Below are 60,948 nucleotides of genomic sequence, written 5' to 3'. Positions count from 1 at the left end.
TAAAAATACATTTTCATTAAACCTTTTTTTTTTTCTAAAATGAACTATAATCAAATTTTTTCATCTCATATTAGTTATTTATTTGTATTTTAAACAAATTTAAGCGGGTTAAGTAACATGTCTTGTGATCAATGTAATTGATTTTATTTAATGAGACAACAATCTGTAGCTGTTTATGGTCTTTTTTTATTTATTTAAGTTTAAACTATTTATGTTATTTAAATTAATCATTTTTTCAGAAAATCCTCAACCAATATTCATGAAAAATCAGTTTAATCATTGGTTAGAATTTGTTGAATATAGAAGACAATGTAAATTCTAAATTGAGGAAATACAAGATAAACAAGGCAGAGAGCTTTGTCTATATTGGTGATACATTAACAAATAAATTAATATTTTTTTTTAATTAAAAAATATTATTATTAACAGTATCATATATATATATATATTTTACTGTTTATAGGTTGAATAAAACTTTTCTTTTATCTATTCTAAAAATTTGATTTGATTATATTAAATTATTTAACCTAAAAAAATGAGATTAAATTGAATTGAGTTGTGAATAAAAGAAATAGGTAGTAAATAAGGGTAATGAGTGTGAGAGAAATATCTAACCTTAATTAATGAAAAAAGGAGTTTAATATTTAATATAATTTGTATGTTTTTTGACTTAGACTAGGTTGTCACACGGCGGCATCTATCTCTGGTGTGTGGTTTGGGTGGGGAGTGTTTGTGTTCTCCGATTCTTCTGTCTGGGATTTTGCTCTGTTTCTTCTGTCTCTGTGGCTGTGCTTTTTCTGAGTAAATTAAAAAAAGCAGCAGCAGCAGCAGCAGGGCAAGAAGAAGAAGAAGCAAAATTCAGAGGAAAACAACTCTCAGAATCAAGAGTGGATGAAAAGAGCACACATCTCTGCCTTTGGACTCAGCACAGTTTAGTTATGTTAGCCAGAATCCAAGAAATCAAAGGAAGGAGAATAAGCGTTGATACACAGCGGAATCTAATAGAATCACACTACCTACAGTGTTTTTGGTTTTAGGTGCCTTTCTCACTTTTCACTATTCTTTTTCATTCATTCCTTTTCTGCTATTCCTCTTCTTGTTATTTATTTTCTGACCAAGACTTCTTTTTTAGCAAACCCTGTTATGGAGGATGGGAGTAGGGTTCCGGCAGGGGAGGACCCCTCTTACTGGCTTGATGCGTGTGAAGACATATCGTGTGATTTCATTGATTTTGATGTCTCTTCCATAGTTTCAGAGCAACCAGACAACCCTTCCAATCAGGACTTCTTCGGTGGCATTGACAAGATTTTGGACAGCATAAAAAACGGTGCTGGTCTCCCTCTCAATCATGGTGAGCCTGCTTCCAACTCTAATGGCACAGCAGAAGGAGCAGCAGAAGTCTGGTTTCCTTCCAATGCCACTTTGGCGGATGGGGGAAATCACCATGCTCCTGTTCCTGCCCCCACTGATGCTGCTTTTGACCATTCTGCTACTGTTCGGAATAATGGGTCGAGTAAGGTGTCTAATGGGAATGAAGGGGGAATTTTGGTTAATCATTCTCAAGAAAGAGGGGTTCTGAATGGTGGCCATGAGGTTGATAGTGAAGAAAGGTGCAGCAAAAGGGCTCGGATTGGTGGCTGCAAGAATGAGAGGCCTCATTATGGCAGAGGTAATTATCAAGGCAAGGAGAGGGAGAGGTGTTTTAATAATAACAGAAAGAGGCCATGGGATAGGGATGAGGTTGATAGGAGGGATAGGGATGGTGGTGGAAGGAAAAGGGAGCATCATGGTGCTGTTGGCAGGAGGGATGTTAGAGATAGAGATTGGAGAGATAAAGAACCTAGGGGTTACTGGGAGAGGGATAAGTTAGGTAACAATGACATGGTGTTTCGCCCAGGCGCTTGGGAACCTGACCGTAATCGAGAAGAAAAAATGGCTATTGATGTGAAAGAGAACAATGGAAAGCTTGATAAGAAATCTGAGGAGGCTAAGGAGAGGGTTCCTGAGGAAAAAGCTAGACAGTATCAATTAGATGTTCTTGACCAGGCAAAGAGGAAAAATACTATAGCTTTCCTTGAAACCGGAGCAGGGAAAACCTTAATTGCTGTTCTTCTCATTAAAAGTATACAAGAGAGTTTGCAGAAGCAAAATAAGAAAATGCTTGCAGTATTCTTAGTTCCAAAAGTTCCACTAGTTTACCAGGTAGAATAGTTTTTCACAAATTATTTATTATTGAATGCTTTTGGTTGGAGACAACAATGAGATTTAAGTAGTGCTATGCAGGTGGTGTCCATTCACAATCGTGGAAGTTCTTGTAGTTCTAATTATTTGTATAAGTAAGCTGTAATAATTTCAGTTCTTTGTCTAATTACAGCAAGCTGAAGTAATCCGTGAGCGTACTGGTTATCAAGTAGGCCACTACTGTGGAGAAATGGGACAGGATTTCTGGGATGCTCGAAGGTGGCAGCGTGAATTCGATACCAAACATGTATGATTTAAATTTTCTATTGAAGATATGCTGATCTATGCTTGCTATCACCTTGTTTTTGTTTGTGTTAGTCTAGTGTGATTCTGTTTTTGTTATTATCTACAGTATTGCATTTTTTGAATTCAGATTCTGTTTTCTTCTCCATCTTTCTCTATATTTTGCTCACATCTAGAGTTGGCTACTGGTTTAGTGTTAAGGTTTGTATTTATTATTGTTGAAATAAAGTTGTTCATTTATACCCAATGCATATGTGTACTTCATATTGAAATTCTTGTTCGGATATCAAAATTGTAGCACATGCAGTCTTTGCAGTAAATGATTGGTCACATCTAGCTATATAGATTTTTGGGTTCCTAACCTGCAATAGGATATGGATGGGAAAACATTGTTGTTAAATGGTGGTGCTATGACACAATGGCATGGATAATTTTTGCCAACTTTTGAAGGGAGGCTTGCTATTGCTGTGGCATAGCCACACTAGTGTGTTTCTATTGTATAATTTTGGTCTTCCGTCATATTCCACTATCTGCCATTTACAACACAGCTGGAAAAATTGTACACATCTTTTCAGGTTTAGAAAGTAGATGTTAAAAGCCTATGGTCTTAATTTTTAGGTTAGAATAAATTTTAGTTTAATTAGTATACTAGTATGTATCAGTTTTAGCCTACTTTTGTTTTCATAAATTATATATGCTTTGTAATTATAATTGGGGTGTTGCTCATTGAACGAACTTTTACATGTTGAATTCATTTAAGATGGTATCACTGAAATGGAATGCTTTTCTAGTTTCCTTGGGGTATTATAATTCAGATTTCAGAATGTGTGGGGATGGTGAGATCACTTTTTGATGATTTTTCACTTGAGCTTTTATTTTTCTTTTTGTTCTAAGATGTTTATCTCAATACTCTAATGTTTAATCTGACAGAGATTTTGTGGTATTTGTATTTGTTTGGAGTTATGAAGAACTTATAACTAAATGACACCAAACAATCTCTTTGATGTTGGTTTTGGCAGTTCAGGGTCAATTAAGATACATACTAGAAATTAAGGTTACTTAGTCAAATTGTGCAATTGCCATCTGCTAAGCAACTATTGGTGAATAGTACAAAAGCTGAACTATTTCATTGTAACCAGACCGGATATTTCTTTTGCGGATGGTTTGGTGAACCAGTTCCTTAATGCACCTTGTTGTGCCATTGGTATGCAGTTGCTAGAGTTTTGAGGTTTATCAAAGGATACTTAGGAAAGGTTTGTGTATGGGAATTGGGGACATAGGGATAATGTTGCTTATATAAATGCACACTGGGTTTTATCTCCTTGTCACAAAAGGTACACCTCAAGATAGTGTTCTCATTTCATGGAAAACCAAGGACTAAAAGGTGGTTTCGGGAATACCAAACTAAGACTTATATTGAAAATATGAAGTTTTTAAGTTGCATCTAACCCAATCTTCCCCGAATGAGCCAAACATATAGAAATTGCTGCTACTTAATTCACGAGAAGATTGCTTTTGGAGAAATTAAATTGAGATATTTTAATTACCCTTTTTTGTACTTTCTTTGTATTATTTTTTAATATTAAGAAGCAGTGCATGACTTACTGCCAGTAAATCGTACTAAAAGAAATGACTCCATGTGATTTTGAAGTTGTGCTGGTATTTGTTTCTGCAGCTTTTATCCTCAATTTGATAAAAGTTGTTGGCAGATTTTTTTCTATAAGATTCTCAAGTTTTCCCTCTCTTGCCCTATTTATATTTCCACTGTTCTTCTTTGGCCAGCTGTGTGTTTATACTGCAATTACTCAATTTGCTTTTCTTTCTGTAGGTTTTAGTCATGACCGCTCAAATTCTTTTGAACATTTTGAGGCATAGCATAATAAAAATGGAAGCAATCAATCTCTTGATTCTGGATGAGTGCCACCATGCCGTGAAGAAACACCCATATTCACTGGTGATGTCCGAGTTCTACCATACAACTCCCAAAGAGAACAGGCCATCTGTATTTGGAATGACTGCTTCTCCTGTTAACTTGAAGGGTAGCTATTCAATTTCTCAACTGAGCTTAGGATCTGGTGCTTTGTTACTAAGTTTTTAAAGCTATGATTTGTCTTGAAATTATGGGATTTTAGGTATAAGAGGGAGAAAGAATACAAGAGAATGAAACACTAATTTTATATCAACTGAGATGCATAATATTGCAGCGTATTCATGTGTTTGATGGGTTCTTAAAACTAACAATTCTAACCTTTAACCAAACCTAACTAATTAAGGAAGCAAATTATGATATGATAAGGAGATTTGGTAACTAATCTTAAGAGATAATGAGGAAATAGGGAAAAGACACTTAGAGGATAATCTAGATGTGACCATATCTTTTCCTAAACATTTTGCTTGGGGTTTGAAACCCTGTTCAACAACTTAGTATTCTTTTATTACATGCATTGTTCATTCATTGAGTTCTTCATGCTTGTGATATATTCAGGTGTCTCCAGCCAAGTAGATTGTGCAATAAAAATTCGCAATCTTGAAAGTAAGTTAGATTCTATAGTTTGCACCATTAAAGATCGTAAGGAGCTGGAGAAACATGTGCCAATGCCCTCTGAAGTTGTGGTCGAGTATGATAAAGCTGCCAGTTTATGTTATCTACATGAGCAGATAAAGCAGATGGAGGTTGAAGTTGAAGAAGCTGCCAAATCTAGTTCAAGAAGAAGCAAATGGCAGTTTATGGGAGCCAGAGATGCTGGAGCTAAGGAAGAGCTGCGCCAAGTATATGGAGTTTCTGAAAGAACTGAAAGCGATGGAGCTGCAAACCTAATTCAGAAGTTGAGAGCTGTTAATTATGCACTTGGTGAACTGGGACAATGGTGTGCATACAAGGTACAGACTACTTCTTGGAGAATGAGGAATCTTGAGTTTCTTGGCCATCTTTATAAAGTGTCTTTCTTTTTGCAGGTTGCGCAATCCTTTTTAGCAGCTTTGCAAAATGATGAAAGGGCCAACTACCAACTTGATGTCAAGTTTCAGGAATCTTATCTGAGTAAAGTTGTTTCTCTTCTGAAATGCCAACTGTCAGAGGGTGCAGTTTCTGACAAAAACGCTGATATTGATGACTCAGAGAATGGTGCAGCTCAAAGTGTGTCTGAACATGAAGAGATGGAAGAAGGGGAACTTCCAGACAGTCATGGTGAGCTGGGTTGTTGATACGAAACTTTGTAATGGTTCAAAATTTCATCTGCTTAAATTTGTAATTATCCAGATAAGCTATATTTGTTATTCTTTAATTTGGCAACATCTTAGAGTATATAAGAAATTGGATTACTATGAAATTTATGAAATATATTTCTCATGTGAAAGAGCGGTCATAATTCACCATATATCTAAATATTTCACATGTGAAAGAGCGGTCATAAAATATCAATGATTGAGATGGAATGTAGTTTGATATTTTATTTAAGCTGACACATTTTTGTTTAGTTGTCTCTGGCGGAGAGCACGTGGATGTTATTATAGGAGCTGCTGTGGCTGATGGCAAGGTGACCCCCAAGGTGCAGGCACTAATCAAAATACTTCTTAAGTATCAGCATACAGAAGACTTCCGTGCAATCATCTTTGTTGAGCGTGTTGTGTCTGCATTAGTTCTGCCCAAGGTTGATAGACAAACATTACTGCTATAGTTTCTTTTGGTTGATTCAGTTGCATAATGAAGATCCTATTGGTTCATTGTGTGCCAATCTGGCAGGTCTTTGCAGAGCTTCCATCTCTTAGTTTTGTTAAGTGTGCAAGCTTGATTGGTCACAATAACAGTCAGGAAATGCGGACCCACCAAATGCAAGATACAATTTCCAAATTCCGTGATGGGCGGGTAATATTTGTATTTTGTTAGCATGGTTCAGCTATCAGTTTCACATGTCCAGAAATAATCTTTTCTATTCTCTCAATCTCACCAATGCACTCATTTGTAGGTCACATTGTTAGTTGCCACTAGTGTTGCTGAAGAAGGACTTGATATCCGGCAATGCAACGTTGTTATTCGCTTTGACCTTGCAAAGACTGTTTTGGCATACATTCAATCCAGGGGACGTGCCAGAAAACCTGGATCTGATTACATCCTGATGGTGGAGAGGTACTGGTTGTGACAATTTTAGCTGTTGTCAGTTTCCTTTTCAGAATCATTTTGCCACATGTGCCGAGGCTCTTGCGCTAATTGGCTATGCTATACAACATGAACTTATTCTTTATTTAGTGTCAGTGATTTATTTGAAAATTTTGTTTTAGTTTTTTCAATCAATAGTGAATTATTCTTTGTGGAAGTTTCTGTTTTTCTTTATCTGATAGGCATACTGAAAAATTGACACTGGATTTTTATTGGTTCTGTCATTAATCATCATAATGTTCATAATTTTACCAAACATACATGGTGTTTTATATTTGAGTGGATGGATGCCAAGGCATTGAACTCTTCCCCTCTTCACTACTTGTGATTTGTCTTGTATATAGGGGCAATTTGTCACATGAAGCATTCCTAAGGAATGCCAGGAACAGTGAGGAGACTTTGCGTAAAGAAGCAATAGAGAGAACAGACCTTAGTCATCTGAAGGACACTTCAAGATTGATTTCTGTTGACACCAGGCCTGGAACAGTTTACCAGGTGAAGTCAACTGGTGCAGTTGTGAGTCTTAATTCTGCTGTAGGTCTTATCCACTTCTACTGCTCTCAGCTACCGAGTGACAGGTGCTGCATTTTTGCTTGAGATTGGTAGTTTGCTTTACCAGCCTTTTATTTTTCAAGTAATGACTTGGATGTTTTTATCCTTTGTCCAGATATTCAATTCTTCGTCCTGAGTTTATTATGGAGAGGCATGAAAAAACAGGATGTCCCACAGAATATTCTTGCAAGCTTCAACTGCCTTGTAATGCACCATTTGAAAATCTCGAGGGCTCAATATGCAGTTCTATGCGTCTGGCACAACAGGCACGCCATCTTTTATCATGAATTTGATTGATTCTGCTTGTTGGTTGTGTGTTAGTGTTGTTTACAATAGTACGATAGTCTTTGTTTTGTTAACTGTCACTTAAGTGCTGAGTCAGCACAGTAGTCTTTGCCTGCTAAGCACTCTTAGAGTGTCTATAAATGTGTACTCTACTGAATATTTCAGTAATAATAAAATAGATCTTCTCTTTCGATTTCTCTATGAATATTAAATTGTAATACTATTCAGCTTTATCAAGAACCATTTGTTAATCTGGTGTTTTGCAGGCTGTTTGTCTGGCTGCTTGCAAGAAACTGCATGAGATGGGAGCATTCACTGACATGCTATTGCCTGATAAAGGAAGTGGGGGAGAAAGAGAAAAGGATGAGCAAACTGATGAAGGAGATCCACTTCCAGGGACTGCTAGACATAGGGAGTTCTATCCTGAAGGTGTGGCTGACATACTAAAGGTTGGTTCTTTCTGCAAGTTATGCAGTCTAAGCAATTTTTTTGTAAGGGTTTTGTATAGTTGACCAGTACACCATTTATCATATTCATTTTTTTTATCAGCAATCATTTGTAAGGTCAGATTTGTACACACTTATATACTTTAATTTTACCTTATCTCTTGTTGAAGTAATTTCCAAGATACTTCCTCACATCGAGGACTGAACATCTCAAGTACAAGACTAAATACTTGTAGATGATACGATAAACCCAACAAAGCTCGTTAGGATAGACTTTGATACCATCTTAGAAAGTGAATTTTAAACCTAACTCAACTTTACAAAACCGGTTTGTAAGTGAGGTTTGTACCCCATTTATATACTATAATTTGGCTAAATCTCTAGTTGATGTGGAATATTCAATAGAAAACTTGTGTGTAATACCTTTAATTCAGTGATATGATGCTGAATGTTGGTTCTTTCTGCAAGTTATGTAGTCTAAGTAATCTTTTGTAAGGGTTTATTATATAGTTGACCAGTACAGCATTTATCATTCTTCATTTTGTAAAGAAGGCTTGTCAGTTATACCTTCAATCCAGTGCAATGATCTTGAAGGCTTTGAAGATGGTTATTATTAAAACAAAGAAGTTAAGTGGAGAACAAGTGCAATCTAAATACTTCCTCTATAAATTGAATAACTCTGTTGTGTTCCAAACACACATAAGTCATTATCTGTCTTCTTGTTTTCTCTCTTCTCAACACTTCCCATTCAGGAAAAGAGCAGGGCTATACCTTCTACAAAAATGAAAATTCACCAAATCTGTATCTGTGCTGCAACATGCATGCTATTTTAGTCTTTAGTTACAGGATATGTTTATTGTCTTGACCTCATTATTGCTTAATGCTATTTGAATTTTCAGGGAGAATGGATCTTATCTGGAAAAGATGCTTGCAACAACTCCAAATTGCTTCATCTTTACATGTATGCTGTAAAGTGCGAAAATATTGGCCATTCAAAGGATCCGTTCTTGATTCAAGTTTCAAATTTTGCAATACTTTTTGGCAATGAGCTGGATGCAGAGGTAGTCATTTCTATTTGTGCTACTGCTTCTAGTTCCATTTTTTTGCATTGTAACTCATTTACTCCCTTTCTAACATATTCATTTTGTAGGTGTTATCGATGTCAATGGATCTATTTATCGCTCGAACCGTGACTACAAAGGCATCTCTTGTCTTTATGGGGTTGATAAATATCACTGAGAGTCAGGTTGAAAAATTAATCAGTGTCTATACTTGTTTTAAATGTTCATATATTTTTTTTTGAAAATAGTTTCTTATACGACAGAGAAACCTATTTTTGAATGACATGCAGCTGGCATCCCTGAAAAGCTTTCACGTAAGACTGATGAGCATTGTCTTGGATGTGGATGTTGAACCATCTACCACTCCTTGGGATCCTGCAAAAGCATATTTGTTTGTCCCAATGTTTGGCGATAAGTCTGTAGATCCTATGAACCAAATTGACTGGTGTCTGGTTGAGACAATAATTGGAGCCGATGCATGGAAGAATCCCCTCCAGAAAGCTCGACCAGATGTTTACCTTGGTACTAATGAGAGAACATTAGGTGGAGACAGAAGGGAATATGGATTTGGGAAATTGCGTCATGGCATGGCTTTTGGGCAAAAATCACATCCCACCTATGGAATCCGAGGAGCTGTGGCCCAGTTTGATGTGGTGAAAGCTTCAGGATTGGTTCCAAGTAGAGATTCCATGCAAACACAAAAGCAAATTAATATGACTACCAATGGAAAATTGATGATGGCAGATACCAGTACTAAGGCAGAGGACCTGGTAGGGAAAATTGTAACTGCTGCTCATTCGGGGAAGAGGTTTTATGTTGATTCAATACGCTATGACATGTCAGCTGAAAACTCGTTCCCTAGGAAAGAAGGTTATCTTGGTCCTCTGGAGTACAGCTCATATGCTGATTACTACAAGCAAAAGTATGATATGTTACGAATATTGTTGTCTCGTAGTTTTTTCCCATTTGTTTAAAAAAAATTCTTTCCTGATGCAGTCAAGACTCCCTATCCCATTTTCTGTACTCTTGTTTCTTTGTGTTTTGAAAATTCTTACCAATAACTTGTTGGCCACATTGCACCTCTAATATTGTGCAGGAAGAACAAGGGGCTAATCTTAATCTGTGAAGGAATCGCCTGTTGTCACCTCTAAATATTGCGGACTTTATCAACAATGTTCCTTGGAAAGTGACAATAACTTCTTCTTCCTTCCAGATTAGAGAAGCTTTTTGTGTCTTCTTGCACAATTGAGGGTGCGAATGGCTACTGGTCTTTTTTATTGCTTTGGTGTAGGTATGGAGTTGATTTGGTTTACAAGCAGCAACCTCTAATAAGAGGGCGTGGTGTATCATACTGCAAGAATCTTCTTTCCCCTCGATTTGAGCACAGTGAAGGTTTGTTCTCATAATTTCTATCCTGGAATTATTGTGCTTTTGCAAAATTCGTGGACTTATGTTTAATGGGAACTGTCAATTCATTGTATAGCACATGAGGGGGAATCTGAAGAGACACATGATAAAACTTATTATGTTTTCCTTCCGCCTGAGCTATGCCTTGTACACCCACTGCCTGGATCACTTGTTCGTGGTGCCCAGAGGTTGCCTTCAATAATGAGGAGGGTTGAAAGTATGCTACTTGCAGTTCAGCTGAAGAATATGATAAGTTATCCTGTCCAGACTTCAAAGGTATCTTGTCTGCTCCAGGTATTTGGCTTTTAGTTCTAGTTTCTTCAGTTAACCCATGCCTTCTTTGTGAACAGATCTTAGAAGCCTTGACCGCTGCCTCTTGCCAGGAGACATTCTGCTATGAAAGGGCAGAGCTTCTTGGAGACGCTTACCTGAAATGGGTTGTTAGTCGATTTCTTTTCTTAAAATACCCACAGAAACATGAAGGTCAACTTACTAGGATGAGACAACAAATGGTCAGTAACATGGTATTATATCAGTATGCCTTAAGTAAAGGGCTTCAATCATATATTCAGGCAGATCGCTTTGCTCCATCCAGATGGGCAGCTCCTGGGGTGCTGCCTGTCTTTGATGAAGATACCAAGGATGGGGAGTCCTCTTTGTTTGACCAGGAGCGGTCCATTTCTAAAACTGAGAAGATGGATTGTCACACAGATGGATATGATGATGAGATGGAAGATGGCGAGCTTGAGAGTGATTCAAGTTCTTACAGAGTTCTGTCCAGTAAGACACTTGCAGATGTTGTGGAGGCACTAATTGGGGTATATTATGTAGAAGGTGGTAAAAATGCTGCTAATCACCTTATGAAATGGATTGGCATTCAAATAGAGTTTGATCCCGATACGCTGGAGTGTGCTAGAAAGCCATTTAATGTTCCAGACAGCATACTTAGGAGTGTTAATTTTGATACTTTAGAGGGTGCTTTAAATATAAACTTCAAAGACAAGGGGCTGTTGATAGAATCCATAACACATGCCTCCAGACCATCTTCAGGAGTATCCTGTTATCAGCGGTTGGAGTTCGTGGGTGATGCTGTCTTGGATCATCTTATCACCAGGCACTTGTTTTTCACTTACACAAATCTGCCACCGGGACGTCTGACTGACCTTCGGGCTGCTGCTGTAAATAATGAAAATTTTGCACGTGTTGCAGTTAAACACAACCTTCATGTGCATCTCCGACATGGGTCCAGTGCCCTAGAGAAACAGGTCTTGTTTCCTTCTAATGACTTTTTACTATTACCTTGAGATGAATCATATGACCTACCTGCAATATTCCTAATTTCTTTAAGCGAGGTGATGATTTTGTTGGTTGTCTACAGATTAAAGAATTTGTGAAGGAAGTTCAAGATGAATTGTTAAAGCCAGGTTTTAACTCCTTTGGTCTGGGAGACTGCAAAGCTCCCAAGGTCCTTGGTGACATTGTCGAATCTATTGCAGGTGCCATTTTTCTTGACAGTGGAAGGGATACTTCTGTTGTTTGGAAGGTTAGTACCTAGCTTTTAAGCATACAGACCATTCCTTCCAGTGTTCATTTACAAAATGGAAGGAAAAAAGAGAAACTAATGAAGAATATTACGGGTCTCTCAATTTTGCCAGGTTTTTCAGCCTCTTCTGCATCCTATGGTTACCCCAGAGACTCTGCCAATGCATCCTGTGCGAGAGCTGCAGGAGCGATGCCAACAGCAAGCTGAAGGCTTAGAGTATAAAGCAAGTCGTATTGGCAATTTGGCCACTGTTGAAGTATTCATTGATGGGGTGCAAGTAGGAGCTGCTCAAAATCCACAGAAAAAAATGGCACAAAAATTAGCTGCCAGAAATGCCCTTGCTGCTTTGAAAGAAAAGGAGGTGGGGAAAACTCAGGAGAAGGATGATGAAAACGGGAAAAAGAATGGAAACCAGACATTTACTAGGCAAACATTAAATGATATCTGTTTACGAAGGAATTGGCCTATGCCATTCTACAGGTATGGCATTATGAAGTTACCTATTTAGTATTGCAAATGGATGGTCACTATATCTGAGCATCTATAACTTTTTTTAATACTGAAACTTGTAGGTGTGTGAATGAGGGTGGTCCAGCACATGCAAAGAGATTTACATTTGCGGTGAGAGTCAATACTACTGATAGAGGATGGACCGATGAATGTATTGGAGAGCCAATGCCAAGTGTCAAGAAGGCCAAAGACTCAGCAGCCGTTCTTCTCTTAGAACTGCTAAACAAATTATACTCGTGATAGATGGAGTGATTTTTATTCCCATTCTATCTAGCCAAATATTTAAACCATTCCTGTGCATCAGGTATTGAACCCAGCATTATCAACTGGTTCAAGACATGTCTCAATCAATGGTTGAATAAATAAGAAACAAGGGATGTTACTATTTTCTAATTTATTATATATATAACCAATTATGTGATTCCTCTAAATAATTATTATATATGTTACGAAATTCACAGTATCTTGTGACAGAGGATAGTGGTACATAAAACAAGTTGAGGACTAGAATACGAGACTTGACAGCCAGCATTAGGTGCCTTGTTGACACTGCTATTAAATGTTAAGCATACTATTTTGTAGCTTGTATGTAGTCTAGAAACAGCTCATGCAAATTATTAAATTCTACAGCGATATTGCTCTTGCCACTTTTACTCGAGAATTTTAGTCTATAATGAAGGTCACAATACGACTTGAGTCAACATTGACGAAAAACACTGCCAAATTATAGCTTGGAAACTGGTAAACATAGTTAAAACACTTCAATTTCGATTATTATACATGAGGAGTTACATACATTAAGCACGGTTGATACACCAAAATAGGTTGTATATTATCCGGCTATATACAAAAACTATAAAGTATAGATAGGTTTGATTAAGATATATTAAAATAACAATATATTATGGCTTATTCTGATTGTTGATGGAGAACATAGAATAACAGTTGTCTATCGCCTCAAGGTGTGCAGAATATACTCTGCATAGAGATCCCTGCACCAAATTAGAAGCAAGGTTAGCAGCGTAAAAATATGTAAGAGATTCCAGATTTGTACTTTTTTTTTCTCGTCACCTTACTTTATTTTTATGTTTCTACACTTATTTCATGTCAAATAAAAGGGCATATTTTAATAGGTGTAGCAAAATGTGACGTAAAATAATCGAAATTCTTGTACTATAGAGCAGTATTAGTTGCATAAACAAAAGCACGACAGAAGGGAATGATGTTAGTAGAGTGACAGAATTTTGTTTAATTCGATTGGATACATATACACACTTACATTGAGTACTGGATGGCATCAACAGCAACGCTTGCAGGTAGAAAGTCATTAACTGCTACTTCCTTGTGCTCATTCTTTTTGTCTTAGCAATGTGTTAAGAAACAAAACTCAAATTATGAAGAAAAGATAAAAACTAAACTTAGAAGATTGTAATGAATTGGATACAGTCTTCAAAGAAGCGTCGGATCTCAGAGATGCGATGAGGTGCAAGTTCTTTATAGTCGGTAAAGTGCTTATATTCTGGGTCATCAGCGCACACTGCAATAATTTTATCATCTTTCTCTCCCTGTGTCAAAAACACATTTGTTATTGCGTAATGGAAAATGGGGTAAAAGAAGTGGGAATGGTTTTATTGGCTTAGAAAGCAATACCTGGTCAATCATGGGCATGATTCCAATGGCCCTGGCTCGCAGGAAACAACCAGGAAGAACTGGTTCCTGTCCTTCAACCATTGTAGTTCATTCAGTAAGCTAACTATGTTAAGTGCCTATGTTTAGGATTTCTCTAAATGCAGTTAAGTAAATAGTAAAATAATAATGTAGAGAGCAGGTTAAATGATTGCTTGCTGTATAAAACATATTGATTTGAAAATGATAATGGTTTACCTGCATGAGGACCAAGACATCCATTGGGTCATTGTCTTCACACAGTGTGCGGGGGATAAAACCGTAGTTATGAGGATAAACAACAGATGAATACAAAATCCGATCAACCTGAGCATTATTCGGACAATAAGAAGAAAAATCTAAAGCACAGAGATAAAATAATCTGGCAGTAAGCTCTGTGTGAAATCTGTTTCAAATTCCACTCCAATAACCATGCAATTAGTTTGTACCTTAATTAATCCAGTCTTTTTGTCAAGTTCATACTTGACCTTGCTTCCTTTAGTGATCTCCACAACCTGTTGGAGGCAACTAACACTATTCAGCAAGCATAAACACTATTTCACTAGAAAATTGCAAGTCGGGAAAGGAATGTAGGTATATATGGTTCAAGAGAATAAGTTCTTGGAGACCCAACAAAGTTAGAAAAATTTGAGATCAGTAACCTAGTACTGTATTGCACCAGTGCAATGGTTGAGTAGTAGACTCCCCGTAAGACTATTAGCTTTATTTTTGGACCTTATTTTCGCAGTAACACAGAACAAACATTCATCCAAAGAAAGCAGAAGATGAGAACTTACACAGTTGAAAATCTGAGGAGCCTCGGGTCCTGCATATTTATGAAACTTTAGTTTTGAAACATGTTTTAAATCTTATCGGTGTAAATTGAAGGCAAATTGGCAATATAAAATATATATGAAGAAGCAATGTATAATAATATGTCAGCAACAGTACCAATTTCAAGATCATGCCAAGGATGGGCAGCCACTGATCTCCTTGACAAAGAAGAAAGAATCCTTTCATTCAGACGGGGAACTGGACGATTTTCTTGAGCTTCTTCGCCATTCTCAGCCATCTTGAAGGTATAGAACAAGGAAATATGAGATGAAAAAAGTCACAGAAAAAGGGTGCATGGAAAAAGTACAAAAGGAATGGTAACATGCAATGCAGATAGATATAAAAGGTTTGAGAGTAAGAAAAGAAGTACCTTGATGAGGAATAAATGATACTGATGGAAGAAAGTGTAAAGGGTTGAAAAGAGAGAGATAGAAGAGAATGGTGGAGTTGATGTGTTTATATAGAATTTTGAAGGGAATTTGAGAGACTTGGTCAAATTGATTAGAGCATACACTTCGGTTCTTCATGGAATTTACCACTCCACTTGTTTCCTACAAATTTCAAACTTCCTTATCTCTGCATTAACCACTAGATTCCCCGAAAACCAAGTTAAGCAAAATACTTTTTTAGAACTTCTTCACCTTTTTTCCCGTTTCATTCTTTTCTAATTTTGTATCCTCTTTACTAATTTGGCATCCCTTTCGATTTTGGTACATATTCTACAGTGACATCATAATAATTCATGTAAAAAGAATACTATAAAAAAAAAATATGTGAATAGCATGATCTGTTTATCTTTTTTTTTTATCAGCAAATGATCTATTTATCTTAATAAAAGGGTTACCTATGACATGTGTCAGTTGAAAATTTTCTAGCTATTTCTCAATCTTCTTATCATTAATTATTATTTTTTTGAAGTTGATATAATGTTTGATAAAAAAAAAGGTTTTTTCATTGTTCACTGCTCCCCTCTCACTCAAAGTTGAGTTGCATAGAGGAAATTTGGGTTAAAGATGTTGATTATTCAAAGATTGACTTTAAAAAATTAGAAAAAAAGTGTTTTCAGCAGTGTGTAATAATAGTAATATTTTTTTTTATCTGCAATAATAATATTATATTATTTTTAATTTTTTTTTATATAGAACAATAGTTCTATTATGGGCAAAAATGATAAACTTATATTAAGTAGTTTTGTTATAAAATTTATTCAATGCTTCTTTTTGCTTTGCATGATTTCAACTACTTAAATCGCCTTGAAAATGTTGTAAATCAAGTTTTAGAAAATAAAAACATGGTGAAAGTTCCACGCACTAAGAGAATATGGCATACAATGGAATCTAGCACATGTCCCTATTGATCCAAATTTCACAAAAAAAAATTAGTTTCTAAATTAGTTTCTATTATTGTTAAATAGTTTTTAAATTGGTATTTAACTAGCAATCAAGATTTTTCTACCAAATTTAGAAACTAAATAATTGGTAGTTAAAACGTTGGTCGCTAATTAGATACCAATTTAGAAATTATTTAACCATAATAAAAACTAATTTAGAAACCATTTTTTTTTTAGTTTTTAAAATGGTCTGTAATTTAGTTACTATTGCAACTAATTATTTTGATCTTTAAAAATTAGTTTTTATTGTATGATTTTGTAGTAGTGATATAAATGTAATGATAATTAAGTATAAAATTATTTATGCAATCTTTACTAGTTCTGAAACTCTTTAATTCTTGTATATTAAATTGATTCTTTAGATTGAATTGATTAAACTGCGTAATTGCCTTGTTTTTTTAATACTCTACATTCATATTCTAATTGTAGTAGGTAGTTAAATTCTTTATTGTCTCATTAATCATATCATTCATACATTTGCTAAATATAATTTACTTTGAGGCTTTTGCATTTAGATCACGTTACCATTGATTAGTTTTGCATTAACAATAAGCATTAAAGGATAACAGCTTATGTTTTGAATGTCAATAATATCATATCCTTAAGAAGAAAATTTCAATCAATAGATTGAAAAAGAGAGAGACAAAATATACATTAATATTTAAATTTAAAAAATATTAATATAATGAGTTATCAAAAGTTTGCTTCTTTATTTTAAGTTGTGATCAATGTGATTAGTTAAAATGAATCAGAGCTGCAGTTCCAATCTTGTATATATACATTAATATTTAAATTTAAAAAATATTAATATAATGAGTTATCAAAAGTTTGCTTCTTTATTTTAAGTTGTGATCAATGTGATTAGTTAAAATGAATCAGAGCTGCAGTTCCAATCTTGTATATGCAGTAAATTGAAACATTGAGAATGCACAGAGATTTTCATCTGAATACACAAAAAAGAACCTCTGAAAATGGTTCCAACACTGTTTATAGCAGTTGATTAAATTTATGAAGTTACATGCATACACTTGCTTTGTACCTTAATGAAGTATGTCAGGACCAGAATGTTGGATTCATTCCCCAGATGTACAGTGGCAGGGAAGTTATACTTCACACACAATTAAGGATTAAGGATGTTTATGTTCTTCTTCAAGGAGGGAAAATTCAAGGGACACTCATAGAATCTGGAGACATTGATATCATCTGAAGAAGGCTTGAGTTTGAGAAAGTCTCTTCAAGTGCAGGTCCTTTGGTAATTCCCCCATCAAGACTTTCTTTAGTCAAGTGCACTAACTCCCTCACAACATCAACCATTCCTAGCCTTACATCTACACCAAATAGAAGGCATCTTGTAGCAAGATCAGCAATGATCTGCATTTGCTCTTGGCGATAATGTGGTTGTTCATGATAGCAAAGAAAAGGGTCAAAAATTTCTTCAAATTTTCCAGCCCTTATTTGCTGCAAGGCTGAAGTTGGTAAATCCAAGCGATTTGAGCCTGAGATAATTTCAAGAAGCAACACACCCATGTCATAAACATCATTTTTGCAGATGCCAAAGCCTTCGTAGTTCTTATGTAACTGAGAATCATAGTAAACATTGGAGTTGATCAGACCAAATCCTGCAATCTTGACAGAGTAATCATCATCTAGGAAGATGCATGCAGATTTAAGGTTATGGTGAAATATGGGAGGAGAGTTGTCGTAGTGTAGGAATGCAAGAATACTAGCTGTTTCTGCAGCGATAGTCAATCTCCTATACCAATCCAAACGAAGTTGTTGTCCTTTGCTTTGATGCAAATGTTCCTCCAGAGTACCATTGCAAGGAAACTCATAAACTACCAGAGTGTTGCCAGATTCAATACAGCAACCAAGAATGCGGGCCATGTTTCTATGCACAGTAGAAGACAGAACCTCGATCTGTGACAGAACTTGAATTAAGTCTTTCTTCTCACATTGTAATTTGTGAACAGCTATGTGTGATCCATCCCTCAAAACTCCAGCGAAAATTGTCCCATTATTGGCATGCATGAGTTTCTGACTCTCTTCAAAGCCTTTTGTGGCTTCCTCTAGCTCGTGGAGGCTGAACAGTCGAATTTTACAAGCTTTGGGGATTGAAATGTTTTGATAGTAAGCCTGCTCGGTGTCAAACATCCCTGGTTTTGTTGGCCTTTTAAGAAGATAAAATAGTGCAACCAGGGAGGCAACAATCAGAACTGGGCCAATGATTCCTGCATGTTGAGTTGACACAAGAAATGTAAGTATATATCTGACCATGACTACCAGATTATATAGATTAAGGAAAATGGTGCAGAATTGAAAGCAAATCTGGTAGTCAGGAATCCTTGTTGTGACCTCTTCATAATTTGTTGACTGTGTTCTATAGGTTGGTGACCTTGTAATTTATGAGTTGGTACACTCAAGACTTTAGGAGAATAAAACTATTTTGAATTTTACAGTTCTCTAGCTATTACTAACCGGCAATGATAACAAATTTTCTCTGATCATGTCTTTTGATGTAGCAGTCACTTCCATATGCTTCCTTTCCGTCCTTTATGCAGGCTAACAAGAATACATCAACCATAAGCAAATGTCATACTTAAAAGTAGAAGGTTAAAAATCATGCAGTGTATATGCTCAGAGTCCAAAAAATCCATTTATGGAAGAAAAGGGAGTTGCTGATCTTTCATGTGTTGTGAAGCATATTTATTTACCTACCTTTAATTTTCTTATTCATGTTTTCTTAATAGACATGTGAAACTAAAACAGTGTTTCTACTTCAAAAACCTGCTACCAGAGCCTAGAAAGAAATGGTTTCCTGAGAGCAAAAAGGGCCAATCTAGAGATATAAATGTACAAAAAGTGAGAAGCAGAAACTTGAATTTTTCAAGAACAGCACAAACAACATAATTGCAAATACGTAATAACATTAAAACAAATACCCTTTTTTATCCTGATTATGATGAAAACTACTCACCCTGCAAACATCCAGTTCCATCAGCAAAACCATCACCAACATATCCATTTTGACAGACACATCTCACGCCTCCTTGGATTGCTGTAGCATTGGCCATGTTAGCATTCCTTGCACAAACTTGCTTAGAGGAGTTTCTGGGCAGTGCCCATTCCAACTTCACCCCACGTTTTCCCCAAGTTGAGCCTCTCAAAACGGCCCAACTAGAAACTCCCCTGCATCCAAACTGAGAAAATACCGAAAATCCATCACCAACATGCCATATGGTATGGTCTGAGAGGGGATAGCAGCAGGCAAGGGAGCCTCCTCCCCTTCCATCACAACCAGGCAAGTCAATAGTTTCACAATCTGCTTTGCACAGAGAGGAATCCTCACAGTCATAGAGACCAACAACATTGTCAACCGAAACTCCAAAGTTGTTCTTCCCTGCAAAGCTTCTGCCAAAAGAATTCAAGTCATTGTACTGTCTGCAGGATGATGAGCCGGGAAAGTCCACCAGCACACCATCTGAGAAGAATTCCAAGACTGTGTAACTCACTGAGCCAATTCTGAGCAAAAGGGTGGTGGAGTTTATGCACGAGAGATGGAAGGCAGGGGAAATTGACTCACAAGAGGAGTTGACATAGAATGGAAAGGGAACATGGAGGTTCCCGCATGTTTCATTGCAAGAGTTTGGATGCAAAGGGGTTTGTAGCTCTTTCCCTTGCTCTTGGAGGGAACAAGAAAATGGGAAGCACACCAGAAGTCCAACAAAACTCAGGAGGAGAATACGTGACATTGTATGTTGGTTTCTAAGGAAGAAGAGAAGTGAGTCTAGTGTCAGTGTAGTTCCTCCCAAATTTAATGGCTCTTAAAATAATAAGAAAACATGAATATTACTGTACTGTATGTATGTTGTAAAACCACTTGGTAGAATTTAAATCTAATTCAATCTCATAAAACCAGATTGTAAAGATTGTAAAGATGTTTGTACCTACTTATCTAATTCAATCTCATAAAACCAGATTGTAAAGATGTTTGTACCTACTTATATACTATGAATGTATGTATATTGTAAAACTGATTCACTGGATTTTAAACCTAATTCAACCTCATCAAACCGGATTGTAAGGTTTGTATCTACTTATATACTATGAAATGCTCTAATATTTAGTCGAGGATATCCAACCAACAGTAATAAGGCAAATGGAAGGGACCAACAGTAATAAGGCAAATGGAAGGGATGTGGGAGTAGTGAGGGGTAAAGTATCCTAGAGTAGAGTTGGTTGTGATGAGATGAGATGAGAAGGTAGGCTTAGAAATGTGCAATGGAGAGAGGAAGATGAAGACGTGGCGAAATCAGGGAGGTAATGGGTAGTGTGAAGGAGGCATAGAAGTTGGAGAAGGAGGAGACGATTGGTCTGAGGAATGGGGCACACTTCGTATCAGAATAATACATGGGAGCGTGTGCTGAGCGAGCGTGGCCAAGCTTGTGAGCATTTCAATCTTGTTGAATTGCACAAAGCTTAATTACGTAGCATTGAGTATTGTGATCTTGCATGGGAATCGAGATTTGTTGCACAAACTCAGAGGAATAATCAGTATACTATAACATCACTTCATTGTAAACATTTCATTTTACTCAACTCAAGGATTCAATTCTACTTAAATCTTACGTACATATCAATCATGAATTTCATCTTCACTACTGTTTTTGGTTTCATTCTTTACATTAACTTTTTTCCATTTTTGTTCCTAAACCAAAACAATAATTATATATGTGAATCCATGTTATTTGCTAAAGTTTCATAATACGGATGAATACTGATATAATATGGACATGGAAATGAAAATATAGATGATTTTTAAAATGTATGTTTCAGTTTTTTTTATCGACAAATGGTTTAAAATGGTATGTTTCTTATTTTTACAATTTTAATAAAAGTTTATATAATAAATTTAAATTTTTAGAAAATTAATATTTTTTTTTTTAAAATTGTGTTAAAACTGTGTTAAAATTGTCATAAATTTAATAAATATTTTTTAATTGGATACTTCAATGATACGCGTTCTACAATTCTGGTGCGAGTATCGGTCTTTGATACGTGTGTCCGACACAGACACACTATTTAAGAGATGTGTCCGAGTCTCATAGATAATATATTTGATTTCTATACTTCATTAATACTTTATTATAGATTCTAAACTTAATAATAATTTTCATTTTTAGTGTTGATATTAAAATATTCTAACCATGTTATAACTTGAGAAAACAATAAAGATGGTTTTAGTTTCCGCATTTTGAAGGACAAATTTAATGAAGTAGTAATATGTTGAAGGGGTATATATAAACATATCTATGAATTGAAATTGAAAGCACATTGTACTGTTTTTGTCAAACTAGGAATTTGCTTATACGTGCGTGTGTGTATAATAAAATAAAATATAGAGGAAGATAGTTTAAGGATTACGGAATGTCAGTGAATTAGATCTGTGAACAATGAATGTATGGAAAGGAATATGGATGCGTACCTTACAAAAAGAGAAGAAAAAATATAAGTAATTAATGTTCTTGGGGACCCACATAAACCTTAACCTAACCTAACCTAATTAATATAACTCATTAGTACTACATAACTCCAACAACACAAAACTACCCTATCTTTTTTCTACACACAATCCTTCTCTCTTTTTTTTTTTTTTTTATCTCTGTTATTTTATAATATGATATTAGAGTCATTTTAAATTTATTCTAACAATTGTTTGTTGGATTTATCGACCACTCGCTATTAGATCGTTATTAGACCACGTATATTAGTAGTCTCAACATGAAGAAGTGTGTTAACACTACAAGAAAATCATGAAATAGAAACCAATTTGTAGAAACTAAAATAATTAGTTGCAATAGTAACTAAATTAGAGAACGTTTTAGATACTAAAAAGAAATTTGGTTTCTAAATTAGTTTCTATTATTGTTAAATAGTTTCTAAATTGGTATCTAATTAGTAACCAAGTTTTTTGCTACCAAATTTAGAAACTAAATAATTGGTAGTTAAAACCTTAGTTGCTAATTAGATACCAATTTAGAAACTATTTAACAATAATAGAAAATAATAGAAACTAATTTAGAAACTATTTAACAATAATAGAAAATAATAGAAACTAATTTAGAAACTAATTTTTTTTTTTAGTTTCTAAAATGGTCTCTATTTTAGTTTCTATTGTAACTAATTATTTTGATCTCTAAAAATTGGTTTCTATTTCATGATTTTTTTGTAGTGTAAAGATCTCACATCGACTAGATATTAGAAAATTTCATAGTATACAAACCTCACATTATAAATCAATTTTATGAAACTGTGTTAGAGTTAAAAGTCTCCTTCTAATAGGTTATGTTTCTAATAGGTTATGTTGATTACATTCTTTTCAGAACATGTAATTATGTTGGGACAAGTAATTGTCAACACATAATTATGGTGTTTTGTTTTTGTTTTTTCCACCGTTGTGAAGTAGCAGCGATTAAGGTTGAGTTGGTGTGTTAGGTGAGAAGCAAGGGGTTTCTTGTTCTTTCTTTTAGACGTGTAAATTGAGTGAAAATGTTGCATTCCTTTTTTAACCAGGGTAAACAAAGAGCAATTAATAATATATTTTCAGTAACAGTGTCATGTTGCGTACTGATATTTAATTGTGATGTATGATAAATTTATAAAATTTGATCATATAATAAGTTAAATTGATTGGTGATTAATAAAAAAATAGAAAAAAAGATAGGAAAGTTTGTATGGAGAGTAAGAAGTCCAACATCATGGGTACCATGCTTCAATTTCTTCTCTCAATGGATTCCAATTTGCTTTAGGATGATAACTTGGTGATTACAATTAAACTTAATATTCATTTCCTGAAACTTCATTCTTTCATCTCCATCTTTTAATTAAAATTAAATAATTTAAAACAATTTTATCATATTTTAAATTTTTTATTTTAAAACTAATTTTTTTTTTATCAGCAATGAATAAAATAATTAAGGGAACCCTTATACAAAAACATCTACAAAGATACCAGGCAGAAAGATAAATACAAGCACAAAGGCCTAGATTTTTTTTAAAAACTAAATTATAATTTGTTTATTGTAAGTTTTAATTATAAACATATAATAGAGTGCTAGCTATAGTTATTATTTTATAATTTATTATGAATAAAAATCATATTTAAAATTAATAATGAATGAAATTAGTGGATAAAGTGAATAATATTGGTTATCATAACATTAAATGTTTAAATCATTACCCCTAATTTAAATTTATCATCAAAATTTATCTTTTATAAAAAAAATCACCTACCACCTTCAATTTTTTACCTCATAATAATAGTAAATATGATGATATTAGTAATTTTACGTAATATATTTTTATTTTCTAAACAAATACATTGTGACAAATTGAAGTGAATTGTAATGCTAATGAAATAAACAAGCTACTTCAATCGGTTTAATTGGGAACCGGCACAATTGTCCGGTTTAGAATTTCTAAAAAACCGCTGTAGTTAGAACCTGATCGAAACGGGTTGAACCGACCCTAAATCAGGAAAATCAACGAGTTTAAGGGTTCATTATAGTTAATATATTATATTATTATATTAATAAATAAATTAAAAATATTTTATTAAATCCAGTTTAACCTTTTGAATTTTGAACTCAACCCTTCACCAATTCAATAATCAATATGATAATGACAACATCAATTTAAAATACCAAAATCACATTAAAAGAATGATTACAATTTAATTATTTTTTTCTCTTTATAAATTTCTTTCTTTCTTTCTTTCATTTTATAAACCAAGAAGATTTCCTCCCTTGTCAAATAGCACTATTCTTTTTGAGATGTTTTTGTCGTAATGATGTATTTCTCTGTTACGAGGTAAGGATATGGAAAATGATATATTGAAAAATCGTTTATAATTTTTGATGTTATGAGTTTAAATATATATATATATATATATATATATATATATATATATATAAAATAAAAATAAATTTTGTAATTAAATGATATAAAAAAATATTAAAATAATAGTATTGAGAGTTGTGACGTAATTGTATGAAAAATTGGAATCCTCAATATAACATTACTAGATATATACTAACAAAAGGTGATTGTACATGCAAATAAGTCTTTTTTGGTAGTTTAGAGTGATAAAGTGTGTTTAAAACTTAATTTTTACCTGTGTAAACCAATTGCAACCACAACAAAAACTACAATAAAATCATGAAATAAAAACCAATTTTATAAACTAAAAATAATTAGTTGTTATAGTGACTAAATTATAGATAAATTTAGGGATTAAATAAATTTTTGGTTTCTGAATTAGTTTTAATTATTGTTAAATGATTTTTAAATTGGTATCAAATTAGCCACCAATGTTTTGTTCCCAAATTATAATTGGTAATTAAAACCTTGGTTGCTAATTAGATAATAATTTAAAAACTATTTAACACTAATAGAAACTAATTTAGAAATCAATTTTTTTTTTTATTTCTAAAATTGTCTCTAATTGGTTACTATTGCAACTCATTATTTTGGTATCTAAAAATTTGTTTCTATTTAATTATTTTTTTAGTGAAACTTGTTTGATTCGGAACTCCAAATTCCATTAATTTGGAATATTTGAAGAAACCAGAAAATGACAGGCCTGAAGCATTGCAAGAAGCCATGAGAACACAATATTCGAAACACAGATTGGTTTCACAAACGGATACCTCAATAAACAGTTGTAGGAGTTGAAGTGACCTCTAGAGACGTAAAATGCTTCTGCAAAGTTATCAGAATGTAGTTCAGTCTGAACTACATTATGAGGCCAAAAACAGGTTAACAAAGAAGTGAAAAAAGGGTCATTTTCTTTTTTAACGAAGAGAATTTAAAAAAAAAATCCATTGTTTAGACTCTTGGTGTCCTGCATATGAACTACATTCTGATAACTTTACAGAAGCATTTTACGTGTCTAGAAGTCACTTCAACTCATGCAAGTGATCTAAGCACAAAAATAATACGAGAAGTGATAGGTTGACAACTTGTATCAGTCTACAATTTCATTTATTTGTTTAAAATTGTAGTTTTTTTAAAAAAATAACGAAAATATCATTTCTTTATATCATGAATTACGGATTGTATATGAAATAGTTCGTTAATGTATCATTATTCTAGCAGTGTTTCGAATATTTTGTGTTCTAATCCTTGACTTCTTGCAATGATTCAGGCCTGTGATTTTCTGGTTTCTTCAAACATCCCAAATTATGTGGAATTTGGAGTTGCGAATCAAACAAGGAACACTTCCTGCTATGCTCCATATCTATGATGTATTAGAAGATTCGAAAAGGCATTAGCAGCATCCTGTGAAGTGACTGAACGATGGATTATAAATTATACTTAAACGATCCATGCACAAACATACTTAAAGTTTGTTATCTAGGTCAATTTTAGCGGAGTTTTGAACTGCAGTAACATCATTCCAAGAAAGAAAAAGAGTGTATGTGGTAATTTAATATGGTACACACATCTACACGACCAGTTTCGTGAACTGCAAATAAGGAATACAAACCGGATCAAAGGGACTTAGAAATGTTATACGCAAAAGTAGAGATTTTCTTTGTGTGCTTGCATGCATATATCTCAACCATCAAGTTGAAGCTTCCTCATTCAATCGTATTCTCTTGGCACCTTTCTCTTCTCCTTGGTTGCAGACCATGTTTTCCTTTGCCTCTACCGAACACCTTTTGTAAGGTTTAAACCCTGTTCGACGACTCTTCAGCTTTCCTTGTCCAAGACCTATGCTTAGCAATCCCTCCTCCTCCTCATTATCTTTCACAAATAACACACTTTTCTGCAGCCCATCACAATCAGGACTGCATTTTTTGGTTTCAAGGGCTTCTTCATCTTTGCAGTCTGCATTGTTTTTGATGCTGTGTACCTGATTATCTGCATTTATCAAAGCATGAGGAGGTGAAAAGCTCTGTGGCAACACCTCCCTGGAGAATAGCGCCTGAAAGGCAAGCCTTCCCTGAAAATAACAATGGCATGAGAAAAGAAAAAGCAATAGATACATCTAAATACATTGTTATCTCTAATTAACTATCAAGATTTTAACTACCACTTTTCTAGATTTTAAATTTGGTAGTAAAAAACTTCTAATCAGATATCAGTTTAAAATTTATTTATCAAGAAACTAATTTAAAAAATAATAATTATTTCTAGACTAGATAAAGAGTCATACCCCTTGAGAGACCTCCTTCCAAGATTCAGTAAGGTTGGTAATGCTTCTACTACGACGATTATTAGGCTCTGTACCTAAAAGGTTTGCATCAGGTGTGTTCAGCTCTTCCTTTTCTTTCTCATCCTTCTCTTGTATCTCAGTCTCTTCACTGCTAGAGGTTGTGTTAGAACCACACGAGGAACGGTCCACGGGTTTTCTGCCGTTCATTTTGTCGGAATCGGGATTCTCAGAAATTGCTTGGTTCATCTCAGGATTAGTAGTAGCCTTTGATGCAGTATTTACATTGGTATCTCCCTTATCCTGAGATTCTGATGAAGAAACAACTGGGTGTTGAGCTTGCAAAACTTCTGATTGTTCTGGATCCAGTATCTGATCTAGCAAATGAGGGTTTTGTGGCTTAACCTCTCCTTGTTGGTTTTTGTGTGGTGATTCGCCAATAGTCATGGATGGAGCTGTAGTCGCTGATGCAGGAGGAAACGCAAAGGGAGTACACAGAGGAAGCAGTCCATGGGCAGCCCACCATACAGTGGCGGCGGCTACTGTAGCAGCCGTAATAGCCGTCACAGTTGGAGGCGAGCCAATTCGTGCAGATGGAAAACCCTGAGTGCACACTGGAGAATCAGAGGAAGCTTCTGCATTTGCATAGGGCCAAAATGTAGCAGCAAAACTTGCTGCAGCATGAGCAGCAGGGTTTTGCAGTAAGGTAGAGACAATAAGATTTGAAAAGGTGGAAGACATGTGAAGAAATGAATGGTAATCATCCTGGTTATGCTGTGTGAAGGGAGGACAAGGAGGAAATGATTGATGAACAGAGGACCGTTCTGTGTTATTTTGACTTTCAGTTATATTTGATGCAACAGAATTGGGGAGAATCTTAGGATGCACATTGAATATAGAGTCTTGAACAAGCATATCTGGGGATGGATTTTGATTACTGGTTCCGAAGTTCTCATCAACAACGTGCACAGGGACATGTCTTGGGTAATTCTGATTTCCTTGCATCCCATCTATTGTTAATGCACAATGAGGAGCATCTGTGTTCTCAGTTTGAACCAATTTCAAAGCACCAGAATTCTCCAACTTAGAGACTTTGCAGATGCCATTAGTCTTTTGTGTGTGGTTTCCATCATCATGTAACTCCAACTTGTGATTTTGAAGCTCATCAGTAATAAAAGATTCATTTGTTTCATCTAGAGTTATTACCTCTTTTATTGAAGGTATAAACTCCCTTAAGGCACATGAATTTCTCTGCGGCAGTGATACTGATGAACAAGGTGCCTCCTGGAGAATGGTAAATGCTTTCCAGCTGCTTTCGTCCTTGTTTTCTTTTAGGTCCACACCATGCTTCTGAAGGAGCAAGCAAAATAATTTTATTGAAATGGGGAAAAACAGATAGTTTGAATTGCAATTGAAGTATAAAAAGTAAAACAATATAACCTCTGGAAGTGGTTCTTTCTCCAAGTCCAATGCTTGTTTACCATGTAAAGATGCAATTGAAATGAGAGACTTTCCATTCTTTGCTGCATTTTGTAAGGTTGGGACAACAACATTGGTCTTCCGGGGATAAGGATTGCTAGGTTTTCTTTTTGGCCTTGGAGGGGGTATGTCTATATCAAGAGCTTGTCCTATTGGAACACCCTTTACAAAGGCCTCTTTCTCCAACTGAAGATCAAATTTGCAGTATTAACATTTCAATGCATTCAATAAAGCATAAAGAAACTATGCACATGGCCTTTTAACCATCTACAACTTTCAAAGAAAGCTAAGAAAACATCCAAAATTTCTGCAATCAAGTTTCTATATCCATATTATATGAAAGTCTTGTACTAATAAAAAGATTTTTTTATGAATAAATTTTAAATTAAATATTTTGAAGGGTTAATGAGGCTAAATTTGAATTTCTGAAAAACTTAATAACTGGCTAGTGGATTGTTTCAATGGTTGCAACATCTTCACTAAGCTCTGCAGAAAAGGAAAGTTAAGATTGTGATCCCTGGGACTTCTAAAAATACTGCCTTGGATGAACCAACCAAAAATAACTTTGCTGATCTAATCAAGGGTTCTGAACAAGCTCATTGGAAATTACTAGTTACCTTCAGTGTTTTTTACCAAATTAGTGAAATTTCATTAGGATATTAAGTAAATAGACAAACTTTTAAAAATTTATAGAATAATAAATTCTTTTAACAGTCACGATTTGAAAACTTCTGTTATGAAATCGTGCATGTGACTCACCTTGTCACCAGAATATATATATTTTTTTGTTAAAAATTGTTTTAGTATTTTTAATTAACTTATTGATTCTTATTTATTTAAAAAATGGTATTTATTGTTATTTTGAAAAATTAAAAATTTACTTATGGTTTTTAATTTTAAATAAATTTATATATATGTATATATATTAATTTACATATTTTTTTTAATACTGCGGTCTATATATTAAAATAATAATATTAATTTGAATTTAACGTAATTTGGAAAATATAAAATAATAAGAATGTAATTGATGATAAAAGATATAGTTGAAGATCCGTATACAAAACAAATTTTGAATAAAATGGTGATTAGTTTTAAAGAATAACACTTAAAAAAAAGTAAACAAATATTTACATGTAAGAGCTTGTCCTACAAGTTGATTTTTTGCTTGTCTTTTAGATCTTCATTATAGCTTAATTCGTGTACAAATTTGTGGTATGATATTGTTATTATCTTTATTTTCGTCTTCATCATCCACAGTTTCATGATCGACCAATGTTAAAGCATTGTGACTTTATAAATGATCTATAAATGACATTGAGTTGTATGTTAAGGATGGTGTCATTCTAGAAATCACAAACATATTTGATACGGTAAGAAAAATATTTTGGTAGAAATGAAAAAATATTATAGGTGTATGGAATTTGTTGGTATGAAGATTGTGCAAGAATTTTATGATGAAGATCTACATATTTGAACATTGTAGATGATTGAAGACTAGATTAATAACCACTAATTTGAACTTTGTTAATTTTTAATTAATTGTTATTATTCTGAATTTTTTAATATCTCAAACTTAATGTTTATAATTATAATTATCCAAAAATTGGATGCACTTGATTAGTTTTTATATATGTTTTTTACAATTTTATTGAAATTCTCAAATTATGTAATAGATTGTGGATTTAGGATTCAATGAACAATTTTGCTTCCTAAAACTACTTCTTATGACTAGTCCGCAAGGTTATTCCCTTCCACCTCATGATTTATATGCAGATGGCATTTTTATGTTTTCTAGGAGAAATAAAAGAAATCTCAAGCAATTCTTTCATTCTTACAGTAGGACATATGAGCAATGATTGAACACTAATAAAAGTCATTTTACACTACTGATAATTCTGCTACTTTCAGTGGAACAATTCAAGCTTTATTGGGATTTGGAAGAGGTTCCACTCATTTTAATTACTTGCGAGTGTCTATCTTTCTTGGTGTCTTAGGTCTCACTATCTCCAATCTCTTGCTGATAATATTTGTATCAAACTTGCTTATTAGAAAGGAAAGTTGCTTAACATGATGAGTAAAATTCAATTGGTTAATTTTGTCATCATTGGTTCTTTTAACTATAGCTTCCAAATTTATAAATGGCTTGCTAGCCCGATTAAAGATGTTGATAGTTGTATTATAAATTTTATCTATATAGGAGCTAATTGTGTTCTAGTAAATATGAAGGTAGCATGTAAGTTATGAATAATGAGGAAGAAAGTAAAGCCTAGTTGCTTCGTCTCATATGGGGTTTTTCTTATAGTCATTTGCCTTAGGCTATTTTGGTGAAAACCAAATTCTTAAAAAACAAGTATAATAAACTTGTTATTTATAAGTCCTCTTCGATTTGGTGGTGGCATGGCACTATTATTGATAATACTCATTGGATCGTCTGCAATAGTAAGCAAATTGATTTTTGGAATGATAGTTGGTGTTTCAATCTTAACATTTCTGAGTTGACTGGAGTACCTAGTAATGTACAAGGCCAACTTACTTTTGATGATAACTCTTGGTAACACTACAAGAAAATAATTGAATAGAAACAAAAAAATTAATTAGTTGTTATAGTGACTGAATTAGAGACTATTTTAGTCTCTAAAATGGTCTCTAATTTAGTCATATAGCAACTAATTATTTTTTGTCTCTAAAATTGATTTATATTCAATGATTTTCTTGTAGTGTAACTCTGGGATGGTAATGTGAATGACCAACTTACTTCTAAAGTTGTTCATGCTTGGGATGGTAACTTTTGGATTATGCCCCTTTCTTTACAAGTCATTCTAGGTTTGGGCAATCTAAATAATTTGATTCTCACTTATCTCTCTGAGGCTCTTAATGGGTCTTTGGATGATTATGGTGTCCTTAGTCAAAAAGTGGTTAGGACAATTTTTCACACACCTCATGGTTATGTTGTCTAAGGAAATTTGATGTGGGTGAATTACATTCCACTTGCAAAAACTCTTGTGTTGTGGAAGTTGTTACATAATAAAATAGCTTCGAATAATGATGCTCAATTTAAAGGTGTTCATGTGTATTTTATGCAATTAATAGTACGAGAGTATTCCACATATACTTTTTAAGTCCACCATGGCTATTAAAATTTGGTTGTGGCTTCAACAAGCTCTTCGTAGCTTTTTTTCTTTTTTTCTTCTAATGATATTTTGTGGTTTGTTAATGTTGTAGGTAACCCTTTGGTGAAATAAGTTCATTCAATAGTTATTACTTATATTATTTGGATGTTGTGGAGGATGAAAAATCATGTTAAGTTTCAACAATGTTTGAATGTTATTATGGTTATGCATACAATTCAGTGACATATAAAAGTGTCAGGCAATTCTTCTAAGAAAAGTATAAATAATTATATTATTAACATTTTTTATGTGAAAGTTCTTTGATATTCAAACACGATCTGGAAAGAAGTTTGGTATAGTTAAGTTATTTAGAGGATGCCTAATGTTGGTTGGAGGAAGGTCAACATTGATGGTGTTACTAGGAGATGTCTTGGTCATGTTGTTTCTAGTGTCATTTTTAAAGGAGACATGACAAATACATTGGAAGTTTCACGTTTTACATTGGTATCAATAAATCCTTATATGCATAACTCATTGTTGTTCTTCTAATAATTAAGATTTTTTTGACTCGTGTCTTTAGACATCTATGATTGGAGTGTGATTCTACTTTGGTTTGTCAAACTTTCTCTAGTCCCCAAATTGTTCCTTGAGTTCTTAGAGATAGATGGCCAAAGTGTCTTAAAAGTTACAAAAATATGACTTTTATGGTCTCTCATATATATTGTGAAGGCAACCACTATGTTGACAGTCTTGCTAACATTAAGATGGAAAATAAATTAAACTTTACTTTATTAGATATTTTACCTTTTATCATCAGTTTATATTTTATTTCGTAATGTGTATCAATTTCTAGGTTTTAGATTTGTATAGTTTTTTTCTTTAAGAGGATTGTTGTTTTGACCCATGTTTTTTTGTATTTTTTTTCTTTTATACATCTTTTCTTGTAAAGACGTATACTATTGTTGAACCTTTGAGTGACAACCTAACTCGGATGTCAAGGTTCATAGTTATGCTTTGCATGTGATTTTTATTAAAAATCTAATTCTTAATTAACTCAAAGAGATCTTGAAGACTAACTGAGAAAGGTAGAAACATATAAAATTGTACTGGTCTGTACCAAAAGGTCAATACCATGTCTCGACTCTCACAGTTGGGCCGACTGAAAGTCTCACGCCCGTGTGGGCCGACTGACAGTTTCAGTCCAATTACGCTCAATCAAGGTCGGTAAAGCTAAGCCGTCAATAAGAACTAGGTAATACACCTTTAAGCACGATCTACCTCACTAATTCGGCCTAACAAGGTAGGTTCATTAAAATAATATAAATAACACACATTTAAGAAGTAGGTACGTCATTAATTACTATACTCTGGCATCTGAGTGTCGAACCCCCTTTGCTGACTAGAGCGTCGGAGTGCCTTCTGCAGGTTCCCCCATTCGGTATTCCCTAGAAGACCAAGTGATCGAGCAATCGAGATTGGAAAAAGTAGCAAGAAGTTTGGAAGAGGAAACTGAAGCATAGACCGATCGCCCGATAAGAAGGAGAAAGACGAAGCTTCTCAATAGTTCTCTAGGTACCATCTCCCTAGCAAGAACAAAAAACAATCTTTGTATTGTTCTTTGTAGAATCCAAAGCTATTAGTTTCCTGAGAAAACTTTACTTAGCTTTACCTTATACATATTATTTTTTCTATTTCTGTAAAACATAAAACTTTTTTCCCCAATCTTTGAATCTTTGACAATATGACAATAGTATGAAGAGATTTGTCATTAAATTAATACTTGAGATATTGTTCAGAAAAACAATTGAAAGACTACTTGGTCTAGTAGCTTACAATAGAATTCTTATATTTAATATATTTATCAAAACTTGAAAGAAACAAACTAATATAATATCTAGTGCAACAGTTTTTAGATTTATAAAAAGATAGGGAAGTTGTTTAAGTGAGAAAGGCTTTTTAAAAACAATATTTTAACTCCCTTATTTGCACTACAAGAAAATCATTAAATAGAAACCAATTTTAAGAAACCAAAATAATTAGTTACTATAGTGACTAAATTAGAGACCATTTTAGGGACTAAATAAATTTTTGGCTTCTAAATTAGTTTCTAAATTGGTGTCTAATTAGTTACCAAGGTTTTAACTACCAATTATTTAGTTTTTAAATTTGGTAGCAAAAACATTTGTTTCTAATTAGATACCAATTTAGAAACCATTTAACAATAATATAAACTAATTTAGAAACAAACAATTTTTTAGTCTCTAAAATAGTTTTTAATTTAGTCACTATAGCAACTAATTATTTTTTGTCTCTAAAATTGGTTTCTATTTAATGATTTTCTTGTAATGATTGTTGGTATATGAAAACATTCTTCAATCATAGCTATAAGATTGACCAAAAGACTTTTCTTTTAACATCAATGTTCTCATATTAAGTTTGTTGAAATTATTAGAATTATTGTATTCGAAATATGTCCATTATACCACTAAATGAATTTTTCACGATTTTTCTTCAAAATGTGTTTGAATGGATATAGGAGAAAGAGATTTATAAATTATTCTCAACATTGACTTTTAAGTGATATAAAATTTCAAGAATATAAAAATAATGTGTTTAGAATGGTAGAAAGATGGAAAGAAGGAAGAAGAAGAAAGAAAGGTAAATGATAAGAATGTTTATGATTTTGTAAGAAATAAAAAAAGAGAAGTTTTCAAAAAATTAAGTAAAATTCACAGTAAATATTTTTATTTATAAATGCAACATAATTAAATATAATATGTAACATAATTAATTACATGCTAAGTAAGATATCACATTTTATTAGTAGATGAAATTAAAACAGAAAAGGATGGAGAGACAGAATGAGTCATTTATAATTTTCTAGTCGTGTGTGGAACTATATATTCGTAGGTGATCTGATAGCAATCTCATAGTGGTGTCACGATTGGTCCAACAAATCTCATTAGGATAAGTTTTAATATCATATTAAGAAGTGAATTTAAGTTGAGTTAATTATAAAACTGACTTGTAAGCTGGGGATTACCCTCACTCATATATAGTAAATTATTGGCCTTATCTCTAGTTAATGTCAAATCTCCCACACAGGAAAATCAAAAGTTCTTACACTAACTTTAGTTTTTCTCTTTATTTTTTGGTACCAATTCTAATCATGCTCCTTGTCAAAATTAATATTTGTGGGAAAAATGGATTCCCTATTTTCTGTAAATTTTGTACACACTAAATAACTCCACAAAGCTTTGGGAATGGGTTAAGATTATGGATTATATGTTTTTAAGGATTTATATCGATCCACAACTACATACAATCCCAACCATAAAAAAACACTCCAGCCTTATCATAATTTCATTTATAAAAACTAAAAATCAAATAATAATCATTTAATGGAAGAATTTCACATTCATTTTGAACTTTCTTGAATTATTTTTCCACTAGGGATAGATTAATAGTGATGTTAGGCTTTTCATATGTAAGGAAGGAGATCACTAGAAGCTTGTGATATGGTTATTTAAGGGTATAATTGGTATAAATTTGCCCATGGTATGACCCTAAATTGGAGCTAAAAGCATATAAACAATGAACATTTCTCTAATTGGGGATTCAATATTCACCATCACTACCCTGGGTTAACATCATTATATCCCAAAATCATGTTTTACCATTAAAGTTTATCCTTTGATCCATTCTTTCTACCATTATTGTTCAAATAAAGAAAATCTCATTCAGCTAAATTAACACTTATTTACGACAGTTAATATACAAGTTTGAAACACTGTCTATCAAAATGCAGTGACATTTTTTAAATTAAAACGGATAGAAAGAAAGAGGTTCCTCTCACAATCGCTGTCTATACCCTTGTTATTACCCTAATTCGAAGCTTTGCGCCACTTACACTTTTGTTCTCTGCATTTTCTTTCTTCTTCTTCTTCCTCGCGCTCTCTCTTCAACTTTTTTGAACGTTCTCTTCACTCGCTGCCTTTGTAAGTTCTCCTACCATCATTGTTGATTCCTCCTCCATTCTTTCTATTAGTTCATTGCTCATTCTTCCATTAGTTCATTGTTTAAGGTTTTTGTTCATTGTTCCACTACCGCGCTCCACTTTCCCTCCTCCACCGCCACTACTACCTTTGTAAGTTCTTCTTACCCTCATTGCTTATTCTTCCACTTTCGTTCTCATCTTATTTTTCCTCCATTCTTCCATTGGTTCATTTCTCATTCTTCCATTAGTTCATTGTTTAAGGTTCTTACACTCCATTTTCCCTTTACCGATGTCGTTGCTGGCCTTCACCACCAACGCTGCCATTGCCTTGAGGGTGGTGTTTTTTTTTTATACTTTTTTATGTCTATATGTGACTTATAAATGACGATTCTAGAACAACCACTGTCTATACCTCAATAGAATAAACTATGTGTTAATAGACAATGATTTCAAAATCGTTGTCTAATTGCTAAAAAAAATCGTTGTCTTTAACCTTTTTTGCATTAGTGATATTGTTAAAGATCTCAATACAAATAATATTTTAACATATGTATCAAATTCTCCAAATATACCTCTATCAGTCGTACTTATCATTGCTTTTATTTATGGTTGCATTCTAAATCCTACAAATGGCACAAATAATGGTGCAATTGAACAAAAAAAAGGGGACTAGTTTGACCAAGTAATTTGAGATATTACTTGGCCAAACTAGTCCCCGTTATCTTGTTAACACGTTTATCTTCTTTAAAATCAACACTATAAGAAAATCATTGAATAGAAACTAATTTAAGAGATAAAAAATAATTAGTTGCTATAATGATTACATTAGATACTATTTTAGAGACTAAAAAATTATTGGTTTCTAAATTAGTTTTTATTATTAATAAATAGTTTTTAAATTGGTATCTAATTAGCTATCCAATTTTTTTCTATCAAGTTTAGAATATAAATAATTGGTAGTTAAAACTTTGGTAATTAATTAGATACCAATTTAGAAACTATTTATCAATAATAGAAACTAATTTAGAAACCAATAATTTTTTTAGTCTTTAAAATAGTATCTAATTTAGTCATTATAGCAACTAATTATTTATAGTTTCTAAAATTGATTTCTATTCAATGATTTTCTAGTAGTGCAATTTGTTTCCATATCAAAGTGCAGTTTTCTCTTTTCTTGTTTTTCTCACTTAAACCAAAGTGCAGTTTTGTCTCTTCTTTTGTTTTTCTCACTTCAACCAAAGTGCAGTTTTGTTTCTTCCTCTGTTTTTTCTCATTGTAACCAAATGGAATTTTTTCCTTTGTTTTTCTCATTGCAACCAAGTGAAATTTTCTTTTTTTCCTCTATTTTTTTTTGTCACTGCAACCGAAACTACAGTCTCAAATTCTCATCATTAAAATAACTTTTATACCCGTGATAATGACTCCCAAAAATGCTCTAGGAAGTAAGAGTGATGTTGCTTGGAAGCATTGTATCTCAATTGTTGGGGATACTAGAAAACTTCACTTGGATGTTGGAGCATGCAAATACTGTCAAAAGGTATTAATAGGAGGACTTTATCGATTGAAGCATCACTTGGATGTTGGAGCATGCAAGGATGCTCATGATGAAGTTAAGAAGTAGATGTGGAAAATTGTTGTTGGTTTGCAACAAAAATTAAATAAGAAATCACGTCTTAGTTTGGATGATGAGGAAATGGCAAAAGCTGGTGAGAAAAGAAAAAGCAGTGAGGAGGAGTCCATTCAGTCGAGCAACAACCCCAATGACAAAAATATTTTAAGAATAGACAAGCTACCATCAACAACATGTTTAAGAAAGGTCTTAGAGAAGAGGCATGTCAATCAATTGCTAAGTTCTTTTATAACAATGTTATACCTTTCAATGTGGCAAAGGGTGAAGTATTCACTGTTATGTTTGATTTGATTTCAAGATATGGTCTTGGATTTAAACCTCCATCCTATCATGAGATTAGAGTCAAATATTTGAAGGAGGAAGTTACAAATACATCACTTGCTCTACAATCACATAGGGATGAATGGAAGAAAATGGGATATACGATTATGAATGATGGTTGGACTGATAAGAAAAGAAGGGCAATAATAAACTTCTTGGTGAACAACCCAAAGGAAACTGTATTTCTAAAATCCATAGATGCATCTGTTATATCTAAAACAGCTAAGAAAGTTTTTGAGATGATGGATAATATTGTTGAAGAGGAGGGAAAAGACAATGTCATAAAAGTTATCACTAATAATGCAATAAATTACAAAGTTATTGGTCAAATGTTGATGACAAAGAGAAAAAAGTTATTTTGGACACCTTGTGTTGCACATTGTGTGGACTTAATGTTGGAGGATTATGAGAAGAAAATCTCAATCCATGAGAAGACATTAAGGTGCCTCCACGAGAATAAGGGAGCTTTAATTAGAATGTTTACAAGTGATGATTGGAAGTCTAGCAAGTTTGCTAAAACAAATATGGAAAAATAGTTGAAGATGTGGTTTTAGACCAGAATTTTGGGAAGAATATCATAATGTGTTTGAAGGGTGCATTACCTCTCATTGAAGTGCTTCGATTGGTTGATTTGAATCAAAAGCCAGCCATGAGTTTCATTTATGAAGCAATGGACCAATCTAAAGAGAAGATACAAAAAGCTTTCAATGGTGTCAAAAAAAGGTATTTTATGTATTTGTTTGTTGAGATAGTGATTTTGAAATTCAAAACAAAAAACTAACTCAATGTAATATATTTTGGTTAGCTATTTGCCTTTGTGGAACATCATTGATGAAAGGTGGGATAAACAACTCCATAGGTCTTTGCATGCTGCAAACTATTTTCTTAACCCTCAAATGTATTATTGTCCTGGATTTAAAGCAGATTTGGAGGTGAAACAAGGTCTAATGGAATGCATAACTAGGATGGTGGAGGATGAAGATGAACAAATTCTCTTTGATGTTCAAATTGATGATTTCAAAAAACGAGCAAAAAGTTTTGGTTGTCCCGTGGCTACCAGGTCAATCAATTTAAAGATTCCATCAGATTGGTGGGAGTCTTATAGTGATGAGTATCCAAAATTCCAAAATTTTGTCATTCATGTATTGAGCTTGACATGTAACTCTTCCGGATATGAGCGTAACTGGAGTTCCTTTAAGATGGTAAGTTAACTTAAAATATATCTCTAGAATAAAATTAGTAGTGTACTAATCCACTAATTAATTATAATATTTGTCTTTGCATTTGTTTAGGTCCACACAAAGAGAAGAAATAGGCTAAAGCAAAGCACAATGAATGATGTTGTTTTTGTTATGGCTAATTCAAAATTAGCTAAGAGGAAGCAAACAAGAAAACCAACTCAAATTAATCTTGATGATTGTTCATCTGATGACGAGTTGATTATGGAAGATGAGCATGAGCATAATGAAACACTTGATTTGGATGAAAACTTGGTTCCTATCGAAGTAGAGGAGGATAAATCTTTACATCGTCATGACTGATTTGAATGATGAAGGAGATGGAAACCATGAAGCTGAATATGAATTTAACTTACAAGATTATTTGGTTTAGATAGATTATTATTTTCTCAATGTTTTGTAACTAGTAAATGGTTACTCTTATCATAGGATGTGTTGTTTATACCTAATTATGTACTCTTTTATATATTGTGAGGTTCAATAATGAATTTCATAAATTTTGTAAGATCTTACAATCTGTGTTACAATCTTTTGATTTACAATTCATGTTGTGGGTTATGACTCACCTTTCCGTTTTCTTAGCATAATTGGGAGGTTACTTGCCACAATAAATTGTAATCAAATGGAGGTTTCTTACTACAATTAATTGTCATCAAAGGGAGGTTAATTACCATTAATTGTCTTTATTATTGTTGTCTCCTAGAACCACTATATATAGTGACTTCCTTCAAGCAATGTAACACACAACAACATACACTTGCTTCCTCTTTCTTTTCCTATACTCTCTATTTCTTCTCTTGGGTGTAAGTGCTTAACCCATATAGAGAGAATTTGTTTTAGGGCTATTAGCCTAAGAGAAATTCTTTGTACTCTCAGTACCATTATAGTGGAAGTTTTGGCTCTCTCGCCAGTGGTTTTTTACCTCTATTTAAAGAGGTTTTCCACCTAAAAATTTCTGGTATCATTCTCATTTCCTTGTCACTTTTATTTCTCATAATTTTTGGTTGAAATTATCACGCTTCCGCACACGATATCCCTACAAATTGGCATCAGAGCTTTTTCGATAATTCAACCAGGATTTGTTGTTCAACAATGTTGAAATTTGATATTGAGAAATTTGATGGTAAAATCAGCTTTGCTATCTGGCGAGTCCAGATGCTAGCTATTCTCACCCAGAATGGTTTAAAGAAAGTTCTGGCAGGTAAAATGACGAGGCCAACCACTATGACGGAGGAGCAGTAGGATGAGATGGATGAAAAGGCATTGTCTGCAATCCAGTTATGCTTGTCCTGTGAGGTCATCAACGAGAAAACTACAGCAGGCATATGGAGTAAATTGGAGTCTCTATACATGGCCAAAAGTCTAGCAAACAAACTTCGGTTAAAGGAGCGACTCTTTACACTCCGAATGTCCGAAGGTACTCCATCCAATCTCACCTTGATGAATTTAATTCTATCAAAATTAATTTGAAAAATTTGGATGTTAAAATTGATGATGAGGATAAAGTTGTTCTACTTATTGTTTCTCTTCCACCCTCGCATCGACAATTCAAAGAAATTATGTTATACGGTAATTATCTTACCTTAAGTTTTGATGATGTCAAGACTAATTTACTAGCCAAAGAAAAATTTGATACTCAAATTCATTCTGAAAGTTCTAGTGAAGGATTAGTAGTTAGAGGGAGAAACCAAGAGAAAGGTAGGAACACTAAACATAAATCTAGGTCAAAATCTAGAGGCAAGAACTCCAAATATTGTCATTATTGTAAGAAAAAGGGACACGAGATTTCTGAATGTTGTAAATTGAAAAATAAGCAAGATAGAGAAGATAAGGGAAATGGTAAACAACCAAAAAAATTTGCAGAAGCTAGTATTGTTGAAACTGAATCTGATGGGGATTGTTTTGTAGCTTCCATCACTAAACAAAGGTCTAAAAATGAATGGATTATTGATTCTGGTTGTACTTTTCACATGTCTCACAATAGAGATTGGTTTACCACATATGAACCAGTTTATAATGGTCTTGTTTTGATGGGAAACGATGCTCAATGCAAAGTTGTTGGTGAAGGAATAATCAAAATCAAGACACATGATGGAATTGTTAGAACTTTAACAGGTGTCAGATATGTCCCTGAGTTGAAACAAAATCTCATTTCCTTAGGCACCCTTGAATTTCATGGGTGTAGATACTCAGCTGAAGGTGGAGTTTTAAAAGTGTCTAAAGGAGCTCTTGTGTTACTAAAGGCAATTCCATGTGATAGTTTGTATGTGCTGCAGGGCTCAACAGTTATAGGTTCTGCAGCTGTTGCCTCAACCAACAAAGATAACACCAAGTTGTGGCATATGAGATTAGGCCACATGAGTGAGAAGGGAATTCTAATCCTCAAGAAGAAGGGTCACCTTGGTAACCACTGTACTGGAAAGGTTGATTTCTGTGAACATTGCATTTTTGGTAAGCAGAAAAAGGTTAGTTTTTCTAAAGCCATACACAGAACCAAAGGTACTTTGGATTATATTCATTCGGATCTTTGGGGTCCGCCAAAAGTTTCCTCCAGAGGTAAATGTCGTTATATGATAACAATTATTGATGATTTCTCACGAAAACTGTGGGTGTATTTTCTCAAACATAAGAATGAAGCATTTTCCATTTTTAAAGAGTGGAAATTATTGATTGAGAATCAGACTGGCAAGAAGATAAAGAAGCTAAGGACAGACAATGGCCTTGAGTTCTGTTCGAATGAATTCAATGATTTCTGCAAGGAAGGCATTTCCAGACACCTCACCATCCCAAAGACTCCACAACAGAACGGGGTTGCAGAAAGAATGAATAGAACTATCCTGGAGAGAGTTCGTTGCATGCTCTCCCATTCTGGTTTGAGCAAATCTTTTTGGGATGAAGCAGCTTTAACGACATGTTATCTGATAAATCGCTTTCTTAACAGATCAATTGATTGCAACATTCCAGAAGAAGTTTGGTTAGGTAACCCTGTCGATTATTCTAATCTTAAAATATTTGGTTGCCCTGCTTATTCTCATGTAAACGAGGGAAAATTAGAACCTCGTGCTAAGAAGTGCATTTTCTTGGGTTATGGCTCAGGGATTAAAGGCTATCGTTTGTATGACCCAGAATCTCACAAAATAATTCACAGTCGGAATGTGACCTTTAATGAAAATGTTATGCTCTCTTTTGTAAAAGATACTGTCATTTCCTCAATTGATACAGGTGACCAGGAAGATGCTCGAGAGAAGGTGGAGTTTGAGATTAAAACACCCGCTCATGAGGAAAATGTTCCCAATTGCTCTAGTACTCAAGATGATCAAGCCACTGCTATTGATGGTACAAATGAACATGTGACTCCACATGAGCAATGTCCACCTCAACGACGAGGGTTACCACAACCGTGGTCTATGGCTCAAGAACTTTCACAACAAAGACCTAGAAAACCAACTCAAAGATTAATTGTAGAATCCACCAACATTGTTTATGCTTTAACTATCTCTAGTGATGACTCAACAAAGTGGATTGCTGCTATGCAAGAAGAAGTTAAGAGTTTCTAAAAAACAAAGTGGAATTGGTGAAGTTACCAGAAGGAAGACGAGTCATTAGTTGCAAGTGGATCTTTAAGAGAAAAGAAGGGATCCTTGGTGTTGAGAGTACAAGGAATAAAGCAAGATTTGTTGTAAGAGGTTTTGATCAAGAGAAAGGTATTGACTTTAATGAAGTATTTTCTCCTGTTGTTCGTCATACTTTAATACGTATATTACTTGCTTTAGTTGCCTTATATGATTTGGAGCTAGAACAGTTAGATGTGAAAACTGCTTTTCTTCATGGTAATCTTGAGGAAGAGATTTACATCCAGCAACCTGAGGGGTTTGTTGTTCCTGGAAAGGAGGACCATGTATGTCGTTTGAAGAAATCTCTCTATGGCTTGAAGCAATCACCAAGATAATGGTATAAGAGGTTTGATTCTTTCATGGCTGGACATGGCTACTCCAGAAGTAGCTATGATAATTGTGTCTATTTTCAAAAGACATCTGATGGGTCATTTATATACTTGTTGTTATATGTTGATGACATGTTGATTGCCGCAAGAGATAAATCTTTAGTTAACAAGTTAAAGGCCCAGCTTAGTAGTGAATTTGATATGAAGGACTTAGGTCCTGCCAAGAAAATTTTAGGAATGGAGATCAACAGAGATCGTCAAGCTGGAAAACTTTTTCTATCACAAAAAAAGTATGTTCTTAAGATGCTTGACAAATTTGGAATGCGAGATTGCAAAGCTGTTAATACCCCAATTGTCGCCCACTTCAAGTTGTCATCAGATCAGTGTCCAAAATCAGATGAGGACAAAAGGCGCATGTCACATGTCCCGTATTGAAATGCAATTGGAAGTCTCATGTATGCTATGGTATGTACTAGACTGATTTAGCTTATGTTGTTAGCATTGTTAGCAGGTTCAAGCATAATCCAGGCAAGGCACACTGGGAAGCCGTTAAATGGATACTTCGTTATCTGAAAGGTTCTCCAGATCTTGGTTTGGTATTTGATCAACATAAAGCCGATCTCGGAGGAGCAGTTGGCTATGTTGATGCTGACTATGATGGTGATTTAGATCGGAGAAGGTCACTTTCAGCCTACATTTTTACCCTATGTGGGTCTGCTATCAGTTGGTATTCTTCACTTCAAGACATTGCGGCTTTGTCCACCACTAAAGCAGAATATATCGCTGCTACAGAAGGTATGAAAGAGGCTATATGGCTTCGAGGCTTGGTAAGTGAACTTGGTCTTCAACAAGATGTTCTTGTTATATTTTGTGATAGTCAGAGTGTTGTCCACTTAACCAGGAACAACAAGTATCACTCAAGGACCAAGCACATTAAAATTAAGCACCATTTTATCCGAGACATGGTTGATACAGGAGATATAATTGTTGAAAAAATTCATACGGCTGAAAATCCTGCAGACGTGTTGACCAAGCCACTTCCATCGGCTAAGTTCGATCATTGCCTGAACTTAGCTGGTATTATCCATACTTAATCAAGGCTTCATGGCGAGAGAGTGTTTCAGTCAAAGGCAAGTCAAGGTGGAGATTTGTGGGTTATGACTCACCTTTCCGTTTTCTTAGCATAATTAGGAGGTTACTTGCCACAATAAATTGTAATCAAATGGAGGTTTCTTACTACAATTAATTGTCATCAAATGGAGGTTAATTACCATTAATTGTCTTTATTATTGTTGTCTCCTAGAACCACTATATATAGTGGCTTCCTTCCAGCAATGTAACACACAACAAACAACAACACACATTTGTTTCCTCTCTCTCTTCTTATACTCTCTATTTTTTCTCTTGGGTGTAAGTGTTTAACCCATATAGAGAGAGTTTGTTTTGAGGCTATTTATCTATTAGTCTGAGAGGAATTCATTGTACTCCCAATATCATTATAGTGGAAGTTTTGACTCTCTCGCCGGTGGTTTTTTACCTCTATTTAAAGGGGTTTTCCACCTAAATATTTCTGGTATCATTCTCATTTTCCTTGTTACTTTAATTTCTCATAATCTTTGGTTGAAATTATTACGCTTCCGCACACGATATCCCTACACATGTTTATCTTTTCGATCATAAGTAAGATCTAGATTTTGATTCCCTTGCTTTTACTTGTTTGATCTAGTTTTTAATGTGGTTCCTAAAGACAAACTAAAAATTAACTCTAATTGCATGTTTATGTAGAGGGTATAGTTTTTATTAAAGAATCAAGAGAAAGAGAAGTAATTAACTTTAAAATTAAGTTGTGGATATAAAAAACAAAGAGTTCTTGCTTAAGGAAAATATATACAATAAAAATTTTAGCGAGAGAAATATGATTGACATCAATTAAGGAGTCTTCCATGCAAGGTATCAGGTGGATTTTCCACACACAAGTGTTTTGCATTTGTTATTTACTATTTCGAGAGTTTAAAATCAACCAGTTAAGATGCAGAACTACTTTGTGCCATTGAATGGGAATTTCATGAATAAAAAAAAATACCAAATTGATTAAGGAATCAGCAGCAAATAAAAATGAAGCATAAATTCTAATTATAGGACCACAACTTTCAATGTAAAATCCAAGGAGAGAGGGTACGGATTTACCTTTGAAAAGAATTTCTGAGCGTGACTTCTGATTTGCACAGCAGTCTTCGTTCCTATGTGCTCTGCACAACAAAATTCAAACATCAAAAAGCCATTTATGTTAATATATATATACACACAAACACGTATAAGGATTGATGGTGAACAAAATATTGCCTTCTATTCGCTGCCATGCTCTCCCGTATAGCTTTAAGGCTTCTAGAAATCTATTATGTTCCTCCTCCGTCCATCGTTCTCTTTGCTTTGTGATAGTATATGGTTTTCGTGTCTGCAATTGCCAAATAGCCACTCAGATCATAATAACAATTATTTGATATTTTAGTTTCTACACTTTTTTCATTTATGATGTTACTGGAGCAAAGTATTTGTTAGTGTAAACCCACCAATAATTTTGAGGAATGATAGTTTCCATTAATACAGGAGAATAACTCAACTTACCTTAATAACCACTTCTTCTCCAGAGGAGTAGGCGTCCATTAGAGGACGTGTGGCGCTGCTTCAGATCTTCCCTGACAAGGAGTGGGTAAAAGGAATATCTCCTTTCGTTTTTTGTGACATGGAACACAGCAAATGGTAAAGCCGTAGTGGTGAAAGTAAGCAGAAGCTGGTCACAAAGTGATGCTTCTGCAAAAGAAACACAAAGCAAGAACAATAGGTAGAGATCCGTCTCTTTTTTATATCAGCTATAATATCTATAAATAACCATTCCAATTCACAAGCCACACGCACGATATATAATAGAGATTAGAAATGACATGAAAAAGGGGGAAAAAAAGGGTTCGATAAATTTTAAGAATCCACCGCAACAGAGAGTGACGCTTCTCCGAAAGAATAAAAGAAAACTCTTTAATCAGAATCCTCACCAAAAAGAACTCCACAGCGCCAAAACCTTTCAAACGCGGAAACAACTACAATTAGTATATAACAAGAACACTTCCAACTTCCACGTTCTAACTCATAATTTCACTTCAAAATTACAATCTATCACTGTAAATAAATAAATACATAAATAAATAAATAAATAAATAAATACACTACTCCTATTTGGTTGCCGAGAACAATTAATCACAGAGCATAGCAAGAAGAAGATTAACTCATACGCAAATTCGGAAAGTAATTCACTCAGTGAAGCACGTAGAGATGCAGAATTAATCGTTATTACAGTTTCCGGCGATTAAATTTTCTCGGTAACCAAAAAGAGGGGAAACTGAATCTTTTTCGAAAAGAATACACAGAGAAGGTAGACAAGTACCTTGAAAAAAAGCCACGGGTGTTGCAGGAGCGATCATGCATGTGAAGAAGAAGTGGAATTCATCGGACACTCGGCGGAGGAGTCATTTGCGGCAATGGCGAATCCGAGTCTTAGGGATCGGAGGAAGAATTGAATTGGAAGAGAAAAGAAGAAGCGGAAACGGTAGCAAAAGAAGAAGAAGAAGAAGAATTAGGAAGGAACTTCAACTACAACGAAGCAGAAGCATCCACACGAACTGTGAAACAGTGAGAAGCAATCTCAGCCACTAGAATTTTCTCAGGATTTTTATTTTTTTTCTTGTAAAAACGAGTAGTCGTTTTAATTTGAGGCTGCTAAAGTGCGGAAGACTGAAACTGCAGGGATGGCGACAAGTGGCATGAATTTAGTGGCTGGTGGTGGTAACACACATCCTTGCACTTTTCCTAATTTCTTTTTATTGCTCTTTTTCAATTTCTTTATTATTGTTTTTTGGGGCCTTTTCCCCGAAACTCAAATCTCATCCACAAACTCCAACGCCTTGGTTTTCAGTCCGTAAAAGCGTTGCCAGCTGTCACATGTGGGCCCCTCCAGTTGCGTGGCAACGGCTTCTTTCACTCACCGGCGCACGGAGCGGCTCGCCACCTACTTCCGTTTTCTTCCGCCACGTGGCTCAATGAGCACCACCACGTTCGTTCTGAGGCACACTGCCACACCCATGCCCTTCTTTCACTGTTTTCTCTTACAATTTAACCTTTTTAATACATGTGGTTCCAATAAAATTAATTTTTCAAATATTAACCATAAATAAAAGACATCGTATCAATGAAAATAATTATAGTCTTACTTTAATAGTTTTAATTATATATAATCATAAATAAATTTATTGTTTCATATGAGATTGATATAATTGAATTTATTTTTGTGTTAACTATTATTTTTGTTAATTTTGTGTTATTAATTAAAATAAATATATTAAACTGATTTGAATAAAGTGTCTCACACCAAAATAGGAAAAAATTTTGTGAGCAATATCTTAAGTATAATTTTATTTCTACATCCTTAAATAAAAAAAATTATAAAAAAAATATAATCTCTTTAGCATTGATTCTTTTGTAATTTGAAAATAAATTCTAAGGTTTTGTACAATTAAAGTTATATTTTCAAAATCTTATTGTGCTAATTATTTGATATTTTTCTTAGTTTAATTGTTGCGTTGGATATTAATTTTGAACGCATGTTGATAATTTAATTTTGACTTTAGTTAAAATCTAGTTGAGTTTTATGAATTGATTAAAGAGGTAAAAGATTAAAAACCTTATGAGTAAACGCATAAAGACAGGTAAGATATTAAATAAATTAGTGGACACACGTTTCATTAATGAGATTCTATTGTCTTTGGTTGATGCATGTTTAGTCAATTTAATTTTATTTAGATTATTGAATGAATGATATATTTATCAACCGATGAAAAATTTGTTTGTTGTTGAAAAAAATTGGGAATCAACATGTTTACTTTTACTTATTTATAATTTCTACTTTATTTTTTTTATCTAGCAATTTCAAATATCCTTCTATTTTCATTATTATTTTTAACCCTTTTGATTACATATAAGTTTTGAATACTAATTTAATTGAATTTACTATTTGATTTATTATGAGATAACTTAAAATCATATAACTATAATTATACTGTCATTTCTTGAATATTAGACGATATAACACTATATTAAATAGTTTAGCAGTTCATTAAATAGTCTACAGAATCTAAAACTGCATTAGATAGTCTATTCTAAATATAATTTTAATTTAATTTAACAGGACAACAACAACTAATAACTATTAAAATTCTATGGAAATAATTTTTAAAGATAAAAGAAACTTAGTGGATATAATAATTTTTAGAAAAATTGGTTGTAGAAGAAAGACTTGTTTTGCATTTTTGTGGCGCATGAGGTGCCATGTGGCATCTAACGAAGGGGGTAGACAGATTGTTAGGTTTTCTTGTGTTCGTTCATAATCTAAATTGCTTCTTCGATTTGAACCCAAAGTTCGGTTCACAACATACAAACATGATTATTAGATGGATGAAATTAAATATCGGAAAAATAGGAAAAAATATAGATACACACACATTAGAAGAAGATGAGAATCGGATTATTACATGCGGATTCTTCAAACAAAAATAAACTAAATCAAATTAGAATCAACAAGACTAAATTGCATTATAAACTGATTGAATCGTTTTAAATAAAAAAAAGCTAAATAATTTTATTTTATTTTATTTTTCAAAGTGAATTGTGTTAAAATTAAACCACTAATTCAAATTAAATGAATTATAATTTATGTGTTTTAAATTATTTAAGTAGTTCAAAGAAGTTATAAGTATTTTTGTGTAACTCAATTTATCGGAATTTGTATTTCCCATATAACATGATTATAAATAATAAAGTAAATCATTAAAAAAATAATTATTATATTAATCAAATTATTGACTATAATAGTTTTTATTATTAATAAATAGTTTCTAAATTAATATTTAATTAACTACCAAAATTTTAAGTACTAACTAATTTGGTTATAAAGTTGGTAACTAAAATTTTGATAGTTAAAAAATATCAATTTAAAAATTATTTATTATTAATAGAAATTATTTTACATACTAATAAAATTTTTAGTCTTCAATATTTAATGTATTGTCTTTTATTTTCTTTTGTGTTATTGTCATTCCTATCACCTACATTTTTAAAATGGTGTAGAATTGATTTACGTGTCCCACGGTGAATCAAAATGTTTTAATCAAGAAAGATGTTTTCCAACTAAAACATTGAGTTTAGTAAAAGAATAATAATTTTCAACTGAGTTGTGTTGGAGATCCCACATCGACTAGAGATTAGAGTCTTTCATTGTATATAAGTGGGTGCAAACCTCACCCCATTGAGCTGGTTTTATGGGGTTGAGTTAGGCTTAAAGTCCACTCTTTCGTAATAAGTTGTTTTGCTTTTTTTTATCATGTGTCATTTTTTTTATCTTTTATTTGTTCTCCTCTTTTTATATTTGGTTATGTCTTCGGTCTTTTTCAATATTAAAAGTTAATTTTTTTTAAGGTCAAGTACAATGATACGAAGAGAAAATAATAAAATTACTATATTGAATATTTATTATTATTATGTAAGATTACTTTTACATTGGGTTTATTCCTATTCACAAAAGTTTAAAGACTATTCAGACCTGAACTATGATAGCACGTATACTAATTCAAATCCTAAACTCAACAAGCCTAAAATGCTCTAGAAAACATTTTGAAAGCATACTTTATTTGCATGGTACAGAAATTCATAACTAAAGTAAACAATTGGGTCATAACTAAAGTTGAAGTGTGAAATTAACAACAACATCAATAATACAAATATCAATATAACTACCTATAAATATAGGTTTTTTTAATTGACAAAAAAATATATATTAATACTAGAGTAATTGGAGTACTCTACCAACAATTTCAAAATCAATTATAGATCAAAATTTAAAATTAACTATCAAATAGTTTTTGTTCCTGCTAGGGAGATGAACCTAAAGAACTATTGAAGTCTTTGTCTTCTTTCTTCGATCGGGCAGGTTGTTAGGTGTTTGGCTGGGATCCTTCGCGTCTTTCGTGCTTCTTCTTCGGCTCTCAGTCTCGGGTGAACACCGAATCGGGGGGTACCTGCGGAAGGTACTCTGACGCTCAAGTTAGTAAAGCGGGTGGTCGGTATTCGGGTAGATGCACAGTAATAAATGACGTACCTTCCTCCTTACAATGTATGTTATTTATATTATTTTAATGGGCTTACCTTATTGGGCCTGATTAGTGGAATGGATCACACTTATGGATGTATTACATAATCCTTAATGGACAATTTCTTCCTGCACCCCTATATTTTTCTTCCTGCACCCCCACAATTTTGTAAATTCCGAAACTGACCCCCACAATTTCAGAATTTGGGAGTGTGCTACGGATTCATCAATCCAGAAGTGAATCATGTTGCATTCCGGATGAGGGGGTGTTCTGGAAGCAAATTTTGCATAAATTATTGATTTCTAGATTTCTAAATCTAGAAGCCCAATTTCTATTACGGATTGGTGGATCCGGAATGATTTTTTTCAATTATGGATTCTTGAATTTGGAATGCATATTTTGAATTATGGATTGACGGATCCGGAATGATTTTTTCAATTATGGATGTTTTGCATTTTTTTTATTTTGGATTAACATTATCATTCATGTACCACCGGAAGCATCAATCAAGGAGATTACCGGATGCGTCAATCCAAAAATTTTCCAGAAGTGTCAATCCAAAAATTTACCGGATTTCATAATCCGGAATACAAAAAAAAATGTACAATTTATATAGGGACATTTTTGTCTTTGTGCAACCTTGTGGGAGTGCAGGAAGAAAATTGTAGGGGTGCAAGAAGAAACTGCCTTCTTAATGATAGATTAACTTCACTCACCTTGGTTTGAGCGTTAGTGGATTTATGTGTCAGTCGATCGGGTCGTCTGTGGTGGTTTCCCTCGTCTTGACCAGATTTTCCTGATCTTGGTCAGGTTTCCCTGATCTCAATCAGGGAGACCGAATCTCGGTCTCGCCCATACAGTACAGTTTTATTTACCTAAAAGTTATTCAAATTCCAAACAATAACAAAAAGAATATAAAATACATTCACACTATTAGAAACTTAATGCAAAATATTAAAATAATCAAAATTCAAATCAAAAGATAAATTTTGAAAAAAAATATTATTTTTCAACTAAGCAGTAAAATCTCAAATTAATAATAAAATCTTACCATTAAAAGAATATAAAGTAATTATGTATATGATAATGATTGAATTTTGAATAACTTACTTTTATTCTAAAAAAATCTAGAAGAAGAAATAAAAAGATATAAAAAAAAGGAAGGGAGTGACATACACTCGACTTCACTAAAAATAGTTTGTTTAATAACTAATTTAAATACTATTTTATAAACTAAATATTATTGGTTACTAAAAATATCTATTATTAATAAAAATTATAATATAATTAGATATTATATTTTTGATAGCTAATAAAAAAAATAATTTAAATTAAATTTTTATAAATTAATTTAAATAAATATGCATACTTTTTAAAAAATTATTTAATTATTTAAAACTTGAGTAAATAGTATGAAAGTTTGAATTTCTAAGTTGATATTTCTTTTTTTAACCTTTTATACTCATCCCTCACACAATGCACTCTGCAATGAGCAACGCACGCAACAGAAACACTCCGCGATGGCGATGCACTCCGCGACGGCCTCACACTCCACGATGACAATGCAGACGACCAATGATGCTTCTCTGTGTTAGAAATAATCCAAATTAATAGTGCCTATAAATAGACAATTCTTTGTATTGTTTAAATAAGAAGAAATCAATAACAGAACAGACTCTCTTCTCATATTTCTCACTGTGAGTTCCATCTTTTGTGTGTCTGCTCTAACAAGTGGTATCAGAGCTAGGTTTTCTTCTTCGATCCAAAGGTGCTTTCTGTTTGATTGTCAATGGGGCAAACTGGTGCAAACTTCATTGCTAATTTTCCTATTCTTGATGGAAAGAATTGGGATAGATGGAGTATCCAAATGAAAGCAATTATGGGGTATCAAGAAATCAGCGAAATTGTGGAGAATGGCTACACAGATCTGGTTGAAAGAGCAACAGAAGCACAAAGAGCCACACACAAGGAAAATAAGAAGAAAGATTGCAAAGCCATGGTCCTTCTTCATCAATGTGTTGATGATGCGCATTTTGAGAAGATTGCGGCAGCAAAATCCTCCCATGAGGCATGGCAGATTCTTGAGAAATGTAATAAAGGGGCTGAACAGTTGAAGAAAGTTCGATTGCAGACATTGAGGCGTCAATATGAATTGATGCAAATGGAGTCACATGAAAGAATCGCTCAATTCTTCAATCGAATAATAAGCCACACAAACGCGATGAAGGCTTGCGGTGAAAAGATCTCTGATCAGTCAATGGTGGAAAAAATTCTTAGAACCCTAAACCCCAATTTCGATCATATCGTTGTGGCGATTGAGGAATCGAAAAAGATTGAAGACCTGAAAGTGGAGGACCTTCAAGGTTCCCTCGAAGCGCATGAGCAGAGGCTCATGGAAAGATCCACAGAGAAGCCTGTTGATCAGGCATTGGTGGCCCAGATTTCAAAGAAAGGGGGCTATAATGGTAGAGGTGGATACAAAGGTCGTGGTAAGGGAAAGGACTACAGAGGAGGGAATCCAAAAAATATCCAATATCAAGAACGTGAGAAGATTGATCATGCTGAAAGTTCCTCAAGAAAAGAGGGGAACAATTACTGGCGTGATGGCAAGAAGAAGGTTGACAGAAAACGTATTAAGTGCTTTAATTGTGGGAAAGTTGGTCACTTTTCCAATGAGTGTCAAGCACCTCCAGATCAGAATGAACATAGAGGCAACCATTATGATGAAGCACACATAGCTAAAGAAGACAGTGAGGTAATTTCTGAGGAAAAACCTCTTCTTCTCATGATGATAACAAACCATGATTCCAGCTGTGATGATAAGTGGTATATAGATTCTGGTTGTTCCAATCATATGACTGGAAATCGAAATTGGTTAGTGAACTTTGATGAAACCAGAAAAAGCAATATTAGATTTGCAGATGATAGAGTCATACAGGCAGAAGGGACTGGTGATGTTTTAATCAGTGGCAGAAATGGCAAGAAAGCCATACTTTCCTGATGTACTCTATGTTCCTACCATGAATAGCAATTTGATTAGCCTTGGACAATTGCTGGAAAAAGGGTTTTCAATGAATATGAATCAAGGATTTCTGGAAATTTTTGATGCTGCAAATAAGATGGTTTTAAAGGCTCCTATGGCACAGAACAGAACCTTTCAAGTGAATCTGAAAACTGTTGAATCACAATGTTTCTCTGTTTCAATGCTTGCTAATGATTCCTGGCTATGGCATATGCGGTTAGGACATCTAAATTTTAGAGACTTGAGTTTGCTTAGATCTAAAGAACTAGTTCATGGCTTGCCTTCAATTCAGATTCCAAGCAAAGTCTGTGACAGCTGCCAAGTGAGCAAACAACCCAGAACTGCATTCAGTTCATATACTCCCTCTAGAGCTAAAGAGTTTCTGCAAGTGATCTACTCTGATGTTTGTGGACCCTTTGATGTCCCATCATTGGGAGAAAACAAATTTTTTGTGATTTTTGTTGATGAACTGAGCAGGAAAATCTGGATATATTTGCTGAAATTAAAGAGTGAGGTGTTCCAAATTTTTCAAAACTTCAAGAGCCTAGTTGAAAAGCAATCAGGGAAATGCATTAAGGTACTCAGGACAGATGGTGGAGGAGAATTTACTTCTGGGGAACTTGAAACTTTCTGCATAGAACAAGGTATACTGCATGAGGTGACTACACCTTACACACCTCAACATAATGGGATAGCAGAGAGAAGAAACAGAACCATTCGAAATATGGTGAGAAGCATGTTAAAAGGTAAAACTCTTCCACATAATTTTTGGGGAGAGGCAGCAACCACTGCTGTCTATATCCTCAACAGATGTCCTACAAAGAGTTTACATTCTCAAGTTCCTGAAGAAGTCTGGTCTGGTCTGAAACCTTTAGTGAAGCATCTCAGGATTTTTGGCTCACTTTGTTATAGGCACATCCCTGATCAAAGGAGGAATAAACTTGATGACAAAAGTGAGCCTATGATTCTTGTTGGCTACAACTCAACTGGCTCCTACAAACTCTATAACCCTGTCACAAGGCAAGTGATTTTCAGTAGGGATGTGTATTTTGATGAGTCAAATTCATGGAAGGATTTCAAAGCATCAACACCATTAATGAGCAAATGGATACTTGACTTGGATGACAGCAACACGGTTTCTCAAGAGACTCAAGAGAATGTGGTGAGATCACCACCATCCGTGAACGTTAGGCCATCAAGGGTCAGAAATTTACCTCCACATCTCACAGATTATCAACTGTTCTCTGCTAATGCTATCTCTGCAGAAGGTGATCTTGTGCAACACATGGCTTTGCTAGCTGATTCTGAACCAATTCATTTTGAGGAAGCCATTCGTAGTGATATTTGGAGAGCAGCAATGATTGAAGAAATCAAGTCCATAGAGAAGAATGACACTTGGGAATTGGTATCTTTACCTGCAAAGAAGACTCCAATTTCTGTTAAATGGGTGTTCAAGACTAAGTTGAAGTCTGATGGTACAGTGGCCAAGCACAAAGCTAAGCTAGTTGCAAAGGGTTTTATGCAAAAGGAGGGGATTGACTATTCAGAGGTATTTGCACCAGTTGCTAGACTGGAAACTGTGAGAATGCTAGTAGCCTTAGCAACATGGAAAAATTGGAAATTGTGGCATTTAGATGTCAAGTCAGCCTTTCTAAATGGACCACTTGAAGAAGAAGTTTTTGTTGTTCAACCTCCTGGCTTTATCAATAAAGGGCATGAGGACAAGGTGCTGAGGTTGAAGAAAACACTTTATGGGTTAAAACAAGCTCCAAGAGCTTGGAACAAGAGGATAGACTCCTTCTTATCAGGCTGTGGTTTTCAGAAATGTTTAGTTGAGCATGGTGTCTATGTTAAATCACTAAATCATAGTGATATCCTGTTTCTTTGCCTTTATGTAGATGATCTCTTAATCACGGGTAGTACCACAACAGGAATTGATAAGCTGAAGCAAGATTTATAAGGTGAGTTTGAGATGTCAGATATGGGAACATTGTCCTATTTCCTTGGTCTACAGTTTGTGCAAACTGATCAAGGCCTATTCATGCACCAGAAGAAGTACATTCTTGAGATTTTGAAGAAATTCCACATGTTAAACTGCAATGCTTCAGAAACTCCAGCAGAGGCAAATACCAAATTGGACAACTGCAAAAATGAACCTGCTGTTGATGCTACTATGTATAGACAAATGGTGGGGAGTTTGAGGTTTATTTGTCATACTAGGCCTGAAATTTCCTTTAGTGTTGGTGTGGTTAGCAGGTTTATGAGTGATCCAAGGCACTCACATCTAGTGGCAGCAAAAAGAATCTTGAGATACTTGCAAGGAACACTGACTTTTGGCATCATTTTTCCACAACAAGAAGAAAAGGTTGAACTACACCTTGTAGCCTATTCAGACTCAGATTGGTGTGGAGATTTATTGGATAAAAGGAGTACTATGGGATATGTTTTCACAATTGCTGGGGCACCTATATCTTGGTGTTCAAAAAAACAAATTGTGGTAGCTCTTTCCACATGCGAAGCAGAATATATAGCTGCCTGTTCTGCTGCCTGCCAAGCATTGTGGCTATCATCACTGATTCAAGAATTGAAGTTTGAAACTGGAAGTGTTGTTGAACTATTTGTGGACAATAAATCAGCAATCGATCTTGCAAAAAACCCAGTTTCACATGGCCGTAGCAAGCATATTGAAACCAAGTTTCACTTCCTTCGAGATCAAGTGTCCAAGGGAAGAATCAAGCTCACATATTGCAAAACTGAGTTGCAGTTAGCTGATATAATGACTAAAGCACTGAAGGGTGAGAGGTTTAAAGAACTAAGAAAGCTGATTAGAGTTGTGAGCTTGTAGTTTGAAATTTTTAAACAGATATGAAGGCAGTTTTCTATCGTGATCAGTAGTTTTATTTTTTCTGTCATGAACAGTTGTATTTTGGATTATGGTGGGGTGTTAGAAATAATCCAAATTAATAGTGCCTATAAATAGACAATTCTTTGTATTGTTTAAATAAGAAGAAATCAATAACAGAACAGACTCTCTTCTCATATTTCTCACTGTGAGTTCCATCTTTTGTGTGTCTGCTCTAACACTCTGCTCCGAAGGAGGCCAATCTCTTCAAATTGTTTTATTGTAAGTTTTGATTCGTACTCCATTATAGCATTTTGCTTTTATTTGTGTGCTTGCGCACAACTTTACTATCTTCTTCATCTTAAAACCCTAAATTATGTTTTCATGTTCTATTCTTCATTTACAATCTCTAAGAATCTACATACATACTTGCATAGTATATACTCTTCGTGAAGAGTTTCCTGCCCCCAAAAATTTGCACCTACAATTACCATGGTTCCACATATTTCTTAGCAAATAATCTTGCAATGGAAATATAATAATGTAACTTTGGTCAATGTTGTGAATATTAGAGCTGAACTCTCAAATGCTTCTATGTATTTTCATGAATTTGTTATAAATTTCGCAACTGCAGCTAGAAACTCAAATCACGATTGTGATTGTTTAGATTACAGAGAAATGTGTTTGTTCGCGAAATACATCAACAAACCCAATTTCATCCTCTTGATACTTGGGTTCCCAGAAAGATCCTTGACCCTCATGCTCTATTTACCAAGTGCGCTAAATTATCTAGTTGTTGGTTTTTCCGTTTAGCACCATTACTGATGTTGTTTTACCAATTTTCTATATCCTTGAATTATATCATGCCCCAACATGGGTGTTGACATTGTTAATGTCCACTCACGCCTAAATTATTTATTTTCCTAGGTAAGAATTATAAGTGGATAAGAGAATATATAGTGAGAGAGAGATGGAGAGGTTTGAATGTTGAAATTGCAAACTTGATTTAAGCTAGGCTGATGAGTCGTCCGGGTTCAGATCGATATCGAGTTGAGCGGTCTCGGATCAATGTCGAATCGTTCGGGTCCGAACTGATTTCGAGTCGAGAGGCTCCGGGCTGATATCGAATCGAGCGAGTCCGGACCGATGTCGAGTCGTTCAAGCCCGAATCGATTTTGAGTCGTCCGAGCCTGGACCAATATTGAGTCGTTCGGGCCTGGGTCGATGTCAAGTCGTTCGGGCCCGTGTCGATGTCGAGTTGTCTGGACCCGGACCGATGTTGAGTTGTGCGGGATCGGGCCTATGCCGATTCGTTCGGGCCCGACTCGATGTCGAGTCGAGTTGGTCCGCGTCCCGGTTGAGTAGGCTTAGGTCCAGATCGAACCAAATTAGTCTGTGTCCATATCAAAATGGATTTAATGTAATTGACAAAGTGGATTTAATCTAATTAACAAAGTGGATTTAATCTAGATTTAATCCACTTTAAATGGATTTAAAAAAAATTTAAAATGTTTGGTCACTAAATAAGTTTCTATATATTTTTGTCACCAAATTAGTATCAATAAAATTGGTTGTTAGTTTAGTTTCTATATAATTGGATACTAAATTAATTTCTATATATTTGATCACTAAATTAGTTTTTATTTAATAATCACTAAATTAGTTTTTATGTACTTGATCATTAAATTATTAGTTTTTATTTAATAGTCACTAAATTAGTTTTTATATATATAGTCACTAAATTAGTTTTAATTAATGATCATTAAATTTATTTTAATTCATGTAAATTTATTATCCATATTTTTTTAATTAGATTCGATCTTATCGCTAAAATAAATTGACAAAACTTAGTTAATCTAAATTTTAATACAGTGTATCAATTTAAAAATAATTGTACTTGGACAGTGGATTTAAATAGTATTTAGAACTCTTTGAATAATTGCTGACATAAAGATTCTTCCGTCACTCGTTTACTTCTCACTTAAGTTTTCTTTTTTAAGTTGTAAGTTGGAGGTGCTTCATCTTTATAAAATCCTTCAACAATAAAAAAATGTTCAATATTCAAAGTGTATCTTAAAAACTCATTAAAAGTGTACTTTAGACTTCTATAAAAAAATTATTTATAATATTTAATCATAAATCACCTATCCCAATAAACCTAATCTATCACATAGGATCTTAATTTATTTACTCTCAACTGAGTTTAAAAAAAATTCTTGCAACTACTATTATAAATATTTTAAATATGGCTTGTGGCGGTCACTTTAACATGACTCCACAGATATAATAGTAAAGTGGTGCATCTAACCACCACTTTTTTCAAATTAAAGTGCTGTATACCCCTCTAACTTTTCTAAAATAGGCAAGAAGAAGAAGAAGAATATACATTGGTTTTAAGTGTACAAGCTACGTGGAGATGGCAAGCCTTCCAAATTCAAGGTTCAATGATGAAGAGAAGAGGAAGGAAGAACAACAAACACAAGATGAAGAAAGCTTCTCGCGTGCCATGCAGCTTGTGAGTTCGGTGGTTCTTTCCATGGCACTGCAATCGGCGACGGACCTGGGAGTGTTTCAGGTGCTCAAAGAAGCTGGAGAAGGTGCTAAGCTGTCTGCTAAGGAAATAGCATCAAAGATTAGTTGCAGTAACCCACAAGCAGCCTCAATGCTAGATCGTCTCCTCGCACTTCTTTCTTCTCACTCCATTCTTCACTCTTCCCTCGTTTCCGACCACCGTGTTCCTCCCTCCTTTCACCGCCTCTACACCATCACTCCCGTCGCCGCATTCTTTGCTCCCAATTCTGATGGAGTTTCGTTGGGACCCTTGATGGCCTTAGTCCAAGACAAAATCTTCCTACAAAGCTGGTTAAACTCTCTCTCTCTCTCTCAACTATTATTATCATTTTATCTACCTTTCCATCACAAACATATTGGTATGTTTTAAAATAGGAGTGAGCTGAAAGATGCAACTAGGGAGGGGGGTATTCCATTCAATAGGGTTTATGGCACTCATGCTTTTGAGTATCCACGTTTGGACTCAAGATTCAACAAGGTTTTCAACACAGCTATGATCAATCACACCACTTTGGTGATGAAGAAGGTTCTGGAATCCTACAAAGGTTTTGAGGGCATAAAAAGAGTGGTGGATGTTGGTGGTGGTCTTGGAGTCAACATTAACTTGATCACTTCCAAATACCCTAATATCCATGGCATCAATTTCGACTTGCCTCATGTCATTCGAGATGCTCCTTCCTATCCTGGTATCATCCTTACACATTCCAATCCTGTGGTTCTGCAAAATTAAGAAAAAAAAATGTTCTTTTTGTCTTTTGAAGACTTATTTGGTAAATTTAGAGTTTTACAAGATAATAACATAAATAGTGTGTAATATATTTACTTGCTTAGAGTACAAACACTAAAATATATTGATTAAAAATTAATTTTAAAATTAAAAATCAATTAATTGTTATAATGATTAAATTAGAAACTATTTTAAAGATTAAAAAATAGATTAATTTTTAAATTAATTTTTATTATTAATAATTAATTTTTAATTAGTTAAATTTGATAGAAAAATCTAATACCTAATTACATATCAATTTAGAAACTAATTTAAAAATTAATAACTTTTTTATCTTTAAAATAATCTATAATTTAATCATTATAATAACTAATTTTTTTTATCAAAAATTAATTTTTATTTAATAATTTTTTATGTTGAAAATAATTTATTTGTTAATAATATATGCTATGAATAGGTTGAGTTTTAAAAGCAAAAGGTACCTAATATTGCAGGAGTGGAACATGTTGGGGGAGATATGTTTGAAAATGTGCCTAAAGGAGACGCCATATTTATGAAGGTAAGTGTGTCTGTGATAGTGGAGATTTTGGTCAATTCATAATGATGGGTGCTGGGAAAAATATACTAGTATTTAATTTTAAAGAGGAGAGGAATCTCTCCTTTTATCAAACACCTTTTTTATTTGTTTTTTTTATATAATTAATACAAATTATGAACGTGTTCCTTATCTTGAATATGAATAGATATTTTAATCATTTTTTTTTTAAATTTTAATTATAACTTTTTTTATTTTTTAATTATATATATTGTTGCATTATCATAGTAAATTATCAAGTGAATATTTTTACTATTTCATGGTGCAAGTATTTTTCTGTTTTAAACACCTTTCTGACTTCAGTTTAAACTTCTAAACATTCTATTAAAACTTTATTTGGTTTTTTATATAATTAATACAAACTATGAATGTGTTTCTTATTTTTCAATTCTTCAGTGTGCCTGGTCGTTGTCGTTTTTTCTTTCTAATTTCAACTTTAAAGTAGACTCTAAGTCGTTGATTTAATGTTGCAGAGAACACTTTAATTAAAATGTGGTTAGAAACCTTTTTATAGTGGAAGGAGGGTAGAAATTTGTTTAAGTTTTGTATGAAATATACTTTTTTTTTTTGCTACAACCGGCTCATGGGGTGAGAGGTTTGCACTCATTTATATGTTATGAAATGTTCTTATCTCTAATCGATCGCCCGTGCGTGTAGATATATGTTATGGGTGGTCCGATAACGGCCCGATAGCGGGTGGACTGATAAACCCAATAAATACTCGCTAAGATAGGCTCGAAATGACTCTGATACCATGTTAAGAAATGGGTTTTAAGCGTAACTCAACCCCATAAAACCGGCTCATGGGAGTGAGGTTTGCACCCATTTATATATTATGAAATGTCCTTATCTCTAGTCAATGTGGGATTTCCAACCCTATAAGAAATAGAATAAACCATTTGTGATTTTCGTGGTTATTCTTTCTTATTTCTCAATGAAAAAATGTCAAACAAACAAAGAAAACTATTAAAGATAACATCAAAACTATTAAAGAGTTTAATTCAATTATACCAATCTGCCCTTTGACATTAAGTAACTCTGCAGTGGATACTTCATGATTGGAGTGATGAACATTGTCTAAAGTTGTTGAAGAATTGCTATGATGCAATTCCTGATGATGGAAAAGTGATAGTTGTGGAGGCAGTTCTTCCAAAGATAACAGAGACTAATAATGCTTATAAGGCGATTTCACAAATAGATGTTTTGATGATGACTCAGAACCCAGGAGGTAAAGAACGATCTGAAGAAGAGTTCATGAAATTGGCAAGAGAAGCTGGATTTAGTGGCATAAGATATGAATGTCATGTCAACATTTTCTGGATTATGGAGTTCTTCAAGTAGACCACAACATATGCTATGTTCTATGTCCTATTACTTTCTCAGATTTATTTCTAATTGCTTGTTTATGTGTTTTATGTTTGTTTTTATGCATTTTGAAGTAAGAGAACAAGCTCATGGTATGTAATATATTATGTTATATGCACTTTCATATTAATAAAATATTTGAAATATGTAAAAGATGATATCAGAGTCCACAAGAGTCTTCACTTTATTTTTCATGAACATAATTTTTTTATATTTAAACTTATGATTTAAACACTGAATAATCCCTCCTTGTATTAGAAACATGAGTCGGAAAATTAGGATCAATTCATTACTTATTTGATTCGAAACATATATAACTATTAAGTTTACTTTTCTTTTTGAACCAATTTGAGTAACCTATTTTGA

At 33.8% G+C, this 60,948-nt stretch overlaps 6 protein-coding genes across 8 annotated transcripts; 3 read left to right on the top strand and 3 right to left on the bottom strand.

Moving 5' to 3' along the window:
* Positions 1 to 672: 672 nt before the first annotated feature.
* LOC150027743 (endoribonuclease Dicer homolog 1-like) lies at positions 673 to 12,875 on the top strand. Of its 2 annotated transcripts, none has more exons than XR_016520909.1 (21): positions 673 to 1,037; positions 1,133 to 2,202; positions 2,375 to 2,488; positions 4,313 to 4,523; positions 4,970 to 5,364; positions 5,440 to 5,671; positions 5,962 to 6,134; positions 6,227 to 6,349; positions 6,450 to 6,610; positions 6,985 to 7,218; positions 7,308 to 7,458; positions 7,744 to 7,926; positions 8,823 to 8,984; positions 9,074 to 9,169; positions 9,275 to 9,906; positions 10,081 to 10,376; positions 10,468 to 10,667; positions 10,742 to 11,656; positions 11,770 to 11,934; positions 12,047 to 12,414; positions 12,507 to 12,875. XR_016520909.1 is itself a non-coding variant. In XM_090302194.1 (21 exons), exons 2-21 carry the CDS (start codon positions 1,144 to 1,146, stop codon positions 12,682 to 12,684), a joined length of 5,853 nt encoding a protein of 1,950 aa, XP_090158320.1. In that variant the 5' UTR covers positions 673 to 1,037; positions 1,133 to 1,143; the 3' UTR covers positions 12,685 to 12,875. The 2 variants fall into 2 exon arrangements, 1 of the variants encoding a protein (XP_090158320.1); XM_090302194.1 differs by having other exon boundaries at positions 10,276 to 10,376.
* A 317-nt stretch (positions 12,876 to 13,192) lies between these two features.
* LOC150027742 (soluble inorganic pyrophosphatase 3) lies at positions 13,193 to 15,463 on the bottom strand. Its single transcript, XM_090302195.1, has 9 exons — positions 15,314 to 15,463; positions 15,061 to 15,181; positions 14,907 to 14,935; positions 14,559 to 14,624; positions 14,329 to 14,436; positions 14,095 to 14,160; positions 13,889 to 14,009; positions 13,724 to 13,805; positions 13,193 to 13,436 (listed from the first exon to the last, which is right to left on the bottom strand). The coding sequence occupies exons 2-9, from the start codon at positions 15,179 to 15,181 to the stop codon at positions 13,394 to 13,396; spliced, it is 636 nt and encodes a 211-aa protein (XP_090158321.1). The 5' UTR covers positions 15,314 to 15,463; the 3' UTR covers positions 13,193 to 13,393.
* Positions 15,464 to 17,235: 1,772 nt separating this feature from the next.
* On the bottom strand, positions 17,236 to 20,150 carry LOC150027741 (probably inactive receptor-like protein kinase At2g46850). Its single transcript, XM_090301987.1, has 3 exons — positions 19,308 to 20,150; positions 18,809 to 18,892; positions 17,236 to 18,561 (listed from the first exon to the last, which is right to left on the bottom strand). The coding sequence occupies exons 1-3, from the start codon at positions 20,080 to 20,082 to the stop codon at positions 17,498 to 17,500; spliced, it is 1,923 nt and encodes a 640-aa protein (XP_090158113.1). The 5' UTR covers positions 20,083 to 20,150; the 3' UTR covers positions 17,236 to 17,497.
* Positions 20,151 to 25,790: 5,640 nt separating this feature from the next.
* On the bottom strand, positions 25,791 to 46,130 carry LOC150027740 (protein LATE ELONGATED HYPOCOTYL-like). 2 transcript variants are annotated; one of them, XM_090302312.1, is made up of 8 exons: positions 45,707 to 46,130; positions 45,318 to 45,343; positions 44,893 to 45,078; positions 44,611 to 44,722; positions 44,455 to 44,516; positions 27,987 to 28,211; positions 26,550 to 27,896; positions 25,791 to 26,336 (listed from the first exon to the last, which is right to left on the bottom strand). In XM_090302312.1, the coding sequence occupies exons 3-8, from the start codon at positions 44,929 to 44,931 to the stop codon at positions 25,956 to 25,958; spliced, it is 2,166 nt and encodes a 721-aa protein (XP_090158438.1). In that variant the 5' UTR covers positions 44,932 to 45,078; positions 45,318 to 45,343; positions 45,707 to 46,130; the 3' UTR covers positions 25,791 to 25,955. The 2 variants fall into 2 exon arrangements, with proteins under 2 accessions (XP_090158438.1, XP_090158439.1); XM_090302313.1 differs by lacking the exon at positions 45,318 to 45,343 and having other exon boundaries at positions 45,707 to 46,017.
* Positions 46,131 to 51,205: 5,075 nt separating this feature from the next.
* On the top strand, positions 51,206 to 52,461 carry LOC137822473 (uncharacterized). The gene has a single exon (XM_068627359.2). It carries the CDS (start codon positions 51,250 to 51,252, stop codon positions 52,459 to 52,461), a length of 1,212 nt encoding a protein of 403 aa, XP_068483460.1. The 5' UTR covers positions 51,206 to 51,249.
* A 5,124-nt stretch (positions 52,462 to 57,585) lies between these two features.
* LOC150027739 (isoflavone 3'-O-methyltransferase 4-like) lies at positions 57,586 to 60,740 on the top strand. Its single transcript, XM_090302310.1, has 4 exons — positions 57,586 to 58,186; positions 58,271 to 58,581; positions 59,117 to 59,181; positions 60,262 to 60,740. The coding sequence occupies exons 1-4, from the start codon at positions 57,741 to 57,743 to the stop codon at positions 60,556 to 60,558; spliced, it is 1,119 nt and encodes a 372-aa protein (XP_090158436.1). The 5' UTR covers positions 57,586 to 57,740; the 3' UTR covers positions 60,559 to 60,740.
* Positions 60,741 to 60,948: the final 208 nt, after the last annotated feature.

Source organism: Phaseolus vulgaris, chromosome 5, assembly GCF_051622355.1.
Source record: "Phaseolus vulgaris cultivar YP4 chromosome 5, ASM5162235v1, whole genome shotgun sequence".
Lineage (NCBI taxonomy): Eukaryota > Viridiplantae > Streptophyta > Magnoliopsida > Fabales > Fabaceae > Phaseolus > Phaseolus vulgaris.
The sequence above is the reverse complement of the archived record's forward strand: the minus strand, read 5'-3'. Positions and strand labels throughout refer to the sequence as shown.

What these genes read in the sequence shown, in the direction of transcription:
- LOC150027740 (XM_090302312.1), bottom strand. Translation starts at nt 44,931, where the DNA reads ATGGACGCCTACTCCTCTGGAGAAGAAGTGGTTATTAAG. An exon ending in GAGAAGAAGTGGTTATTAAG is followed by an intron (nt 44,723 to 44,892) that starts GTAAGTTGAGTT and finishes TGGCAATTGCAG; the next exon opens with ACACGAAAACCATATACTAT. An exon ending in CTCAGAAATTCTTTTCAAAG is followed by an intron (nt 28,212 to 44,454) that starts GTAAATCCGTAC and finishes TTTGATCTTCAG; the next exon opens with TTGGAGAAAGAGGCCTTTGT.
- LOC150027742 (XM_090302195.1), bottom strand. Translation starts at nt 15,181, where the DNA reads ATGGCTGAGAATGGCGAAGAAGCTCAAGAAAATCGTCCAGTTCCCCGT. An exon ending in CCGACGCTTCTTTGAAGACT is followed by an intron (nt 13,806 to 13,888) that starts GTATCCAATTCA and finishes CACATTGCTAAG; the next exon opens with ACAAAAAGAATGAGCACAAG. An exon ending in GATGCCATCCAGTACTCAAT is followed by an intron (nt 13,437 to 13,723) that starts GTAAGTGTGTAT and finishes AATTTGGTGCAG; the next exon opens with GGATCTCTATGCAGAGTATA.
- LOC150027743 (XM_090302194.1), top strand. Translation starts at nt 1,144, where the DNA reads ATGGAGGATGGGAGTAGGGTTCCGGCAGGGGAGGACCCCTCTTACTGG. An exon ending in GCAATGAGCTGGATGCAGAG is followed by an intron (nt 8,985 to 9,073) that starts GTAGTCATTTCT and finishes TTCATTTTGTAG; the next exon opens with GTGTTATCGATGTCAATGGA. An exon ending in GCTGATTACTACAAGCAAAA is followed by an intron (nt 9,907 to 10,275) that starts GTATGATATGTT and finishes GCTTTGGTGTAG; the next exon opens with GTATGGAGTTGATTTGGTTT.
- LOC150027741 (XM_090301987.1), bottom strand. Translation starts at nt 20,082, where the DNA reads ATGTCACGTATTCTCCTCCTGAGTTTTGTTGGACTTCTGGTGTGCTTC. An exon ending in TGGAACTGGATGTTTGCAGG is followed by an intron (nt 18,893 to 19,307) that starts GTGAGTAGTTTT and finishes TATTCTTGTTAG; the next exon opens with CCTGCATAAAGGACGGAAAG. An exon ending in AAAATTTGTTATCATTGCCG is followed by an intron (nt 18,562 to 18,808) that starts GTTAGTAATAGC and finishes CTCAACATGCAG; the next exon opens with GAATCATTGGCCCAGTTCTG.
- LOC150027739 (XM_090302310.1), top strand. Translation starts at nt 57,741, where the DNA reads ATGGCAAGCCTTCCAAATTCAAGGTTCAATGATGAAGAGAAGAGGAAG. An exon ending in AGATGCTCCTTCCTATCCTG is followed by an intron (nt 58,582 to 59,116) that starts GTATCATCCTTA and finishes CTAATATTGCAG; the next exon opens with GAGTGGAACATGTTGGGGGA. An exon ending in GAGACGCCATATTTATGAAG is followed by an intron (nt 59,182 to 60,261) that starts GTAAGTGTGTCT and finishes GTAACTCTGCAG; the next exon opens with TGGATACTTCATGATTGGAG.
- LOC137822473 (XM_068627359.2), top strand. Translation starts at nt 51,250, where the DNA reads ATGGGGCAAACTGGTGCAAACTTCATTGCTAATTTTCCTATTCTTGAT.